Source organism: Phoxinus phoxinus (genome assembly GCF_949152265.1).
Source record: "Phoxinus phoxinus genome assembly, chromosome: 2".
Taxonomy (NCBI): Eukaryota; Metazoa; Chordata; class Actinopteri; order Cypriniformes; family Leuciscidae; genus Phoxinus; species Phoxinus phoxinus.
Window position 1 is genome coordinate 21,920,834 of NC_136877.1, and position 72,089 is coordinate 21,992,922.

Sequence of the window (72,089 nt, forward strand, 5' to 3'; positions counted from 1 at the left end):
ATCAAAAAAAAATTTGACTTTAACATCCTTCTTAACATCCAAGAGATGCTTTAAAAAAATCTTCCACATGAACATACGAAGAAGACAGATTTGCTTTTGTTTTCTGGTAGTTTTTCTTGTATTGCTTATCAAAACACAATGTGATTTTTCCTCAATATTTGTCTTATAGTGAGATTCAGATAATGCTGGATTTATATATAAAAAAGGAATTCTAAAAATGTATATATATTTTTTTTTACATAATGCTTGATATACAGTATAGTGGTCAAAAGTGATGTCCAGTTTTTTTACAATGACAGTACAAGCTCAATTAAACCAGCAAAATATGATGGAAATTTTTTAGTTAGTGATGTCAAATCGATTAATCACAATTAATTACATGTAGGCTAACATACAAGTTTGACTATGTATGATTATGTATATATGTATACCGTATGTGAGTGTGTGATGTATTCTCTCTCTCTCTCTCTCTCTCTATCTCTCTCTCTCTCTCTCTCTCTCTCTCTCTCTCTCTCTCTCTCTCTCTCTCTTTCTCACACACACACACACACACACACACACACACACACACACACACACACACACACACACACACACACACACACACACACACACACACACACACACACACACACACACACACACACACACACACACACACACACACACACACACACACACACACACACACACACACAAACTCATTTATCACATCTTTACATATTAAAAATATTTTGGTTGTCATTACTCTCCATTTTGTGTGTAAGCAGCACTAATTTTAATTAAATATTAGGGAAGAACAAACACTAAACTTGGTTAGGGTTTTACCTGACAAAATTATCTGAAAAAAAAAGGAAAACTAAAGCAACAGGTTTTATTTTACTATGCAAAAAGCATAGAAAAATTAAAAGCTCACAGGAAAAAGCATACACTGACTATACAACATAATCAGTTATTAATAATTGATAACTGATTTTTTATAAAAATTATTTACACACAATGTACGCATGTTTCATGCGTTATCACAAATAAAGTTCAAGCATAACTACACAATATGCTTACAAAATCTTCAACAAATGTTGAATAACATTTAAATAAAGGGCAAAGATGCCAATTTTCCTTGGCCAGACATCACGTTTGGCCACTTCTGTAAGTCTTATACAAACCATGTACTGTATTCTCTGCCTTTTCTTTGCTCTTGACATTGTGACAGGTTCAATATTACACATAATGCTATTGCAAACTTACATTAAAACAATTCAAGTGATTTAAAATGAAGCATTTTTCAGGATAAACACACTTCTGAATACTGAGTAAGGAGTGCACCTGCCAACAATAAAACTCACAGCTTAGATGTGCAGAGAACTGGCTGCATATTTTCCTCATGTGACACTTTAGAGATCTCCTTAAAGATTTCTTTATATATGTGAAATAGAATGTGGGTTTATATAGATCTTACATTAGACAGATTTATTGTTCACTATATACTTGAAATATGTCGGTTGTTCAGGAAACTCCCCAGTAAACCTCCAACTCCTGACCTACTGGACAATGATAAGAATAATATTGCAATATGCTGCAATTAAATTAAAATTTAATTTGCACAATTAAACAATGTGGTTGCAGTTTACAGAGAGAACTCTGCATCAGTACGAACCAGTCGTTTCTGTCTGTCATTTTACAGATTTCGACATTTTAAATCATAAGTTTAGAGCTAGGGCATTATACTGTTCTTTGAATGGTTTTGACTTGATAATGATGAGACTTTTCACTTTAATTTGACGTTAAAGCTTCAACATATAGCCTACTAATATAATAAAATGAGCTGAATGCAACGCCTACAAATCCTAAAATGTACTTTGTTTGAAATAATTATGTACACTATCTTCTGCTAACAACAATGTTCAGAAATGTTTTAGTTGTTATTAATTGGTGATGTTCCAAAAAATGTTATTTTAGTTTTTATTTAATTACATTTTATAGTATAGTTTAAATTATTTAGTTATGTGTTTTTTATGTCTATTTTTCTTCATTTTTTTTATTTCAGTTTTAGTTTTAGTTAACTAATAACCCTGGTTACACATGATACCATTCAAAATACCACCCTAAGTAGTTGCATTAAACAACCTTGCATATATATATATATATATATATATATATATATATATATATATATATATATATATATATATATATATATATATATATAGACACCTAAAAAAAAATAAAAAAAATAAACGATGGTTACAGATTATGGATAACATTTGTTATGTCTGTTTTCAATGTAAGGTTTCTTTAAAGATCTTAAAGATCTTGAACATTTGTTTGTTATTTCATTATCCGGATACACTTTATTTTAAGGTGTCATTGTTACAGTGTAATTATATATTTAAGTACTGAGTAATATTAATGAACAACTTAATTACTATAGGGTTAGAGTAGGATTAGGATTTGGTTGAGGGTTAGTTGCATGTAATTATGCATAATTTACTGTTATTACTAGGTACATGTGTAACAAGGACACGGTCAAATAAAATGTTTCACATTATCCTTATTTTTTTTACAATTAAAATCATTTAGAATGATGTAGACTTGTTGATATTATGCCATCACTCCCCCTCAAAAACAGCTGTAAAGCAAACAAAATCTATGAGTTTGGAGGGGATTTGACAGATTGAACACACACACACACACACACACACACACATGTGTGTAAATGTTTTATGGGGGGACTTTCCATGATGATTTTAAACTGTATATTCTCTCTCTAACCCCCTAAACCTATCCATCACAGAAAACTTTCCGCATTTTTTCATTTTTAATAAAACATTGTTTAGTACTGTTTTAAAGCCATTTTACAGCGACTTCTCATAAACCACGTTTATGTTGTAATACCAGTGTAATACCCATATCATTATACAGATTTGTGTCCTCGTAAATGATATAAACAAGCACACACACACACGCACACGCACACACACACACACGCGCGCACACACACACGCGCGCACACACACACACACACACACACACACACACACACACACACACACACACACACACACACTCACACACACACACACACACACACACACACACACACACACACACACACACACACACACACACTGATTGATCACATCTTTACATATTAAAACAATTTTGGTTGTCATTACTCTCCATTTTGTTTTTAATGCTGTGAATCTAATATTTTTACTTTTATATTTTACTTTATTGTACTTATGTTTAAATTAAGGTTTTTAAAAGTGATGAACCAATTTTAACAGACTTAATGTGGTAACAAACGTGTCCTTTCTTTCTGGCATGTAATATATGGAGTCAGGTTTGCCAATACAAACCAAAGATTTTTTATTAATAGCATTTATATGACCCAATTCTAACTGTGGCATAATACAAATTAAGGCTCAACCAGAACATTCAAAGCAGGCATTTATATAAAATGTTTAAGGTGTCCTACACAGTGTTAGCAACAAACATCAGACACATGAGAAACATTTAATCCCATTGTGTAAATGCTGATTACGGATCATCAAAATATTCAAACTTCACACTGATTTGGCCTGCGTTTCCCAAAATCATTGTAGAAACCATCTGCACAGTCTGTGTGTGTATTTTGTAGACACTAAGGACAAAATTGCTGAAAATCCCTGACGTTTGCTTAACCATACAAAGCATGTTGTGGATGCCCTAAAATAATTACAGTGCTTCAAAAATAAATAAATCAATGTTTTCTTTTATTTAAAAAAAATTGGGCTTGGGTTTATTTAGACTATAGTGTGTTCCGATTTAAATGTCTATTTTAAATGTGTATCCACTTTCAAGGATCTGAGATTATTTTTTTAATTATCTTTCTTTTTATGTATAAAGAGTCAAACTTTGATCCATGTCTTTTGTTATGACTCTGGTTGTCCAGCCCACTTACAATTTTCTTAATTAGCATTGACTTTTGTTGTTTGCACTTTATTTGATACATTTGAATGACGAGTAATAACTCTCAAAATCAAATCAGTAAAGTGAAAATCGAGATGCATTTTGAAAAGAAAAATGTACATACTGTTTATTTTAGACATTGTGGCCGAGGAAATAAAAATTAAGACAAGAACTAGGGAGAAACAGACAGCTCAAGCAATTGTATGAGTACAGGTATGTATAACCGATAAATATGTTACATTTATAAGCAAAATAAGCATTAAAATAAAAGAGAATAATAGAGCACTCAGGATATCTTGCTTAGAAGATGTTTATAATATTTGCACGAAATATGTCATGAGTAATTTGTGTTAAATTTCACCTGAAAAACATATCAGCTATTTTGATACCCCCACATTACAGTTGACTGTTTGACTGTTATGTTTTGCATAGTAAAATATGATAAAAGTATTTATTACAGTAAATAGTTAATTAAATACGAAACAGTTGATTAAATAAAAACATTTGTTAGGCCTGCGTTGTTATATTTGTCTGTTCAGTAAAAGGTTAGTTGAGTGAAATCATTAAATTTGCATAGTGGTGCTATTATGACATGTCTTCAAATAAAATATGGGCAATTAAATATGTAAATATTCATATGCATATATAAGTCAACTTACACCTTTAGAAAAGTCTGGTCTATTTTTTTAATGGTCAAAATTACATTTTAAATAGAGTAGTTGATATAAGATTTTACATCAATGACACTTAAAAAAAAAGATATTAATAAGAATTATATCAAAAGTCATTTATGCATTTTGTAAAAGTTTAAAATGTGTGGCTGCTTACCCCAGACAGTAATAGGATAATGGCCTCTCTCTTGGAATCATTTTACATTGTTTTGTTTCTATTTATTTCCTATAATAACACATCATCATCATCCTGCACATGCTAATTTATACCTAAATATTTCACAGATTAAAAGTAAATGCACATTGTTCTAAGGGGGCCATCTTCCCCAGTGTTACAGTGCTACATATTTAAACGTGCTACGTATTTAATTGTTTCCGCGATAACGTATGATTCTAATAAAACAATTTAAATTATTTGTCATCTCAGAGACGGACCATATTTTTTAAACAATGTTTTATTCATACCTTAAATCTATCTCGCCGGGCATGATGTAGTGTGTACGGTGACGCGCAGATCTTCTATCCAATCAGAAAGCAGTCTGCAGATTAACGCACAACGCGTAATCAACACGGAAGCGGATGTGCTGGTTATCCTGCACACTACCGAGCCGACAACGTGTAGCTTTTCTCGGCTATTTGTATTTTGTGCAGTATCTGTGAAAACAGTTGTGATCTTACGTGTGTGAGACACCGAGGCACGTTGATTCTGTTATCATGGAGCTGCTGACAGATGCACTGTTTTGGATCGGTGTTGTCACTGTGGCCTGGGTGTCGGTGTGCACTCTGTGCTGTCTGCTTAACGGGATTCGTGTGTGGATTGTGGGGAATGGAAATTTGATGAGGGCATCCAAACTCGGGAAATGGGCAGGTTGGTACACACACTGCACTGACATTATTCAGGCAAGCCGCTCCAACAATCAGCCATCAGTTACTGTGTGTCATGATGGTAACATGATAGGCATTTGATGATTCATTGTGAAGCAATTATTTTCTACAACATTTTTTTGTCTATCAAGATGAGGGCTGGAGCTTAATTTTTTTTTCCTTTTACTAACTTTACTAACTTTTTCTTCCACTGATCATATCCGCTATACGATCCCACCGTTGACGTTTCCGGGTAGGAGGCTCTCGTTGCCACAGTTATTAAAATATATATATATATTTTTTTTTAACAATAACGTATGCACATTTAAAGACAGACAAACACGATTTTGTTAATCGATTGGAAAATGTTTTTGTTGAAGCGTTGCGTTATTTTAACTCATATGAGTGACAGGTTGTCCCGCCCTCACGCCATTAATCACGTCATCAGAGAGCAGAGAAGATATGTCACTGCAAGAGGGAGGGGAAGTTATTTTTGATAAAAAACCAAGGGCACATGAAATTACAAACACAATGATGTGCACAGTTAAATCATGTATAACAAAATACTGCAATATTCCATCAAAAACTAAATTTGTATATTTGATTTTATGGTGATTTTAAAGCTGCAGTCCGGCACTTTTTTGGGTTTAAAAATATCAAAAAAGACATTTTTGAAAAAAAACGTAACCAGCCAGTGTTCAAAACGATCTGCTTGCCTTACCTCGATTCAAAACGGAAAGCTTGTAATAATGATTTTAATTCCAGTGGTACTGGTGGATTTCCGCGGGAATTTCGAGCATGTCTTTGCGTCATTACGTCACTTCTGTACACATAGAGAAGGAGTCCCGGCTAGCGTGTGTGGATGATGGAGGTGGAGGTTTAGCTTAGCACTTGGTATGGCGGTCTGGCGGATCCCGAAAGTTTAAAGAGACAATCACCAGTGACAACTGGAGATTCACCAGTTGTAAAACCCAAAGACTTCGGACTTCAGAGTGGCTACAGAAAAAATATATTTTTCACGTTTTGACGTGATATAAGCAATCGTTAGAATTAATCAGCATGATATAGCCTAACGTTACTGCAATGCTTCCCCCACCCCCCGAATTTGGTCAGAACAAAAGTGAATGTTACTTACTTGTTCAGATGACATTTTCCGATGAAAATTCTAATGTTGACACTTTCAAAAAGTATACTCCGAGATTGCTGATGACAGTGACGTTACAGTATCCACAGCGACGCGGCAGCCTCAATACATTGTGTTCATCCGCGCTGTTTCATGCCGATTTACTACCCACGCACAGTTAATAATTCCGCGAATAACTGCAATTGCAGATTTCTAACAGAGATGGCGACAAAGAGGAAAAACGACGGACTGCAGCTTTAAAGATGCAGAAGCTCATAGAAACATAAGGTAATAAATTAGTTCATGGCTTTGGTTCTTAAAGGGATAGTTCACTTTAAAATGAAAATTCTGTCATCATATACTCAACCTTAAGTTGTTTCAAACCTGTATAAATTTCTTTCTTCTGCTGAACACAAAGGAAGATATTTTGAAAAATGTCAGTAACTAAACAGTTACCAGGTCCCATTGACTTCCATAGTATTTTTTTTCCTACTATGGAAGTCAATGGGATCAGTTAACTGTTTAGTTACTGACATTTTTCAAAATATCTTCCTTTGTGTTCAGCAGAAGAAAGAAATTCATACAGGTTTGAAACAACTTGAGGGTGATTATATGATGACAGAATTTTCATTTTTAAGTGAACTATCCCTTTAACTGACATGCACTCTGTGACAAAGGGATGAAGGTGATGATGACGAGTGAGGACCACCAGTGTCGGTGGGATCTGGAGTTAACCAATGGATAATGCCTTGCTTTTTTAGCACAGGAGGTGGAGTGATCCTCACATTGACTGTAGTCTATTTGCCTTCTTGGTAGATTTGACTTTTGACCATGAGCTTATCGTACGTGGAGTTTCAAAAGTCCATCATCCTTAGACCAGTCACCACAATCATGCTTTGCTCATATCTAATCAAGTGGCTTCTCTTGTCTGTCATTAAACGGTAAAACAATGTTTGAACGGAAGATGTCGATCCTCCAATGACAAGCACTGAACGTGTCATTGATTAAAAGTAATCTGTTTTGTAAATTATATTTCTATTTACTTTTTGCTTTTAGACCAATATAAATAAGTGGATCTCAACGTTTTGGAATTATGACAGCTGCTTGTTTTCAAACTTTTTTTTTTTAACAGAAACTGATAGTATTGATAATATATTAATTTAATGAACCAATATTCATTATTGATTCCAGAAGTTTCGAAAGCTGTTTGTTCTTCAATAAAAAAAACAATACTTATTCATTTTTGGTTATTAAAGATTGTTAGGGATGCTCTGATATTAAAAATAAATGCAATGGAATAGCCTAGCCTCCGTACGGACAATAATGAAATGATGTTTAATTAAACCAATTGTTGATAAAAATTACACGAGATAAAATAAGAGCTAGTTATTATTAATAATGCATTCATATGTTTGAAAAAGAAATCTCTGAAATAAATAGAACTGTTTAAAACTGTAACAAATAAAACAAATAAAGGAATATTGCTGTTTGAGCTACGCCATAAACTAAAGCATCATTTGTTAGCGGGTAAATTAAATCAACAAAGCGCATCCTATATGAGGTTAATAATCAGATATTATACAACAAAAACATATAACTTATATATGCATAAAATGAACTTATAGTAATTCCGTTCTGGATGCGCTCTTCCCTGAATAACGCTGAAACACGGCGTACAAATATTTCACAACGTTCTTATACAGTAGTGTTTTCATTATCATTTTATATTAACTATATGACAGACTTGTGCTGCACATGTTGCACTTAAATGATTAGTTCACATCAGAATTAAAATTTCCAGATAATTTACTCAACCCCACGTCATCCAAGATGTTCAAGCCTCGAGGTCGAGGGCCGTGGAAGGACGGCACGAGGCAGGTGTCGCTCATCAGTAATCACGCCACCGGCCTCGTGCCATTCTCTCATGGCCCTCATCCTGCTCGCCACAACAACAAAACATTTATATACTTTTTAACCACAAATGCTCGTCTTGCACTAGCACTTCGATGCATCACACATTACGTAGTCACCTCGAAAGGTTACGCGTGACAGGCGGAAGTACCGCCCTAGTGTTTACACAACCAACGTGCAAAGACTAAGTCAAACGCCATTTACAAAAAATAAATAAAAGGCAAAACAACGATGTTGGACAATTTTGAAGTTAGAGGAGAAAATGAGATGGAGTTTTTCGCCCTACCCTACCTTTTTGAACCGGAACGCACGTAACATTTCAACGTGCTTACGTAATGCGTTGCGCATCGCAGTGGTAGTGCAAGATGAGCATTTGTGGTATATATATATATTTTTTGTTGTTGTTTAATATGACAGATTGTTTGGCTAGATAAGACTCTTATTCCTCGGCTGGGATCGTGTAGAGCCCTTTGAAGCTGCATTAAAACTGCAATTTTGGATCTTCAAATTGTTGTACCCATTGAGGTCAACTATATCCAGAAAAATCCTGGAATGTTTTCCTCAAAAACCTTATTTTCTTTTCGACTGATGAAAGAAAGATAGACTTGAACATCTTGGATGACGTGGGGGTGAGTAAATTATCAGGCAATTTTAATTCTGAAGTGAACTAGGCCTAATCCTTTAACTATTTTTCTTTTCAAAGTGATTTCAATCATATTTCAAGCAGTTCAAAAGCATCATGGTAAACAGTGGGCATCTAAAGTGTCTCAGCTTAAGGAAATAATCCATTTTTTATCTGCTTTAATATATCAGCCAAATTGTCTTATTGGGTCGATAACTATAACATTAAAATGAACATATAACGGTAGATACAGATATGGTGGCTGGTTGATATATTGTGCATCCCTATTTATTGATTTTTTTAGTATGATGCCACTCCCTTAGAAATGTGGCTCCCTGGTTGTGATTGTGAACCACTTATATAGTAAAAATCTTAAGTAAAATATAGATAGTTTTGTATGTCTTCACAAATATGCCCCTTTTAATCTTCAAAAGAGAATCAGCATATTTTAATATATTAATTTAATATATATTTTCAAATATTATTAAAGTATGAAAGCCAGTAGGTTAGTCCATGCCACTTGTGCGCTATATTTCAAATTTGAATGCATAAACTCGCTTTGTGTGACAAATAAATTGAATTTCAAGTTGATAATTGGGTGATAATCATTTCAAGGTGGTAATCTTACTCTGGTGAGCTGTTAAAGTGCCCCTATTATGGATTTTGGAAAATTACCTTTCACGCAGTGTGTAATGTAGCTGTATGTGAATGTAAACAGTCTGCAAAGTTGTAAGTGCATCATAAGTAGTTATTTTATCTCAAAAGAAAGAGTCGGCTCTGAACCGCTCAAACGAGTCGTTTGGAGTTCACACGTCACAACTTACTACATTTGCACAATGCCCGCCTACGTTCTGCGTGGACAGGACATCTTGCTGTAGCTCGTTTATGTGGATATCATGTCGTCAAGGCACTGTGCTCTCCGCTGTGAGTAAATTTGGTTTATTTTCACTTCCAAACGATTAGGCTGTGAAGATGGAATCAGTGGTTAAAATTAATCTTTACCACGATACCACAGCAGTATAATCCCAAACTTTTACTCTGTTACCTTCATTTTACTGAAGACTGCTTCTCAAATCTCGTTCAACGCGGGAGTTCAACACGGGATTCGCAAAACGCTTGCTCTAGAAAGATGGGTCAGCACCCAGTAAATTTTGACCAACTTGTTCCTCAGAATCACGACCTCTAAGGATGACTAATTATTGATGTATAGATTTTCTACCGCTGTTCAAAATACTTCGATTTGTATTTTATATTGTGTAGATCTCCTGCTAACTGGCTAAATCACGGTATCACTGTCTTACTGAAAAACTTCTGCTAATCAGCTGTGGGCCACTAGGGGCTTTCGCACCGGATAGTTCTAGGAACTAGACACCAGGGTGGTTCCCTGAGAACTAACGGTCCTCCAGTAGGAACTCTGAAGTGACGTAAGCCGCGCTCGTTGCTGTGACTTTTATTTTGACGGTGCTGAGTACGCCAGCCAGAGCCTGAGCAAACAAACAGTGCTGGCATTCTTCGTGTTCATTAGTTTACGATCTGTCTAACAGTCCTGTCTAATACTTTATTAGATAGAACTGTTATACATAGAAAGTAGACAGTATATGAAAAGTTATTAGCATATGGCGTGCGGTTAGGCCTGTCGCGATAGTCGATAAATCGATTAATCGCACGATAAAAAAAAATGACCTCGATAATTTTTCTAGCCGCGATAATTTCATTTGCATACTTGTTTGTTATCCGCGACTGAATGACAACTCTTGTTTCCTTAGCGTAGGAGAAGTGAATCCTCTTGTCAGTTGCATTGTCTTTTGTGTGGGGAGGCGGCGCTTGTCAGTCACATGGACTTTGTGTGGGAAGGCAGGAGTGCTTGAGGCGACTGCCGAGAAGAGAGAAAAGACGAGACGCAAGTTGTGACATGAAATTGGTTTCAAAGCCAAACGCGACAGCTGCAGTGTGGGAGCACTTCGGATTCAAACCGAATGACCGTGGTGAACCACTTAACCTGAGCGAGCCGGTATGTCGCATTTGTTGTAAAACAGTATCGACTAAAACTGGTGTTGTGCATGAACGCGTTCATATTTTCGCTGAACTGAACGAATCACTTTACATACAATGAACGTGAACGAGAGATTTTTCGAGAGAACTCATCTGATTTTTGAACTCATCATATTTGAACAAATGCCTTTCAACTTGTGTGTGCAAAATTCAGAATAAAATTAATGTGCAGAAATTTGTACAAATAGAGAGTAGGATATGTAGGCCTACTATACTATAGCCATTAAAAAAAGCGCGTTTCATATTTGTTAAAATATTATAATGTTATTTTTTTTCCATTATGTTGATTTATGAAAAGTGAACACCACGACCGAGTAAGATAGGATGCGCAATATGTGACATGGAGCGGGTCAGACATGATTTTGACCGTTGAAGTTGTTATAGAAAGCCTTTCTTTAAAGTGAATTTCGTTTTGTATAAATTGTATCTTAATTTTAATCAATTTTTCATCAACCAATTGCCTGTATTTAATGAATAGGCCGACGAAACAAATATAACGGAGGCGCCCGCGCGCTCACTTGCGCACGTGAACTAGAGCACATCCTAACTTAACGAAACTCAGTGTATGCCTCACACAGACATGACAAATACATCAAATACACAAAGCTTGAAATGTCTTTAAACTAAATAATTCAAAACGAAAAAAGAAAAAGGCTACTCTCTGATTAATCCATTATTAGGCTTATTTATGTGCATTTCTCTCTATAAGCGCGTTCACACGGAGATGGCGATCGTCAACTTCATCTTTGCAGCCGAGTCGACACTTTTAGAGAAAACAATAGGTTACTGTCGTAACCCCGGTTCTCTGAAACATCGAGTGGAGAGATCCACCTATGGGAAGGGCATCCGTACCTGACCTCTGCAGAAGCATCCAATTGCACCAAGTCTGGCTAGACAGACAGAAGCGCGCAGCCAATGCCAGGTAAGGCCCCGCCCCCTTACCTAGTGGCATATAACGCCTGCAAGCGCTGCTATTCTCCAGTAAGTATATTCGCTTCTCGTGCGGCAAGCGGGGCAAAGCTGGTGGATCTCTCCACTCGATGTTTCAGAGAACCGGGGTTACGACAGTAACCTATTGTTCTCTTTCATCATCTCGTGTTCGAGATCCACCTATGGGAGAGACATGGACAGCTCCCCGATTGCCCAATACACTCACAGTGAGGTTCTGAAAGCCAGAGAAGGACGGTCGCCCCAGGGGGGCGGTGCCAGACACGTCCCATAATCATGAACCTGCAATCCTGACGCACACACATAACTGCTGTGCACATGCAGGACATGAAACATGTATGTGGTAATAACCCCAGCAACACCAATGTGCATATATACACCCAGGAAGGATTGGAAATACGTGCTTGGTGAGAGGAATGTGCATGGCCAGCCGGCCCATTCACTCCTTATTCGTTACTTCCAACGGGGTTACAGGGAAGGGCTAAGAAGACCCCACCCCTAAAACCGAATGTGCTACCGAAATTCTGGTGACATCCAGCCGGTAGTAACGCACAAAGGTATGAGGAGAAGCCCAACTGGCAGCGGAGCAGATGTCCTGCAGTGACACTCCCCTAAACAAAGCCCAAGAGGCGGCTAAGCCCCTTGTGGAATGAGCTCTGATGCCCCCTGGGGGCTGCACTCCTTTTGATTCATAAGCCACAGCTATAGCATTCACAAGCCAATGTGAGAGGCGTTGCTTAGATATGGGACTCCCTTTGTGAGGGGGCGCCCATGAAATAAAGAGCTGGTCGCTCTTCCGGAACGCACTGGTCCTGGTCATATATGTCTGTAAAGCACGGACAGGACACAGAGCATTTAGCCTCTGATCCTCCGGGGAGGAAAACGGTGGAGGGTGAAAAGCGGACAGCTCCAACACCTCCGAAGTGAACGCAGGGAAGCACTTCGGCATGAAGGCCGGATTAGGCTTAAGGGAAACCTTATCTCCACTAAGAGAGAATTTAGTGCACGAGGGATGAACCGAGAGTGCATGTAGCTCACTGACACGTTTAGCTGATGCCAAGGCCAAGAGCAAAGCTGTCTTGAAGGACAGCAGCTTAAGGGAAATACTTCCCAGAGGCTCAAAAGGATGTTGAGACAGAGCCTCCAGCACCATGGAGAGGTCCCACTCAGGAACAGTTCTCCTGACGACTGGCAAAGAGCGACGGGCACCCTTCATAAATCTGCGGATTAGAGGATGCTGCCCGACTGTTGAGCCCTCAAAGCCCACATGACAGGCCGAAATCGCAGCCAGGTAGACCTTAATGGTGGAAAAAGACCTCCCTTTTTCCATGAGGTCTTGAAGGAAACACAAAATATCAGGAACTGAGCACTGATAAGATGTGAGACCACGCCCATTGCACCACCCTTCGAACACTTGCCACTTACAGCCATATAAGGACCGTGTAGAAACGGCTCTGGCATTCTGTATAGTGGCAATCACACGCGGTGAAAGCCCCAGTGCGCTTAGGTTCGTCCTCTCACGGGCCAGGCCCAGAGAGCCACCCTGTCCGGGGGTGGGTGGTAAATCTCCCCGTTCGCTTGGGACAATAGGTCCGTGCGTGGGGGGAGGCGCCACGGCTCGGCATATAACAGAGGGATTATCTCCGCCAGCCACGGTGCCTTGGGCCACCTGGGTGCTATCAGAATGAGAGACAGGCTCTGCTCTCTCACCCTGGCCAGTGTTGGAATTATCAAGCACAGGGGAGGAAAAGCATACAGCAGCACTCTGGGCCATGGGTGGGCCAGTGCATCTACCCCGAGGGGTGCGTCCACGTCCTTTAGCGAGAAGAACATAGGACAATGGTAGTTTTCGCGCGAGGCGAATAGATCTACGGTTGCCTGTCCGAATCTCATCCATAACATATCCACTATCTGGGGGTGAAGGCGCCAATCTCCGTAGATTGGATTTCCCCTTGATAGAAGATCCGCACCTCTGTTCAGAATGCCCGGAACATGAGTCGCGCGTAACGACAGGAAAACCCGTCTGCTCCACACCAAAAGCTTGTAAGCTAGAGCGTGAAGTTTCGACGAGCGCACGCCGCCCTGACGGTTGATATAAGCCACAGCCGTGGTATTGTCGCAGCGTACGAGAACATGATGTCCCTGCAGGCGAGGCAGAAAATGATTCAGAGCTTTCCAAATAGTCAACAGCTCTAAATAATTTATGTGCGCTGAACGTAGTCTGCTCGGCCACAGACCGTTCACCGTTCTGCCCTCCTGGGTGGCACCCCAGCCTGTTAAGGACGCATCTGTCGTCACAACTTTCCGCATCATAACCGTCCCCAGAGGGGTTCCCTGTGCGTAAAAGTCTGCGCTCTTCCAGTGTCGCACGGCTGCCGAGCAGGCGCGCGTCACTATTACAGAGCGGCAAAGATCGCGAATCGGGCTGAAATGTAGTGACAAAACCCATTTCATGAACGCTCTCATTCTCAGGAGTCCCAGTGGCACAACTTGGATGGATGAAGCCATAAGACCCTGCAGCCTGAGGCATGTGCGATATTGCACTCTCGCCCCCTCTCTGAACTGCGATAGACAGTTCATTAGAGAGAGAACGCGCTCTTGAGAGAGACGCGCTCGCATGGAGACTGAGTTTAACTCCAAGCCCAGGAAAATGACATTCTGACTGGGTGTAAAATTGCTCTTGCTCACATTCACTCTGAACCCGAGAGATGTGACGTGCGCGAGCACACGGCAGGTGTCCTGCAACACTTTCTCCTTCGATTCGGCTATTATGAGCCAATCGTCTATGTATGTCAGAATCCTCAGACCAGACATTCTCATGGGTGCTAAACCCGCCTCCGCACACAGACAAAAACTGCGAGGACTTAGGCTGAGCCCAAACGGCAGAACTGTGAATTCGTAACATGTGCCTTGATAGGCGAAACGAAGAAACTTCCTGTGTGGCGGATAAATGCTTATATGGAAGAAAGCATCTTTCAGGTCTACCGATGTGAACCAGTCGTTCTGTTTTATGGCGCGGGCGAGCGAGCCATGAGTTAGCATTCTGAAATTGTATTTCCTCAAATGTTTGTTCAACACACGAAGGTCCAAGATAGGGCGGAGAGAGCCGTCCTTCTTTGGGACCAGGAAATAACGAGAATAAAATCCCTGATTCATCAGACTGGGGGGCACCACCTGAATAGCTTCCTTGTTTAGGAGGGAGGATATTTCCTCTGTCAGAATGTGTGAAGCGTTCTCTTCCGTGTGTGAAGAGAGAACGCCGTTGAAATGCGGGGGTTTCATTGCAAACTGCAATCTGTAGCCCTGCATTATAGTGCGCATCACCCACTCGGGAGCCGAAACCGCTTGCCAAGCCCGTTCGTGACTCGCGAGTGTTCCCACCCGAGCCGCAGCGGAGCTGTGTAAAATCCAGCTGACTCATTTGTGATGCAATGGCGCCATCTAGTGGATGAACTAGGGGCGACATGCCGGGGTTTAGAAAGATGTTCTCTCTCTGCAGGGAGATGAATTCTCTCTGCGGAGAGAGATCCTCTCTCCGTAACGAATTCATTTGATTCGTTTGTTTTAATGTGTTTTTTGTTTTTTTTGTGTGTTTTGTGTTGGGGGAACACTGGGGCCGAAGCCTTTAATAATTTGGTGAGGGGAAGTGAGTGTGTGCGGTGTGGTGACACTGCTTTGTGACTTTTCCTCACAACAGACCCCTCGAACGTGAGGGGGGAACACACGTTCAACAAACACATGGGCTGGGCAGCCTCGCGAAAGACCCTGCGTCTTTTGGACAGGGGTTCTTGGACATGAAGAGAGTCCAAAGGGCTCGTAGCCCGTGAAAGTGGACTCGATGCCCCCACCGGCCGAACATCAGGCAGGCCGCTTGCGTTTCGAGTCGGTGGGGGTAGGGTTAGATGGTCTTCCAGCCGCGGCCGCGGCGGGAGTAGATTTTCCCCAGTGCTTAGCAGGCGGTGGGTTATTCTGCCGTGGGGCGGGGGGTCTGTTGCGGGGCCTTTCCTTGCCCTGGTGGAAATGTCGTCCCATGGCAGGTGGGTTAGGCAAACGCGCAGGGGGTGCCTGGCGTGGGGCCGCCTTCCTAGGAAGGCATAACTTGAAGGCCTCATCCTCCTTCTTTTTGTCGTCACACCGTTGTTGCATCAATGCGACGGCGGGGCCGAAGAGAGCCCGGCCGGGCTCCACCGATGCGCCCGCGATGCGCCGCTTCTCACTGTCAGGAAGGCCCGACAGGTTAAGCCAGAGCGCGCGCTCTCCCACCACAGAAAGCGCCATAGAGCGCCCGCAGGCTTGGACGGCCTGCCGAGCGTTACGGAGGACGAGGTCGTTCACCGTGAGGATCTCCTTCCACAAGGTTAGAGAAGGAGTTCCCTTTTCCAGCTGTTGCCCTAATTCGTCCAAAATCTCCGCCTGTTAAGCGGAGATGAGTGAAGAGACGTTCAGGGCCCTGACAGCCAAGGCCGAGGATTTGTATGCGGCCTGGTGAACTGAGGCAGAAAAACGGTCCATCTTGTTGGGCAAGACCGGCTTCGGGGGAGCGAGCAGCCCTCCCTGAGCGGGGTTAAGGTGCCTGGCGATGGAAGGCTCGATAGCGGGGGAGTCACCCATACCATGAGCTGCCATGTCCTTCACCTCAAGACCCGTGAGACCGTGTTTGAAGTCGAGGGGGTCGCTCCAATTGTGCCTCATGTGCTTCGCGCACGCTGGAAGGACGGGGAAGAGTTGTTTTCTCGGACCGGGAGGGGGTCCCAGCACTTTCCCGTCGTAAATATCCCTCTCCTGGTCGGTGGCGCTCTGTGGAGCCGGCCATTCCATGTTGAGGCGAGCGGCCGCTCGCTCACAAACTTCCAGGAGGATGGACTGAGGCAAGGCCGTGTGGGCGCTAGCCTGGGGAAAGCCAGAGGGCGGGATGGCCTCCTCGTCCTCTGAGACCCCAAGAAGGGCCGCGTCATCCTCATCGCCGGAACCGGCCGGTTCGTCGACGAGCGTGAGGTTGCCCGCGAAGATGTCCTCTTTGGGGAATGCGGGATTGGGCTGGTCAGCCCAAATGAGAGAGGCGGCGCCCCGGGAGTCCCCCGGTAGCGCGTCGTCGTCACCGTGTCCCCCATCCGAGTCAGAGAGGCCGAGCTCGGAGCACTGGGTCGCTGCAACTTTCAGACGACGTCGTAAAAGCTTCTTGGGCAGCATAAGGCAGTGACTGCAATTTTCCGGGTTCTCCAAGGCTTCTTGAGCGTGTTTAAGGCCCAAGCAGACCACGCAGAACGGGTGAAGGTCCTTAGCGGCGATGAGCGCACCACACGCGGCCGGGCAGGCCCGTGATAGGCTGTTCCCCGGAGAAGCGGAAGGTTTAGACAGCGACATTCCGGAGAAGAACTCGGAAAAATCCGTGGCGGGCAGCCGTGGAAGGAGGAGCAGGTGAAAAACGGCGAGAGCGCGGGCGGCTCCGAATGCAGAACACAGCAGAAAGGCTGAAAAAACGACTGTCACGTCTGACGGAGGCTGATCAGGCGATATGTCCTCCTGAAGACACGAAAGTGAGCAGCGTAATCCAACCGAACTGTGTCAGTGCAGAGATCGCGAGAAGCGAATGTCAACTGGAGAATAGCAGCGCTTGCAGGCGTTATATGCCACTAGGTAAGGGGGCGGGGCCTTACCTGGCATTGGCTGCGCGCTTCTGTCTGTCTAGCCAGACTTGGTGCAATTGGATGCTTCTGCAGAGGTCAGGTACGGATGCCCTTCCCATAGGTGGATCTCGAACACGAGATGATGAAAGAGAACACTTGTTTATTAATAAAAATCAATACACGCGTCACCGGATTTACAGATGCACGCACACATATTATTTCGAAATAACGAGATATTGTGTTGAAATAACATTATTATTATTAATAATAGCCTACATCTTTGTTAAAATAATTTAATAAATGAACGGGAACTAGTTCATTTTTAGATATGTGAACTTAGTTCATTTAAAAAAAGAAAAGAACTATGAGTTCATTATCATCTGTGTGAACTGAGAGACCTAGAGTCCATTGCTTTTATTGTTTTTGGTTGTTTTGTTCATTGTTATTGTGGATATTGAAAATGTTTTACATTTTCAGTGTTAAATAGGCTAGTCTTTGGAAATAAACGTTTATTGAATTTTGAAAGGTGTATGTGCATTATTATGCCATTATCATTATTCTAGATGAAAATGGTCTCAGATCGACAATATTATCGTTTATCGCGATAATTTCTTGGACAATTTATCGTCCAGCAAAATTTGTTATCGTAACAGGCCTACGTGCGGTTGATGTCCAGTGTCACTTGCTGAGCAAAAATACATACTCGCGTTTCTCTTGGTCCCCTCAAAGTTGCGTTGGATTTTCTCCTCAGCGTAAAGGTTAAGAGGCACATCTATTACTGTTTTCCATGTTCGTATAGTTAGTTTCTGGAGTAAACATATAGGCTATAATCTGTGTGTTTACATGGCTTTATAAAAAAATTGTAGGTGTTTCGCGTGCGTTCGGCCAATCCGTGAACACTAACATCACTGATAGTTCCTATTGTGCTGGTTTAGACCCTACTCTGAAGTAGGAGCTAATTATTTCCTCCAAAAAAAATAATAAAGAACTAAAATCTTTCCTAGTTCCTGCGGTGCGAACGCGCCGACATCCGGGTACTTTTGCCAATAGTTCTAGGAACTATGAAAAGGTTCCTCTGGTGCGAAAGCCCCTTATTACTTAAAACTGTAATGCAGATTGTCTGTTGTTCTTACTATACTTTGAGTAAAGTTAAAGGATGGAGCAAGATTTGATTTACATGTTACATCAGTCACAATAGAGCTCGGCTAATGTATGCACTGTTATTGATACAGTTCCCACATGTTCACCACAATAAATTAGAAAAATATACATCGGTTTGTTGATGGACATACCTTTGTTAATGCTGATTAGGGATGCAACGATACAATTTTTTCAGAATCGATCCGATCCGATCCGATACCAAACATTCTGAGTATCGACCGATACCGATACCAATCCGATACCAGGGCAGTTTTTTCTTTTTAATCAAGTAGAATTTCTATAACTCTGTGTGTTGAACTGATAATCACTCTTTTGTGTGTTAAACACAATCTACTTAATACAGACAACTTCATTATAAAGAAAAACAACAAATAAAAAAAAATATGATCATAATCTGTGACAAAAATGCTATTATAAACTAGATTAGTGGATAATTCAGGAGTAAAATTTTGCCTAAAAAAATCACAAGAGCACAATAATTGTATTAAATCTGAACATGAAAAAAACATTTAGTGGGGAACAAATATGAGACAATAAGTGTAACACTAAATTTGGTAAAACGTTACACATTGCTCTTTGTATTGTTGTAAAATACATTCATGAAAAACAAGATAACAAAAATCTATTTATATATAGCCTAGGCCTACTATAAAATTGAGACATGTTTTAAATGTATAGCACAGCGGTTTAATAAGGCAGCAACATATGATGGATAGTACAGAACTAGAAAGGCTATTAATAATCGTTCATTGCGTCGCTGTATTATGATATGAAAGGCTCCAATACTGTGCGGCACAAAATGCTTATGCGCATCCCGAGCGCAGAATGATGCGCTTGAAGCAACACGAGTCACAGCGCGCAGCGCTTCGAGTCCGCATTGAAAAGTTCAAAGCACAAAGGAAAGGCATATTGATGCGTAGTGTATTATACAGTATCTATCTATGCAATAGTTTATTGAGCATTTTCTTTAAACCGTTTTAAATGTCAGTTACTGTGCGCGTGAAGAACAGTTATAATAATGCTCTGACTCGACTGCAGTGTTGTGGGAGACACCCGGTAGAAAGTAACAAAGTCCAGCAAGATAAAGTTGTTTAATGCAAAACCATAGACCTTTATTTACAGATCAAGTATAATTATAGTAACATTGAATCATCTTGGAGAGAGTTTTTCATCGTGTTGACTGTCGTACCGAACGCGACGCGCTGCTTGATGCTGACTGGAGAATGACTGACAGCCGCAGCGGAGGGAAAAGTGTATGTGATCTTGAATTGAATGCCTTAAATATTAATTTCTATCTCACATTATACTATATAATGGCTTCCGAACACTTATAATATAGTGCACGACAACTTTATGGTGCTTTATAATGTTTTTGTGCCTTTTGTGGGGCTTAACAATAGCACAGAATAGTATACGCACAATATCGGATTTGGATCGGCCTCGTCTGACCGATACCCGATCCGGCAAAAATGGCAGTATCGGAGCCGATACCGATACTGGATATCGGATCGATGCATCCCTAATGCTGATGGTGAGGAATTGAGTTGCAACATCTCATAATGTACCTCAAACTAAGTAATGTATCACTGGGAAATGTTTTGCTCAAGTTGTTCTTGCGATGGAGGTCCAGGTTGAATAACTAGCTCTTCCATTGTTTCATCTTTGGACTCAAGTTGCGATTAATATGGTAAAATCGACTTCATCGTTCGTTTCTGTCTTTAGTTTACGGTGTACAATCGCTGAGCTGTAGGAAGCCGGAAGGAGCCGAAGTTCAGTTATGGTAAAGGGTGTTTTTGTTTCCGACAGGCACTGTACGCGGTAGACCAATCACAACAGACTGGGCCATATATGGCCAATCAGAGCAGAGTAGCTTGTGGAAACGAGGTATTTAGAGAGATTGATTCATCCATGGAGTTGTTTGAGAATCATTGAAAAAAACTTGTATGAGACCTCCAAAACAAAATTAGGAGACTTTAAAATAGCATAATAGGGGCACTTTAACATCAGGGACCTGTGATCATTGACTTGAACGTAAAAATTATTAGGTCCCGACTCCTGTTTGTAAATGTATATTCCAATGACTCAATGACTGGTTTTCTGAACCAAATAGTTAATCGAAAATATTTTATACCAAATTCATTTGTTCATGAATCCTGCATTAGTAGTTCTTTCACCAAGGAGAGCTAGGGAAGATGTGAACATTTTAAGCGAATAACAGCTTAAATTTGGCCTGTTCTTCACACCTCACTTTTGAAGCCATACGATATAGCTTTGTCATTTGTGTCATTGTTTTTCAAGTCAGATTTTTTCAAAGAACACCTTGATCCATTCAACACACTGATTTTGTGATCCAGTTGCAGCAGTTCATATTTCACTGAAGATGAAGATTATCAGTGAATAACAACTTTTTTTGGCTTGTACCTAATATAAAGCTGAATTCAGAAGACTTGGAATACAGTGCCGGAATCTTGTGAACTCTAATATCCTCTTTGAGGCTTGAAAGTTCCAGTCCCTATTAGTTATTAATTAGTAGTTGCATGGATTAATTTCGTCAAAAGAATCCCTTGAAGGCATTTAGACAATCTTATATAACATAACATAACATAACAGAAAATAAGAAATATAAAAATATGCATAAAAAATATGTTTTCTTCATACAAGTTTTGTCCTTTTAATAATTGCATTTTATTTTTTTCAGCAATTATTATATGCATGTCTGTGGGTAGTATACTTTTGTGAATGAATGTATTTAAATGACTGAATGAGAGCTGCAGTTGGACATTTGAGTTTTCGTGTGTATTTACATCTCTCACGAAGAGCACCCTCAGTTACACGTGCCTCGTCTCCTTGTTTTGCATATTATCTCCCTCCGTTTAGCTCTCTTTTATTGTCACTCCCTCCTCTTTCTCATGGAACAATGTGCACAGTGCTTCCTGCCTCCTTTTCTCTCTCTCAACTCCTCTGGTGCTTTTACACTATTATTAATCGATAAACACAGACCAATATATGTTTTTATTAACCAGTCAGTTGAAAATTATACTTAATATAGACGGACTTTGATCCCTGGAATATTCTTTAATGCCTGAACATGCACTGAGGAAGTGTGTCTTCACTTAGCTCATCCATGCCCTCTATAAATGTCCGTGATTTATCTTTATTCCAGGGAATTCTAAATGTCAAAATGTCATTAACTGAGAATTTGAATAGAAAATACTTGAACGTGCGACTACATGTACGCATTTCACCACAACGACGTGACATAATTATGAATATTTGTGCGATATTTCAGCAAGAAATGTGATATTGATTGCAATTCCTTTGCTCTCCCCTAATTGAAGGCTCTTCCCCTCTTTTGCACATTGTTCTGAATGCTGCTTTATTAACAGATATTTATGAATTGCTGTAATGCTACTGTACTGCACACCGGATCGCGGAAGACATTCACATAGTTTTCCCCCTTTCTGAAAATATCTTGCCTCAGGGAAAAATAAATGCATCTCGGTCTATTTTTAGAGCAGCCGATTTTAAAACCGTCCTTTTGAACAGCGCCGCTGATGTGAAGCAAATAAAGCCGTCGAGAGAGGCACGTGGCACCCCATGCTATTTAAAGAAGCATGTTACTGGGAGTGGGGGCCCAGGAGACACTTTGAATCCTCTACTGCGGCATCCAATGAGGAAGGAGGATCCCGGTCTGCGGACGGAGATGGGTGTGCTATTACATAACACAGCAAACATGGGAACATCCAAGGGCAGTGAGGGATGGCACTTTTGTTTTTCTCAAAGTTTTCCAGGTTTGAGAGAGAAACTTGCGGGCTTGTTGAAGAACAATGCCCAATTGTTACAGAAAATTGACTTGTAAGTAAACTAGCTTGAGCTATACTGTTAACAAACACATTCATCTGATGATAAGACGTTTAATCTAAACCTGCGATGATTGCGGCAGTATTTGTGGCATGAAACAAAAACAAATTCATTATTAATGGACGGCAGCTAGCAGTCAGGGTTCTTGTACCCTTTTTTTCCAGCTTCATCCTTGTCAGTTAATTCACTAAACAGCTCTCCATTTTGTGTGACATGCAGCTGCAGTAAATGCACGGGTCTCTGACGGCATGTATACGGCCTGGTCGGCGAGTGCGGTGCATGTGATGCCGGGGGAAGCTGAGGCTCGTTTGTATTCAAGTGCTGCAGCTGTTCCAGACGAGGCTGCAGTGCCTGCCTGGTATTTTTAATCTCCTGTTCTTTTTTTAGCCTTCAGAATATTTAGTAGCAGCAGCAGCAGCAGCATCAGTGTGTGCTGTGAGGGGGCGTCGTCTTCACTCTTATAACATCATTTCTCAGTTGACCAGACTCCAGCATTTAATCTTTTGATATGTAGCTCGAGAAGGTCGACGACAAACACTTTTTTTTTTTTTTTTTTCATGCTAGTGATAACCTGCCAGTTACGGATGTGACATTTACAAGGGGTGTTTCCCCTGTCGCCCCTTTGCATGTTTGCAAAACTGAAATGCTTCCCCAGGTTATTAAACTTTGCAGTTTTAGTGAAGGTTTATTTAGCAGTTTTCTCTGTTGTTTTTCATATGGCCGACGGGTGTCTGACTAATGTACAGTTTGTGTGATCATTTTATTCACTGGGCTGTTGAACGTCATTGTTTAGCTATATACTTTAAAAATAACTTGAATTACACTGACCCAAATTCCTCATCGTCAGGTTTGGCATCACTTTCCGAAGATTTGTTTTTCCTGACATTTTCCAACAGATGATGCTCAAATTCACCATCAATCTGTGAATGTTTTCACTCAGATGCAGGCTTATAGTATTTAATATTGTGCCAGATTTTTAGAAAGTAAACCGGATAGTGCTGCTAACCTTTTATTGGAGGAACTTTTTTTTAACAAAATGTAAATGAAGTGAAAATGTTAATTTCTCAGTAAACAAAAAGTCTAACTATTAAATACACTACCTTTTTTTCAGCAAGGATGCATTAAAATGATCAAAAGTGACGGTAAACACATTTATAATGTTACAAAAGATTTTCGTTTCTAATAAATGCTATGCTTTGGAATTTTCTAAAGAACCCTGAAAAAAAAAAAAAACCCATCACGGTTTCCACACAATGTTCCACATTTCAAAATTGATAATAACAAGAAATATTTCTTGGAGTAATGTATGCTGAAAATCCATATTTACCATCAGAGGGATCATTTACATGATATAATAGAAAACAGTTATTTTAAATTATAATAATATTTTACAGTATGCTGTTTTTACTGGTTTTTTTTTTATCTAAAAATTGTAATAAAAGTAATAAAGTAACAAACATTTAGTATGTGTTTTGTTTATTTATCATGTACCATTTGTTTGTCATTCTCAGTAAAAATAATTCAATAGAATGAGAATCGTTTTGGCCATGCAGTTGTATACTATAGTCATGATGATCCATTGCATATTGTGGTATTTTAATGTTTTTATCAATATATTGTGATTTTTAAATGAAATTGTATATAATTCGAATTTAAATCGATAAATAGGTGAACTATCCCTTTAACTGTAGTAAGCAAGACCTTGACTGGTACGTTCCATATCTTATATTAAGCTATTTGTGTTAATGTTTATGAACTGTAATGCATTAACTTAATTTTTCTTAACGTTTCATTTAGATGAAGGACAAGCTTTTTTTAATGAAATTCTAAATATGTCAAAGCCTTAAAATGCAAGATAATCCAACAACGAATGTAGTGAACAGATGCGTATTCTTTACATTGATGTCTAGTTAAACTAATGTACAGATGTGATACAACAGCGCTAAACACGTGAGAGTAGAGTTTTTCTGAATAAGACTCCCATTCATTCACATTTCCAGAATGTGTTGTAGGACATTGCTCAGGGTGTGTTATGAGATGGTGGCAGTTCGCCATACAGCAGCATTCATACAAAATTTCACTCTCTCTGCATGTCCTCACCTAGCAGTACACCCTTGGAGCGTTTCGTCCCAACCAGTGTTTTTTTTTTTCCTCCGCTCATGTGGAGTAATGTATTGTAAATGTGCTTAAAAATAACTGGGAAAATGGTTCCCTTGCCTCTAACTGTGTGCCGCCCCCTCCCAACTGTACTCTCCGTTAGCTGCTTGCTTTCACTCTTCCCTTTCTATTTTTAACTGCCCCCAGGATCAGTCCTCATTCGCTCCTCCCTTGCGCTGTCTTATTGTTCGTCATCCACCCCTCCCTTTCCACACTCTCTTGTGTTACTCCAGCCGGTGTATGCGGGCTGCCCATGTAAATCTTTAATCAGGACTGTCATCTCTGACACCAAAGATGCCTGGCTAAAGGGTGGGGATGCTTGTCCCATGTCCTTGATGCCCAGTGAAGAGGGACCCATGCATGAATTCATGCTTTTCTGCTCTTTCTATAAATGTGAAGACGTTTCCCTCTTTGCTTGCCTTCAAGCTTTTTTTTACAGAGGTGAACCGCATATGTGTGGTGACAGGGCCTGTTGTCTAGGTGAAGCCTGGGCAACTAAATCTTAAAAATAAAGGCTCTTTTATTGGCATTTAGATTTTTGATAATAAAGTTTCCAAAAGTAGTTTTCACAGTGAAGCCATAGAAGAACCATTTTTGGTTCCCCCAAAGAATCTTCCAGTAAACCGTTCCTAAAATAACCCTTTTTTTTTTCTTATGTTGAAGAACATTTTAATATTCTAAAGATTAATTTTCCACTATAAATAACCTTTTGTCCAAAGGTTATGGATGTTAAAGGTTATTCGTGGAACCATTGATGCCAGTTCTACCTTTACTACTTTCTTTTATTTTTTACCAGTGTGAATGTTTCCATGAAGAACCTTTAACAATTAATTTCCCAAAAGGTTCTTTAGACTGGAAAAAAGTTCTTTACACTCTTAAAAATAAAGGTTTTGTGGCGGGGTTTCAAAGTGAAGCCACAAAGAACCATTTTGGGTTGCTTAAAAAAACCTTCCAGTGAACAGGTTTTAAAAGATCCTTTTTTTTTCTTAGTTGAAAAACATTTAATAACCTGAAGAACCTTTTCTTAGCAGTTGGAACCATAGATGCCTATAAAAAAAAAAAAAAAAAGTTGTGTATGAAGAACGTTTTATAATCTACACTCATAAACCTAAAGTTGTTACTGAAACGTTAGGGAACCCATAATGATTTGTCTATGGCATAATTGCAAAAACCTTTTGGATAATTTATTTTTAAGAGTGTAATAGAGAATGGTAGAGGAACATGTCGTCTCTTTTGCTGTCGTTTCCATGGTCTCACCATCAGCTCATACAGCAGACATCCATGTTTAATATGCACGAGAGTCCCTGGATACTTTTATTTTTAATTCCAAATAAAATACGGTTATTTTTTTTTTAATGAAATTAATGACATCATCTTTCTTTTCTCGCAAAATTAATACTTTGTGTTTTAAGCACTGTTTATCAATATGTATAATTACACTTGCTGTCAAAGTGTCTTTAGACATAGGTTGAGATTATGTGTGATGATTTACATTCTCTCTTCCTCTGACTCTGTCTTTTTCCCTGTAGTTGTGACTGGGGCCACAGATGGAATCGGAAAAGCCTATGCGGAGGAGGTAAGATTCCTCAGGTTTTATTTATCGTCCCCCCACCCCTTTCACGGAAATCACAATGAGTCATCAAACTAGAGGTCTCAGTCAGAGTTCAGGGAGAACTCCGCTCTCAAAGGTTTGCCTCGTACAGTCGACAATCCGGCAAGCATTTACTACCCTACCGCTTCTCATTTCTACTGTTTGATGGCCTTTATGAAATTGTGATTTTAACAATACATCAGATTCTGATAACGAGATCTGATTCTGTAATACGCACGATACACTCACAGCAAATAATACGATACACTCACAGCAAAGTTCTTTTTCTTTCATTTAGGTGTACTACACAGTTTGAAATACATGTACCTTCGCATCGATATACCATTTGCGAACATCCCAACGCTGCCCACACTGCTGAGAGCCGTGTTTAGATAAATATGTAAATATTAGGGCTGGGTATCGATTCTGATGTTCCGATTTGATTTAGATTCACAAGGTCTAAATTCGATTCGTTCCCGATTCGACTCAATGAATATAGATTTAATACAAATCCTATATTTATAAAAAAATAATGTGGTAAAGTGGTTAATTAATAAAGAGCCACAAACCTGTATATTAAACTATTTTTATTTTAGGTACACTTGGGTACATTTAAAACCCAACTTCAAATGCATACAATGAATGGGCAGGATTTTGATGCAAGATGAAAAATTGATGCTGAAAATTGATGCTAGAAAAGTTGCATGCCTTGATCAATCAGGATCAGGTTATTTTATGTTTAAGAGAAAACTAACATTAGCTGAGCATTAGCTGTAACATGGAGGCTGCAAGGCTATAAACCGTGTAGGAAAAATAATACTGGCTTTTGGGTGATAGATAAATAAATATGGAAAATAAATCGATTTGTGGCCTTTGAGAATCGGTTTTGAATCGACCACATTAAAAAAAACTATTAATCGAAAAATCACATTTTTTGCCCAGCCCTAGTAAATATGTGCTACATGATTTCCTATCAATAATAAAATAAACGCACAACAAAAGTGACAGCGGTGAGAAAACAGCAGTTAAGAAAGCTTCTGATCATAGTGATGTGGTTATGTTTATATAACACTTCATACAATAGATTGCCTTAAAGGACAATTCCGGCGAAAAATTTACCTATGGGTAATTAACTCATGGTTACCGAGTCGATCGTTCTCTGGGATGTGTTTTCATGATAATCGAATGTAAAGAGTTTTATCTCTAAAAACTGATTAGCTTATAACGCTAGTATATGGGGCATCGAATATAAGTAAAAAGAAATAGTCTCACACTAACACGGTAGCATAATGAGGGTCCCTACATGCAAACCAAAGCATTGAGAACTTTGTAAGTGTACAGAGAGCTTAATTAGAAGATACTTTATAAAGACAGTACACGTCGCGTTTACAGGCAGGAGCCATCTTTGGAAAACAGTCTCGACCAGTCGAGCCACGAACGCAGTGCTATGTGAGCTGAACTGTGATTTAAACCTGCTCACTTAGCACGGCGTTCGTGGCTCGACTGGTGGAGACTGTTTTCCATGAGACGGTTTGCATGTAGGGACCCTCATTATGCTACCGTGTTAGTGTGAGGCTATTTTGAGCCTTGTTAGTGGTATTAACTAGCGATTTCTATTCGCTGCCCCATATACTAGCGTTATAAGCTAATCAGTAAAACTCTTTACATTCGATTATCATATAAACGCATCCCAGAGAACGATCGACTCAGTAACCATGTGTTAATTACCCCTAGGTTCATTTTTTGCTGCAATTGTCCTTTAAAATCAAGCAGCTTTACACTATTAAACATGAAAAAAACAGTGTCAGGGTCTCTTTCAAGTAGAATTACGACTTAAATTTCTACTATAAAGCAACTCGTCAGTGTGTTTGTTTTTACTCAATTCTGACCTTGACGGACAAAAGTTCTTTCTTTAATTTCACTCTAATTGAGACCTTTAGAGTAGGATCCTTTGTATAGTAATGCAGATAGAAATATGATGATTGTGAATACTAGCGTAATTATGATCTGATCATGTGTGATTTCAGTTGTTATCATTTTGTATAGTTATAATGTGAAATGTTTCTGATTCTGTGCAGCTTGCGCGACAAGGTTTTGCTATAGTTCTCATCAGTCGTACTCAAGAGAAGCTGGATGAAGTGTCCAAAGCTATTGGTAGGTGCCTTCTTCGACCTGTGGGAAAACACTCTATAGACCTCATTTATAAAACACAAGCAGAATGATTTTTTTTGCGTAAACCATTCATACATTTTCAGGAGTGTTTGTTTTTGAAAATTGTTAGTTGGTCCGGAAAAAAAATACAGCTGCTTCCAAACACCAATTAATGTGGTGTAAAACATCAGAACGTTTTGTGTTCTTTTAGATAAACTGATGACACTATTTACTATGATAACATATAATAATAATAATAACAAAATCATTTAGTTAAATGTGAAAATTAATTTCACTGATAAACAAAAATGATTGAAAACATCCGCCTAGACTATTTTAAATTTATTTTAATTGATTGTTACTACTCTGTGTGTAGAATTTGTCAGCAAGATTAACAATTGAATTAATAAAGTTTTATTAGGCATATGGCCAATAGGTCTGCGAAACCTGATAAGGGAGTCCAGAAGATCCCACAGCATTCCTGTACACATAATTCATGGGTGGGGTTTATTCTAATTATGAATGAGCGTGCATATTATGTGCCCTATTTATGAATGATTGGAATTCATTGACCTTTACAAAGGGCCAAAAATGAACACTCACCAAGTACCAAATGCAAGACAAAATAAAAGTATATGAAACGGTGAAACAGTTGGCCGGTAATATTTTTATGAATTCTAACGATGCAAGATTGTGAGAACATGAACGTGAACTTATGTGAACGACGCTCCGGGCAGTTGACTGTTCATTTACTTAAAGGACAAGTTTGGTATTTTACACTTAAAGCCCTGTTTTCAGATAGTTTCTGATGAAATAGAACGGTTAAGATAAAAATTTGGACACATGCTGCTGTCCCGAGAATTTCCGGTTTCTTTCGCTTTCCCCCTCACCTCCACAATGGCTGCATAGGTGCACTGGAATAATCCTTCCTAAAACAAATTAAACTTTCGTTTACAAAGACGTGAAACTCACGGAGTGGTCAGGGGTGTTCACTGATATGCTCACACAAAAATCGCTGCAAAAGATGCTTTCCAACAGGTTTTATCGTAGTTTTTGTCCAACTCCATTGACTTGTATTGGATGTGCTGTACAAGCAAGCGGCAACCTCCCTGTCTCTCTCTTGAAACCAACACGGAAGTGAATTAAACAGCAATTCATCGACTGGCCGCTTGAGGCTGGCTGCAGAAGTGAGTCAAATCTGTATCTCCCCCATGTTAAAATGCCCAACTTTACAGCAGAAAAAAACATGTTTATAGCCTGGTTCTCTATGTGGCTTTGGTCTATACAGCTAATTTTGCCCTTCATAACAACTGTGAGGGGGGTGAATTTTTTTCTCACCCGTTTAGTTGATTAATATTTAAAGTTCTGCAAAATTAAGGGTGTGTCCACTTTTGAGTGACGGGTGGATTCCGGATGATGTCAATGCTAGCCGGTTTAGCCGTCACTTCACCTCGGCAAATTCCAGCTGCTGAACTTGCCATCTCTGCCGTGTTTGTGCTCTTTTCTGGATTATTTCATATAATTTAATACACCCATTACTTCGCAAACGTCTTTGGATTCCGCCGTTGTCGTCGAGTGTCGTTCGTGAGAACAGCCAGCGCTGTATTCCAGTCGTTCTCCTCTGTGAACATGCACTAATGGATGTCTGACAATTTCGTTGCTTTTTGGAGTTTTCAGATTTAAAAACGTCTACAGATATAAAGGCTACACTCGTTCTGGGGTACCGTTGCTCTGGAACAGATTATAACATGCTTATGTACCGTCAGATGAAATCCTGCAGGTGTCTGTGTTTCTCCGTCCATGCAATAAATGCACATCCTTGAATGAGCGTGGATTTCTAGCGCATTTACTTGAGCTTCATAGGTAACGTTAATATATCTATGGTTTGACCCATTTGAAATGCGGCCAAAATCAGAATTTAAAATGAACTGAATAATAAAGCTCTCTACGAACTTGACGCTGACGGACCATAGACTGTAAAAAAGAGTGACTGACATGTATGCACAATCACGGTCACACACACTCTCAGAGTAATATTGTAAGTTACTGTATAATACATTTTCAACTAGCAGAATAGCTGTACAGAATCACGATACACGGTCTCACTTACTTTTCACTTTACATGTCTTTTAACTATTATAATATTTCAAAGGGCAAAAACAGGACCTTTTAATTGGCATTCTGATTTTAATCATCAACTGTCACTTTAGCGCGAGGCCCTGTGCAGTCGCAGACTTGGTACTGTGAGTAGCATATAGCATTAGCTCCCAAACCTGAGCTAACTACATAATGTCGAGCTAGGTGGGCGTGGTTTCAGATAGCCAGGCTGATCTTCTCCGCCTCTTTGCCCATATTCTGTTATCCGGGAGTGAAGAGCGGTGACGCGAGGCCAAGATGGCGATGGCCGGCTCCGCCCACTTTAGGCTTCAAAAATGCTCTTCAGAAACCTACGGGTGACGTCACGTACACTACGTCCATATTTTTTTTACAGTCTATGGGTACAAGTCTATCGAGTGTATGCACACGTTTAACTTCCAAATCTAAGGTTTATGAAGCATTTGTGAATTTGCAGAGGTTTTTTTTTGCGTAATGTTTTTTAACGTGCAGATTTAGTGATGTATGAAAGGAAATTTCATGGAGGCCCAATGTGTCTGTTTTTCTTTTTTGTAGCTCATATCATATCTAGAGAGCAATTTGACCAATGGTTGATATGAATGCATAGGTGCACATGCTGCAATTTAATTTTAGCAAATGAGTAGCATGATAATGGGTTGAAATAAACACCAAAACTTATAAAAAAGTTTACGCAGTATTGATACAAATCAAAATTCACCAAAAGATTTAAAACCAACAATTTTGTTATTCTTAAAATGGCCAAATGTGGTTTGATTAATCGGCCTTCCACCACTCGGTTTACCTATTACTTAAAAATACTCTTATAAAATTTGTATTGCTGATTTTCTTGTTTTATGTACATTGTGTTGCTTTAAAAAGAGATTTAATTTGGTCCCACTTTTTATTAAAGCTACAATATGTAATTTTTTTTTCACCGCTAGGGGTCGCTAACCTCTTACAATAACAAAGTTGTACGTTGATGACGCAAAATTCAGGCGGAATTATGGAACTTGTCGTCAAGCTGATGAATCTAATAATGTTTATGGATGAGTGAATACATTGATGTTTTTAACATGACTGTGGGATAAAGTAGTAGGCGATTGCTTATGAGAGACAGATATCAGGGCCACATGCGAGTCCCGCGGATATAAAGGAATTAGGACCTGCTAGTGCTGTATTAATACTCACACAGGTCAGTTTATTTGACGAATTAAACTTGTGAGGTAACGCAGTAGGGGTGGGAATCTTTTACCATCTCACGATTCAATTCGATTCCGATTCTTGAGGCCACGATTCGATTCAAAATCGATTTTCGATTCAAAAAGATTTTCCATTCAAAACGATTCGATTTTATCCATAATTATTTCTAATCGGGTTTCTCATCATGATCTACTCTCATCTGCTTTGCTATACAGAATGACAAACGGAGACTTTAAAGTGTCTTTTTCACATTTATTAAGTTCAATTCTCAGGGAAGTGCCTTTTATCAAAAACATTGTCTGGTTCTCAATTGCTACTCATTAGTATCTAGCTATAAAATAAGTTGGAACAAAACAAAAGTGCTTCTTCATAATACAAAATGGTTGAAAATAGATGCAGTTTACCACAAATATCATGTAGAACACAACCCCAAAAAACATCTATATTTCTCAGTCAGACTCAGTAACTTAAAGAATAACAAGTTATGAAAATAAAGTGCTTCTTTCAAAATGAATAATAGTCCTACCCCTAAGCTACCTGGCGATGAAGCAGCGATAGGCCGTTTTTTTTTTTTTTTTGCCTTCTCGGAGTTGGCAGGGAGTTTCGTGAAGCACTGCAATGTGCGTTGGTCTGCAGCTGGCGGCTGACTGTACGTTCACACCGCCGCCGACTTGAGCTGCAAAAAAGCTACGGCCGCCCTGTCAAGGACGCTTGTCAAAAAGTATGGGGAATCTTGTTGACGCTTTGGCCGCTCTGACTTTGGTAGCAGCATTCACAATGAAATGTAAACGGTAAAAACAAGCAATGTATTCGGCAGTTTAGGATATCGCACAAGATTTGTCAACACAGAAAACATTTCATCACTGGAGAGTTTTTTTCCCGACACCATCGTACTAATTGATTTTGATTAATATGCGCGAGGGAGAGAGAGAGAGCAGACAGCGCTCGGGTGAGTGCGCGCGCGCGGCCGACTCTCTCTCTCTGCTCGTTCTTATGCCCTGTCAAGCGTGTTTTAAGTTAAACAGACAGGACTTAAAACACATGCAAATGGTAGGAACGAAAGATCTCCCTCTCATCCATTTGCTTCCTTTTTGTTTTAGTTATTTGCCGCTCACGTCCCGTATAGGCTAGTTACAAAAATGGAGGCGAACAGCCAGCTGATTTTATTTATTTATTAAATAGATTCTTGGACATTTCAGATCGATTCTGAATCGTTGCAAATGAGAATCTAGGTTCTTCTGTGAATCGATTTTTTTGGCACACCCCTATAACGCAGTGCTGTTTCACTTGGTCTCTACACTATCACACTAAACTGCACTTGAGTGTGGTGAAAGTTATAATGTGTTCGTTTGTTGGCTGAATGAGACTAGCAGTAAGCTAGATCAACATTAGAATAACATACAGATCATATTCTAACATTTCATCATGTTGAACTATATAACATTGATTAGTTTTATGTACAATTGCTCACCTGTCTAATAAAGTACATACAAGAGTGGCGTCTCTGTCAAGTCTGTGGAGCTCTCGGCGTCTCGAAAACGCCACGCCGATATTGCTCCCATATTGTCTTCCTGCCATGGTCCATAATGTTTGAACGAAACAACAACAGCGTGAGCAGGCCGCTAGACGTTACGCAGTTGTCAAAGTCTGTCGCCATGGTTACTATGGCAGTACGAGCGGCTGGAAACCAGGAATAAAGGGAATATTACGTCATTGACAGGCGACAAGTGAAATTCCGGGATGGACCATTATTTAAAATTGGAATTTCTCTGAAATTACATTTTTTGGGAACTTTTGGGATATTGTAAGTACACAACTGCAGGAAATATATCACACTGTGCAAGTGATTTGTAGATATTTTATTACAAAATTCTTACATATTGTACCTTTAAGGGACTTTAACTACTATGTACTGTACTAACATTTAAATTTGTAATTTGTTTGACCCAATGAACTTATTGTATACTTGAATGTTTTTACATTGTATTTATATTTTAAAAATACTTGCATGTTACAGCTGTAATTTCTGTAATTACATTGTTGACCCTCACTTTACACTCTAACCCACCCTTAAGCCTAACCATACCAAACCTGTCCCTAACTTTACCAATATCCCACCTCAATAGCAGCAAAAGTGTTTTGCAATACAACATGAGAACAATAAGTACATTGTACATGATATTTATTTTTCTAATCCAAGTACATAGTAGTGGAAGACACCTATATATATTTTTTTTTTCATTTTTTTATTTTTTTTCATCATTTACAATTTTATATGTAAGTCTACTGTTGATTGCAGTCTTTATATCACTGGCACCGCAAGAACAAAGCAAAGGCAGGGTCTCAACGTTGCATGAATAGAGCGGCAGTGGCTGAATCGCAGATGCACCCCCATTCATTTCTTCTTGTCCTTTGGTTGGCTGACTCCTGATCTAAGGAGGATGGCATGATTTAGAGCATGCACGCACGTGTGTGCATCCATGTGCTGGCAAATGTGCGTTTGTTTGCTTGTGTGCAGAGGACCTGTGGGGTACCTATTCGTGTGTGTATGGAGTTCTGCTCCTGCTTGTGAGGCAGCGAGTGTCTCCCTCTGCTAAATGAATGTGGATGTTAATGAGCAGAGTTATTTTTAGCTCTGTGTTGAAAGGCAGGCACTCTGCCAATTGAGCTGCCTGGCTTCTGCAGCAGAGCGCGACTTCACAGATGGAGGTGGATCCTGGAGATGTCATGGCGGGGATGAGAGATAGAGAGAGAGAGAGAGCATCGAATGGAGGAAATCAGCCCAGTGACCTCCACTGAAACCTGGCAAATATAGTCAGGCGCACCTTTCATCAGATAAAAGTGACAATTGACAAAAGTGTTGGACATGTGATGACTCTTGCCTTACATGTGTGGTGTAGTCCTCCAAATGGACAGGACTTCTGTATGGTGTATACTGGTGATTGACCAATGTTTATATTAACTTTTATTTTATTCAAACATTTGTTTTATGCAGTATTTATTAGGCCTGCACGATTAATCAAAATAAAACCAAAATCAAATTATCAAGTTGCAATTGCTGCGATTTGATTAAATAAATTTATAAAATTGAGGCACTGTACTCGTTTACACACGAGCAGCTCAAAAATCCTTGTTTTCAGTGTGTTATAAGCTTGGGTCTCTTATAACGTTCATTTGGGAACTTGACAAGTGCCAACTATCTTCCCAATCTTGTAATGAGAAGTACTTAAAAACCAGCTGTTGCCAACTAAACAAAAGCTTTATGGTCTTCCTGTGGTTTTCCCGCCAAAATAAAAGCGTATAAACCTGAATAAAAAAAAAAAAAATTATATTGTAATTTTACAGTTGCTCTGTAAAATAACAGTATTTTTGTTATATTTTTCTTAAATAATTTTCTAATTTATAGTGACATATTTCAATAGATGTATTATATAAATACAAATTATGCAGCCCTAGAAACAAGCACAGCAAACCTGAAGCTTTAAAAAAAAAGCATTTTTGATTCGCAATTTTTAACAGAAGTAGTTAAATTAGATTTTTACAAATCGTGTTAATCAACCAAGTGGCCATCAACTAATTGTAATGTCACAATGATGACAATAGTGGTCAAAATATCAGTGTACTTGTAGTTTATACTACAAGGTGTAACGACACCCTCGTGTCACGATTTGAAACGTATCACAATACTGAACTCATGATACAATATTATTGCGATACTCCAAGACATATGGTAAAGGTTAACAAAAAATTAACTGTTGATTAAAATGCTAAATTTGGTCATTACATTGTGGGTGTAAATGAATAGACTTGGACTTGGTGCTGGTAACCCAATGCACGGGACAATGGTGAGACCAGAATAAAAATATTCATGATTCTGAAGCCTGAAAACAAATTATTTTAGACGAAAATATGCTTGCACTCTTTAGATATTATATAGATATATTTAAAATAATGTAGGCCACTTTTTACTGGTAACATGACATTTGTCATTATCAGGACCCACACATATTCCCCCATTGCATTATTATACATTATATTCAACATTATACACCATAGTTTAATGCAGCACTGACACTAAAACTCTGTAAACTTTATTTTTTTCACACTTTTTGTTGGCACATTTTGGGTAAACTATACACAATACATATTGTCACTATCCTCAATACACATTGTTGCATTTTTGTATTACGATATATTGTGACACGATTTATTGTTACAACCCTAGCTTTAAGTACTCTTTACAAAATGACAAAGTGAACTGAAAATGGTCAGTAGGCTTGTAAGATTCCTCTAGTGGTTTTTCTCAAATGTACCCTATTGATTTTACTTTCAGAGCTGTTCATTGAATCTGTGGTCTGTTGCAATACAAATCTGATACTAACACCAAATACATCATTACAGCTTATGACCTGAGTATCTATTACTTTAATAGGTACCAGTAATCCACCAGTACAAGAAGTTCTCCTATTCTCCCGTTGAGTGTAGTTTTATTAAGATTTTGTGTATTTTCTTCTTTTTTTGGCTGCATTTTCCTGGTGGGACATTTCTGAGTGCTGCCATCTATACACGTCACATTTCTTTCAATGACACAGTGCAGTGTCTACTAGAGCGAACATGTGAATGGAGTCCTTTTTGTGCTTTCTTTCCATTCTTCTCTCTCTCTTTTTTTCTCTCCTCTCCACCATCCATTCTCGGACATATTTAGTAAATAAAGTACTTTTACAACAGAACATCTTAGTGCATTTCAAAGAATTGAATGATGCACTCGCTTATGTGAAGAGAAACGGCAATTTTAGTTTTTTGGGTGATATGCTTTTTTGCAATTAAGTTACCAAAAGTTTTAGTTGATTTATTGGCACTTTTACACTTTCATCGAATCAAACCAGTGCAAGGCAAATTAGCATCATGTTGTTAACATTCTGTGACATTCCTAATGTTCGGCTTTTCCTTTTCTTCCAGAGAGCAAATATAATGTGGAGACCAAAACCATTTCTGCTGACTTTGGATCTCTGGACATCTACACTAAGATTGAGTCTGGACTGGCTGGACTGGAAATAGGAGCTTTAGGTATGTTACATCTCTGTTTTTTAGGTCTTAGTGGGATACTGTTTGGTTAGGTTGTCTTGTTTTTCTTTCTGGAACAATATGTTCTGGGCTCAAACAGCAGAACTTTTTTCTCTCTTTTTTTAATGATCAATTGTCTGTTTAGTGACACTTGAGTATTTGCTGCCAGCTATGGGAAAGTGGAGGGAACTACCTATCTTTCCACATCTTTCTTAACCTGTTTTTTTTTTTTTATCGCTCAAGCGCATTGAAAGTGCTTTTATTATGTTGTTTTTTAATAATAATCTCCCCTGAAATTATTTTATGTCTCTTCCACCTACAGTTAACAATGTTGGAGTGTCTTATTCCTACCCAGAGTTCTTCCTCAACATTCCTAATGTCGACAGCGTGAGTTTATGTAGCCAGTTGTAAAACACATTGTGCAAAACTTCCATTTTATTAAAAAGAAGTGTAATTGTCTGTTGTTTTAAATTTTGTTTTGGTTGGTAACGTATTGACAGTTGTAATTGCAGTTCATCAACAATATGATCAACATCAACATTACATCAGTTTGTCAGGTAAGACGCATTTGCTCTTCACTTAAGTCTTAGAAACGGCCTTTACATGCCCACTGTGACTGGTAACAAAGTGTATGTGTAAATGACAGAAACAGTCATAACGTAGTTTTTATAATTTATAAGGTAAATTATAATTACGTTTTTGGTCGTTTTTTTGTTGTTGTTGCTCTGCTTTTAAGATTCCTTTCCTACATTTTACTATCGGTAACTGTCCCACTTCCTCTGTATTGTGTCTGGGTGGGCCAAGTTTCTCAACACAAACTGCTCTTGGTGTGTTATATGGGCTGTCATGTGTAAAAGTGTTCATTGTTTTGATATTGGATATTTACAGAACTCCTTTTAGGGCTGGAGAGAACATTTTGCATCCTGAATGTTGTAGTTTTCATTCTACAATAAACTATTTTATCTCAATGTATCCAGGAAAATTGACTTCCTCATGATGTGACTGATTTGACTAATTTCTACAATATAATTACAGCACTATATATAAACTAATAATATTTATAGCCCAATATATATTAACAGTTTCGTTTGTGCACAATAAGTTGTGTGTAGCCAGCCAGCTGCCACTGCAGTTCTGTATTATAAAGCCTGAATTTTGAGTCTATGCTGCCTCCCTCAGGATCCAAGATGTATTACTCTGTATGGTGAAAAAAAATACATAGGACAGAATTTTTCAAGGATTGTCATGTGCATCGTTTTGCATATATGAAATATTACTGAAAAGATCATCGGGAGTTATCAGAGTTTATAGTCCTGTTCTTTAATTCATCGTGCAATAGACTTTTAAAACATTGTAGATCTGATTCACATGTTTTGTCCCTGTACTACTATAGATGACGCGATTGGTACTGCCCAGGATGGTTGACAGGTACGTTCAGAAATCACTAAAATGTGTTTTTGATTTTAATTAGTGTTTGTTTGGTCATTCAAAGCAGATGGAATGAATTTCATGCGTGTAGCGATATGACTAGTATTTCCCACAGAAGTGTGTCATGCAAATATTTACTTGGTTATTTTTATACTGTTTGGTCATCTCATGCTTATGTGTTGGTTTGGCCTTTATAGTTCTTGCACACTTCAGTCTAATAATCATGATACATTTTTTACTTTTAAATTTTCTCATTGGCTATTATAGATGCTTCTTGATAGAAACTGTTAATTATTTCTTCTGGCAGAGGCTGACTGTGTCGAACCAAAATGAAACAAATAATGGAAGTTTGTTCCAACCAATGTACTAAGTTAAAGTCTTAAGAAGAATTTTCTTGGATTTTCTTGGATTTTTTTTTTATTCTCCGTTTTGAGAATAAAAACCATACCGAAAGTATCTGTATAGCTCCTCCCATCTGGAGCCCTAGAGTCTGGTGCGCACTAGTACATAATGCAACAGTATGTACACTGGCACGGGGACCGGTTGCCATAGCAACAGGGATGCAGGAATCCGTTAGAAGGGATAATTCTGTGCTGTCAAAATAGTTGAGTGAAAATGGAACAAATGTAAGGGACATTACAAGCACTGTTGACTGTATTAAACATGCTTATGTGCTGTTCTACAACCGTTTGAACATTAATGTGTGAAAAACCCCTGACTCTTTCTAGGTCTAAAGGAGTGATCTTGAATGTTGCCTCAGCGAGTGGCATGTACCCAGTTCCTCTCCTCACCCTCTATTCTTCTTCGAAGGCAAGTCATTTTTTTTCTTTCTCTCTCTATCATGGATCAGGCCTTGGAAATCTTTCTGAGAAAAGTCTGCTTTTCTTTTGTTGCTAATGTTCTCAGAGGAAGTTTCCTGAAGTCTCATTGTGTTTAGCAGCACTATATTTTGAGCATATTTGTTGATTTTAGAATACTAGAGCATCTTGATGCTTTGGTTAATGAGTTTGTTACATTCACGATGTTGAAGGACATGCATTAGATGATTATTCTCACTCCTCCAGGCCTTTGTGGACTTCTTCTCCCGTGGACTTGATGCTGAATACAAAAGCAAAGGCATTATTGTACAGGTGAGTGAACATCTATGACAGAGTAGTTCTAAACCACTTAACTGTCACATGAAAATACACTATCCAAAATTAAATGGTTGTTATTCAAGAATGCTTTTGAATGTAGACCTAAGGTTGATCTTGTTTTAAAGAAGTCACTTGACAGATTATTGTAGATGTAAAATAAATTTAAAAAAAGTTATAGAAGTTTAAGTTTATGAAAAAGTAAAAATATTATGTTTACAAGACACGTTTTACTCCAAAACTGCAAGATAATCTAAGATAAATCAGAATAAGCTGTGTTAATTTGAGCTTGATACCTCAAAACATGAGCTTTCAGTAAGAAGATTTTAGTTTTGCACAGTACAAAACTTTTTCACTAGATGACAACTAAGCTCCATTACTGACCATATAAAGGCACCTCCATTTCCATATAGTTTGAGTGATCTGAACCGTATATATTTCCATTATTTTCATACAATTTATGAAATAGACATCCTATTCAGAAGTAGTAGTGTTTGATTTGAATTCTACCTCGAATAAACGCATAAAAAGATCATGAATGTGGGTTATAGTTCGCCGCATCACAAATGGTGAATCTATTATTTTTTCTTTATATTTAAAATGTTTTCAGACCTTTTTATTTATTTAATGGATGTTATCTTTTTAACTCATGAAAACAATCTGAGGTTTCTACCAATCTTTCACGATTTTTCATGTTCATTGCTATTTCAAAATAAAGGTCGGAACACGCCTTATATAAGTATGTAAATATTTTTGTTTAAAATTAATAAATTACTACTCTTGTGTAATTTACTTTGAAAATCAGTTACCAAATATGAAAACTAGAATTCTTTAAGCTTTGTAAGCTTTCAAATGATATATAGTTTGTCAATTTTACTTTAGGTTTTTACTATTGTTTTATTATTGTTTTAAATAATGTTTTAAGAGCTATTTTCAGAGTTCAGACCTCACTATATTATATTGGTGTTAGCTGAAAAGGACATTTAAAGGTAACTATGTAGTTTTTTTTTTTTTTTTTTTTTTTTTTTTTACATGTAAAAAAAAATAGACACTGCATCATCAATCCTTCCTCCAAAACCTGTTTTTTGTCTTACCTTGATTCACTATGGTAAGCTTATTGTAAGTGTTTGTATTTTAGACCTAGCGGGATGGTTTTCGCGGGAAATTGTGTACATGTGTCACTCGCCCGTCCGTGTCTCGTCATATCCGTAAATATAGAAAAGTTGCTCTGCCTACTTTGATGCGTGTATGGTGTGGAAGTGGCAAAGTTCAACATTGACGAGAATTTGAAATGTTGTAAAAGCTACGTGGAGATGGCATTTTATTACTCAACGGGTAAATAAGGTAGTTTATGAAACGGATAAATTACCATATGTAGCTCTCATTGTTCATTGTAAAGCATTATCTATTGTAAAGGGTCATAATCATCTGCAGTCATGCAGAGCTGAAGCACAACCAAAACAATGTTCTTCCGCAAAATAAACGTTTTAATGCAAGTGGGCCAAAAGTTACATAGTGTACCTTTAAAAATGCAACTGATTATTTTAAGTGAAATTCCATTTGAGATATATTGTATAGTGTTTGTGTTTTTCTACTGGTGATGTGGTGTGTTCTGGTCACCCAGACTTAGACTAGTTCAACTACTTACAGTGATGAAGTGTCTTGTGTATCTTCTTGAAGAGCGTGCTGCCGTTTTTTGTGACAACCAAGCTGAGCAAAATCAAGAGGGCGTCTCTCGACATCCCCACTCCAGAACGCTACGTAAAAGCCCAGCTGAGTACCGTAGGATTGCAGACTCAGTCTAACGGTTACCTCCCTCATGCCGTCATGGTGAGACCCTCTTAAAATGCCTTCATCTTTAATTCAGTGTTCAGGTCTACAGTGAATTCAAGGGGTCACTGAAGTATCTTATGCTCAATTTGGGGCAATTTGGTCAAAAATAATATATTGTGAAATATTATTACAATTCAAAGTAACATATCTTTTTAAATGCATTTTAAATTGTATTCCTGTGATGCAAAGCTGAATTTTCTCCAGTCTTCAGTGTCTCATGATCCTTCAGAAATCATTCTAATATGCTGATTTCTTATTATTATCAATGTTGAAAACAGTTGAGCTGCTTAATATTTCTGTTTTAACAGTAGTTGTTTGAAATATAAATCTTTTGTGACATTGTAAATGTCTTTACTGTCACTTTTGATCAATTTAATGCATCCTTGCTGATTATGTAATTTCTTTTAAAAAATCCTACTGACCCCAAACTTTTGAACAGTAGTGTAAATCCTACAAACTATGCTTAAAAGGACAACTTAGAATGATGGAAGCTTGTATATGGTATAGACTATAGTACTAAAGCCGAATGTTTTCGTCTTCTGGATTCTGACAGTCTAATAAGTCTGTTATTATGTCATTGCTGCAGGGTTGGGTGACCACTGTTCTGCTTCCTGCAAAGCTGCTCAACAAATATGTTATGAGCATGGGGTTGTCCCAGCGTGCACGCTATCTGAAGAAACAGAAGCAAGGTTAGAGACAGAAAAAAGGACAGACAAAGGGATGAAGGAATGGTGTGATGAAATGAGGGACCAGCAACAAAAAAATTCTTCTCTCTTCCCTTTTGCTGTCAGGGGCCAAGAGCAGTCACACCAAACTGCTCCTGATAAGTCTGTTTGAGATGGTACGAATCAAGCAATGTATTTTCCAGACATTAGAGTGCTGTGTTGAGTCGTTGCTAACCAAAAATGATTAGCTTGAACAGCCTTTGCTGATTAGCTCGATTGGACAACCGCAGAATAGTTGAAGTCTCTGTCTCTGTTCTTTGTGTCCTAACAGTCACTAACAGCATCGATCAGTACAGTTTGTTTGGTTTTCTTTAATGTTTAGAGAGAGTTAATTAGTAGTTCTCTGGTAATACTCATCTGATGAACATAAATAATGAAAAAAATGTTCTTAACCTGAATGAAAAGTCTATTGGCGCAGCACAACCCCCATTACCATAATCAAAAGATATATGACTTAAATTAGGCAGGTTGCCTACAAACAATTTGAAAATTGCATCTGGAACGTCTACAAAATGGTGCATTTATTCGTGGTCCATATTTGTTTTTTTTCTTCTTCTTCTTCTGACTCAGCAGGTGTTTACAAACGAAATGCACTACATGAACTATTTGTGCCCATCACAGATGGCACTATGCATTCTATCGTCAGAGCATCTATTTTTGAAAGGAGTTTGTTGTGGAAAGTGTGTGTATTGTTCACTTTGTAATGCTTGTGCTGCTGGGGTTTTGAGGAATTTGAGGAAGCAAATTTCAAATCTGGCAACAGTTTATTTGAAAGCTGAGGCTGTGGTTCCGTTATTATGTGGTCAATGATAATACAGTATTTTATCCAAAACAACACTTAGAATTCCTAAACGATTGGCACTTTCAGGTTTCATTTTGAATTACTTTTACAAAAAAAGTCTAAAGCCTGCAGCAGCAAACTAAGCGCAATCCAAATGCCTGCTTGTGAATTAGTCTTGCATTTCAAATATTAATAAAATAAATCTTTCTAATACCATTTCTCACTCAAATTTTTGATGGATTTTTCATACACGTTAGTTGACCTTAATATTAAATATCAGATAAGTGTGTTAGTGGTAAGATGGACGGTCTATAGCATTAAAGTTCCAAGAGGTCCCGTCTCTACAGTATATTTCCTTCCCAATACTTTTTTGGAACAGTTATATATTTCAATCGAGGTAGTACCAACACTCAAAATAGTCATCAAAGATTATAATCTTGGGCCTGTAGAGCCAAAGCATGATGTCTAAGAATTTTTACCAAAACTTCCAATAAAGTAAATATTTTGCCCAAATGGATATGAATATAAAAAGGTTAGATCAGATGTTTTAACAGGCTATTTTTGTTCTTAATATTATATATCAGATAAGTGTGTTTGTGGTAAATTGATAAAGATGGAAGGTCTATAGTAAGACCAATATTGTCATGATTTTTGGCATGCATGGCTTAATTCCCTTAGTACATCATGCTTTCTCATGATTTCAGATTTTTTTTAAAGTATCTTACGCTCAGCTAGGCTGCATTTATTTGAAAAATTACTGTTTTCTGTTTTGAGTATATTTAAAAGGACTATTTATTCCTATGAATTTTCAGCATCATTTCTCCACTCTTCAGTCACATGATCCTTCAGAAATCATTCTAAAATGCTGATTTGCTGCTCAAGAAACATTGATTATCAATGCTATAAAAAAACTTGCACTGCTTAATATTTTTCAGAGACCTTGATGCAATTTATTTTCAGGGTTTTTTGATGAATAGAAAATAAAAATGTTTGAATTTATATAACTGTAAACGTATTTGCAAATGTAAACAATTTAATCCATCCTTACTGGCTAAAAGTATTAATTTATTTTAAATAAATTTTTTACTGACCACAAACTTTTGAATGGCTTTGATTACTGACTTGGAAATAGTGCATTATATTTTTTTATTCAGTCTTTCAACATTTTTCAAAGTCTTTACAATTGAGATTTAAAATCCAAGATTTCCAATCGGATAAACAAAGTAGCAATGAGAAGTGTGTATTTTCATCCCCTCTGGGATCATCTAATTAGACTATCTTAGTTCCAATCAGTCAGGACGGCACTCCTGAGTCCTGTCCTCACACACAGTTTTCCCCGTGCCCTTTCTCGCCTCTTGTCTATTTCTCCCCTGCAGGCAGGAACCATCTGTGTCCAACACATGTCCATGCCCTTTACATTCAAATGCTACTAAAATTGTAATCTTTGAGCCTTGCTACAAGTGAATTCCTCCCTATGTTGTATATCTTTGTAGCGGTGTTATAAGACAATCTGCCCGGTGTCACGTCCACCTCCTCTGATACATGTGCACGATCTCTCATGTTGTGTCTGAGTGCCAAAATCCTCGAGTGCCAACCCTCAGCCCCCTCCCGGTTGCACGTCGCATGCGTGTGGGGGGTGATTCCGGAGGATAGGAATGGAAGTCGGAAGCGTGACAGTCCTGTGATGAAGGAGGAGCCGTGAGGAGTGAGTGGGAAGAGAAGGCCTATATAAACCCTCACGGCAGCTCTGGATCACGAACACTCAAGACGGATACAGAGCAAGAGCAGCAAACTGACTTGAAGAGCTTCTCTCCTGTTTCTTCATCTACTTCTACCAGCAGAAAGTGTGGATTTGGAGGACTGACCCACCTGGTGAAGAACTTCAAAGAGGAATTTGAATCCTAAACCTCACAGGATGTCCGCACATGCAGTGATGATGAGCCACTTGAATGCTATGGCTGTTTACCGGATGTCTTTGGCTATGGAGGAATTCCCCCAGCTCCTGGGGTTGTCCAGGACCCACGACTGCGCAAGGGCCCGGGCCGTGCTGCGGATGAAGAGCAAGTTCAGCTGCGGCAGGATTGCAGAAGAGGTGGATGAGGAAGGACGGTTCGCAGTGGAGGAAGACAAAGCACGGCGCTCCTTCTTGCAGTCGCTTGAGAGTCTGCGCAGATGCACGCAAGGACGCCAGTAACTCGAGGAGCCTGAAGGCCAGCTTGAACCTGTATGGACTGAGAGACTGAGATTCAGTGTAGAATGGAGACTATTTTAAGGGAACAGTCAGGGTAGATGCTTCACAGTGAAGCCAGACTGACTGACCCAAGCTGTTTATACCTACCAAAGATGGGTAATTTGCTGGTTTATACCTTTCTGTTCGGATTGTTTTCCCTGCACTAGAAAATATGTGGAGCATGCTACTTACTGTTAATACTGGAAATGCGTTGCATGTCTGTCCATCTCCTGAGAAAAGCTGTGGAGTTAAAGGGCCACACATTAGCACTATTATGGTTTTACCAAAGGCAAAATCTATTTTAAGACTGTTTACTCACAGATGCATTTGAAACTAACTGCTTTATATTTTTGTCTAAATTTGTCTTTGAAATCACCTGTGCAATAAAGTTTTGAAAATATATTGATTGTTTTAAGAGTCTTTCATTTATAATCAAGATTTACACAAATGAGGTGGGTCTTATGCTTTTATGCTCAAACGTTTTTTGGTGTATTACAATGTATTAAAGGGTTAGTTTACTCAAAATTAAATTCTGTCATAATTTGCTCACCACATTTCATCCATAGGCTACTTTGTAAGTCAGTGGTAACCAAAACTGTTTGGTTACCGTCATTCTTCAACAAATCATCTTTTGTGTTTAGCGGAACAAAGTAAGTCATTGGTTTGGATCAGCATGAGTAAACTGACTATTTGGGGTGAACCCTTTCAGTGTTTCATTCTCTATGATATTCATAGAAACAAATAGAAAAATAAAAATAATCATTGCAATGTGAAATAAGCTTTCGAGGTATACGTAACATCGTCACGCTCTTTTCAAGTGTGATTCTTGTTGTTGTAAGTTAGTTAGATTATTTTTTTGCACTGTAATTTTCAAAGTCGCCCACAGATTTTTAGCTGGTTGGAAATCCAGACTTTTTGGTATAGGCTGGGTGGGTTATTGTTGGCATTCGCTTTGTTGCTTAATTTAACCTTTTTTGGGGGATCAGGACATTGAGCTTCTCTTCATCTGAGACTTCTCTCAAGCTTCGGTTTTTAGAAGTCAGTGTGTTCTGCCCCCGTTTACAGACTTTAATGCTTGCCTCCAAACGTTGTTTAATTTCTTCGATGGAAGACAAAAGATTTATTTAGAAGAATGTCCAATTTGCCCCTTTCCATACAAAGTCCTGTTACATACAAATACTGTCAGTCTTGACAATTGTAAAACCTTCACTAACAACTATCTGATAGTTAGATGGCTATTTGTTTTTGCTAAAACATGACAATAATCCTTTCTCCAAATGTAATAACTTACTGCCCCTGTGAAACTGACTTTGCTTTTCAGTTGAAGTCATGAATCTTTGCTTTTCAGCTCCATTAATGCTCACTAAACATAATTCTACATTTTTCTCTCATTCAACATCCTGTTTTACTTAGACGTTTGTCACTTTACTGAGGAAAAGAGGTTGTGAACAGTTTCATGTTAAGGTTTCTATATTCTCATTCACCCTGTTCAGTCCTGGCAATGTTGAGACACACACAAAACACTAAAGTTTGTGCAGATTTTCTTATTGATTTGTCGATTATTCCAAACTTGTATCATGATTTAAACAGACAGAGGGCAAATCTTTTGGTGAATATTGATTTTAATGTTCCTTTTAAGCTGAGTAACCTAATATACATACTTGATGTTCATGTTTATTGAAAGGCTAACAAAGTTGTATTGAGAGAATAATTAGAAATCTTTGTATTTTCTTTCTTTAGTTTGACTCTGATTCATTCTGGAATTGGCATGAAGTTGAGATCTAATATCCATTAGAGTTAATCGATAAAAACGGGGGTTATGAGGCTCGCTTCATGACACTTTTAATGAATAGTTTGGCTTACAGTCTCCTTGGAGGGAGGACAGTACATTGGTTTGGTAAGATGCTCATTCCCTGCTTATAAAAATGGCTCAGCATAAATTGTGGTTTAAGACCTGGATGTTAATTTCACGAGTCTCTCTATCTTTTGGTAACCCAAAGGTTGTAGGTACAGGGAGAACTAATACGGTTGTGCTCTTGAGAAAAACAACCCCATGTTGCTCTAGTGGTATATAAAGTGTCTTTTAAATAGAAGAGACAAACAGACATTTTTAGTGGCCAGTGTTAAATATAAAATATTGTCTAAGCAGGAAGTGCTGTGTTTGGCATTACTAGGGATGTTTTCGCAAAAGGTCAATGTGAATAAACTGTTTTTTCATTTCTTTCTAGGCAATAATGGTGGAAATGTTACATAGCTTTTTTTCATTAGAACTAATAATGCATCATTTCTGAAGGAAAAGTTTTTTTTAATTTCTTTCTGTTTTACACAAACTTTTTGTGATTATTAGGTCTCATCCGTTTACTTTCTAATTTGTTCTTCCTCGGTTCAAAACACTATTTAGCTGAGCTCCACGAGTAAAGTTAAGAAGCCTTCGAAACTATTATAAAAATCTATTACAATCCTTGAGCTGAAATGTTTTTGTGGTTTAACGTTTGTGCTTGAGAACAAAACACATTTACAATAACCTTGAGAAAATATTCTCTAGAAATATCACTGTTCTTTCTTTTAGTGTTTTTATTTTAAAACGACTTAAAGAACCATAAAAACAAAACAAAAAAACAGAGTATGTGTATCCTCACAAACCTTACACTATAAACAGATTTCAGAACATTTAAAAATGCCTAATAATAATCATAAAAGGTTAATGTGGTAAACAGAAAGAAAGACATTTTTGAAGGTGTTTATTCAGAAATGATGCATTATTAGTTTTAATGAAGTAGTTGTCAGTCTAGGTTCATCAACACCCAGATTTTAGTAAGAAAATATTTAGTTTATTTGTTAGTTTATTTGTCAGGAAGACCAGCAAAATATGTTTTCTAAGATGTCATATATCTGATCTTTGTTTTCCAGAGCAAGTAAATCATTACAGTAACTGATCATGGCAGTAAATCATTATTTACTTTGCTGCAGAGGGATGGAGGATTTCTTTCCTCCATTAGGGGTCTCTGTTGTCACATCGAAATTCCTGTCGCACACCTTCTCAAGTCCTCGAACAGACTAAGATATTTTTGCAGACATTCAGCATCAGCAGAGCTTGACTCTCTGCCTGAAATATATGACAGCGGTTTGCAGAGCTTGCCATCACTGCACCTCTCTGGCTGCCCCGAGCCTTTAGAAATGCTAATACATTCACTGTAAAATGGTAAACCCCAAAACATTAACCGCTGAAAGCAGCAACCCCTGTCTGTCTGTCTGTAAAAGGGCACTATGATAGACTTTAATGACGGTGAAACCAGTGCCAGCTCTTTGACTTAAGAGTAAAGTCCCATATGGCCTCCTGGCGCCTAATTTGCATGTAATTTTGACGGATGGCTTAGATTCAAGGTCTGCTTCTTTTGGGGGTGGGTGGAGAGGTTAATTTGTTCATTATAATAGTTCAGTTTTTTTTCTCCTCCTCCTCCTCGAATGCCAGTCTCATCGTTCATTTGGCCACCCACCGGAATTAATGATAAAACATTTGCACGTTGATCGCATTAATAAACATACAATTAATGTTTTCCAATCACATGGACACATATTTTTCGAATACACTTGATTTATGAATATTTGGAATGAAGCGGTGAAGCAATTTAACAGTATCAGCAGCTTTCAAGGCATATGACTGGTGAGAAAAGATAAACTTGCTAGAAATTGGACAGTTTTGTACTTTTTAAAGTTATTCATGAATTTCACCCTTCACTTCGTAGGATGCAGGCATAGAAATAGCCTTTAACAAAATACCCAAAGCGGAACTAAAAGACCTAATTATTTGAGCTCTTTGCTATTTATTGGTTCATTCCATTGGCTTCCATCCCTCCATTGACCGCTTATATCCTCAGGGAAGAAGGAACATATTTCATAATACAAGACTCCCCACACGCAGCTATGGTGTATGATTAAGTTTTTTCTTTCTTCTTTCTTTACCGTATAATTCACCGCCTCTAATTTAGAGGACCAGGCATATCGGCAGGGACATTTGAGAATAAATTGAGTGTGAAGATTGAAAGGAATTAATGTGTACTTGACTGTGAGCAGAAGCCTTCTGCCAAATGAAAAAGAAGCAAAATATGGCGAGGATGGAATTTCTACGGTGATTTGTACATTAAAGGTTCACTTAGCAAAGTCAATTAATGTTCCTTACTCTAGAGACTCTTCTTTCTCCAAGCCACAATTCCCTTTGAGCAGTAAAAAAGACCAGTGGACAATTCCCACTATAAAAAGTTTTTTCTTTACCACTTTTTATCACATTTCATACTCTATAGAACAAGCAAATGTAATATACTTACCCCTTACTGAGGTATTGAGGTCTCTCTTCACATCAGCCATATTACAAGAGCAATAAAAAAAAGCATATATGCTGGTTTAATGACTTCAAGGTATTACACCACAGATTAGTTTAGTGCCAACCTTCAATGTAACCATGCACAAAGAGTCATTGGATTTCAGAAAACAGAATAAGAGTCTGTACATCTTTAGTCATGTTGCTACTAGAATAACAATGAATCTCATATATAGTATAATACTATAAAAAATACTATATATATATATATATATATATATATATATATATATATATTTTAGATAATAAGGAAAATACATTTTGAGCCAGAATATTTCGTGTTCTTTTCATTTTGCAGCTGCAGACAAACGGATCTATGATAATGCCGGTATGGTGAAATACTGATAAGAGACATTTTGATAAGAGGCATCAGAGGAACCAGGAAATTGGGAACAGGGCTATTCAGATATTTGTTTCTATCACTTCAAATTATAGCACACCACAATGGATTCATATTAACAACAACCTCAAAAGTTTAATGAAATTGTTTCAAAGAAATGTTCCCCCTTCACAAGCATTAGTATTAATATTTTCAGCTCATGGGCTCGGATGATACGGTACTGGAGAGAATGAGGTAAAGCCCATACCGGCTTTTTAAAAATGCATTTAAGTGAGAACTAAATGCTAAAAATAAAACTAGGCTATCTAGGCTACATGGTATGTTATAGTATAACTCATGTATACACATTTATTTTATATAAGCTATAAATAAAGTTATTTTAATATTTCACAATTTTATGGTTTGTACTTGTATGTAATGTTTTTTTGTAAGTATATTTGATTAAATAAATGTAGCCTTGGTAATCATAAGAGACTTTGTAAAAAAAAAAACATCTTATTGACCGCAAACTTTTAAACAGAAGTGTATAACCATCTATGAAGTTTTATAGAAACACGCTCCCAGTAAAACTAGACTGGTGTCTTCCTCTTACCCGTCTCTGTTCTTTACCCCTGAGCTTCAGCCCTTGAAACAAATTCTCTCATCCTCTGTCAGTGAGTTGATTATACAATCCTGCCACCTAGACCCTTCCCTCCCCTCAACCTCTCTTAAAAAACTGCGCCCATTTAACATTTGATCAAATGCTGTCTCTTTTCTGCTTGTGTACCAATACACCTGGAAACTGATGCGGTCTCTCCTATCATTAGGAAATGTGTCTGGGATCCGTCTGAACTGACCAATTTCAGGTCCATCGCAAATCTTTCTTATCTAAACTCCTTGTTGCTTCACAACTACGATCGCATCTGCTTACTCACGGCCTCTATGACCCTTTTCAGTCTGTTTTTCACACTTCCCACAACACAGCCAATGGTCTCTTGAGGATTATCAATGACCTTCCTTTAGCTGCTGATTATGTGTCTCGATCTTAGCGCTGTGTTCAATACCGTCTGCATCAACAGCGTACTCATCTCTCGACTTCCTTCAAATGGAAATGCAGAATCTGCTCTCTCGTGGTTACTCCCATCGCACTGACAGACTTTGCTTTTCAATTTTTAAATGCTTTCCCTGGGTCATATTGTCTGCTGTCATAGTCTCAGCTTCCACTGCTCTGCTGATATTTTTCCAGATCTGTCCTCCCACTCTGCATCAGTGATTTGAAAGCCTGGCTGCTTTAATTTTCTCAAATGAAACCCAGACTGATGCTATGCTGTTTGAACCACTAGCCCTTCTCACTTGATTGGCCTACAGTACCTGCAATATGTTCAGACCTCTTCAGCAAAAGTCACCCACACCAAACAATGTGCCCACATCCCTCCCATCCTTTGTAAATTACATTGTCTGGCGGTCTCGTCCTTGTATCCATTACGAAATACTTCTAACCTTTAAATGTCTCAACGGCATTTTCTCTCACTACCTCTGTGAGTTACTTCATCCCAAGATTTTGAGTTTCTTTTGTGGGTGGAAGTTAATTTTGTATCATGGCACCAAAAATATCACTCCCATTGAGTATTTTGCTGCATTCTTTCACTGTATTGTTTATACCTCTGACTCTGAGTATCTCACTGTCTTGTGATGTGAAGTTACTCATGTCTGTCTGTTGCATCTGTCTCTTTAAAGTTCATTCTTTGTCGTGAAGCGACCTTGAGCTGTGGGAAAGGTGCTTAATAATAAGGCATATTATTGTTTATTATTATTATATGAGGCTGTGACTGTCTGAGTGAGGCTGATCCGTTGTTTCTTTCTATTCTGGTTTTGTAATCTTTGGGCCTAAACAATTGGAGAAAAGCATAACACCTACTTCACTAATGTGAAATGTAAATGTGACATTCTCTATTACGACAAACACCGTGCAGACCCATTTTCCCTTTTCTGTCTTTGTTTTCCCTGAAGACCCTCCTTTCCACGACAATAGCTCAACTTCTTTTTCATCAGGTTTTCATTGATTATCTTGAGGGTTCCCGGGCAGCAAATCATACTGTGCATAATGAAATCACAACATCTCTGTGTGATTAGTTTTTTTTTCACACACCTGAGGAAGGAGCTACACAGGAAAAACATTCATCTACATAAATACACATTGATGACGTGCCTATACAAGTATCAAGTTAAGTTATATGGACTTATCATGGTTGGATGGTTGCACTCATGCATTTTCTAATTGGGTCATCAGATATTTGAATAAGGTTATTTTATTTATAACCATTTTCTAATGCTTCAGGAACACTATTGATGAAACCAAGATAATGATGCCCCCAATTTAAATTTTTTGCATATGGGATACATACTATATCATACATAAACCTATAAATAAATAATGAAAAGTTTTGGAAATTCAGTTTCCATAGTTTGACACCTTCTTCTTCTTCTTCTTCTTCTTCTTCTTCTTCTTCTTCTTCTTCTTCTTCTTCTTCTTCTTCTTCTTCTTCTTCTTCTTCTTCTTCTTCTTCTTCTTCTTCTTCTTCTTCTTCTTCTTCTTCTTCTTCTTCTTCTTCTTCTTCTTCTTCTTCTTCTTCTTCTTCAATAATAATAAATAAATAAATAAAAATCATATTTGTGCCCTGAACAATCTATTCTGGCTATGTTTGCTAATTTATCAATGCACAAATTATAGGCTATATTACTTATTATAATTATTATGTATGTTACATGACGAAATTATGAAGTGGAAATGATTGACAGGGAGAGGGTCTCGGCACAGGGTAATCCATCTTCAAATTACTGGCATTAAGTTCACATTGTGAGAGATAATGTCATTTTACAGCTAATCAGCTAATGGAGCCCAAATCCATTTTCACCTAAATAGGAGATACACACACGCACGCACACACATTTTAACTTAATGGCAGTGCAGAGACAAGGGATGAAACTAATGAATGCAAATGCAATTTACAGCCACCTCTCACTCAAGCCATCTGAAACACAAGACTAAATTGAAAAATGGTATGAAGTGCGTTCCCAGCTCAGACATAACCTAAATATAGTCATGGAAAAAAAATCCATTTTCCTAGAAGAAAATAAGTCTGAATTCCAGCTACTCCAATTTTCTTAGCTGTTTGAGTTCTCTAATTATGAGGTAGCTGACTTCTGCCCTTGAGGACCTCAGAAAAAAGCATTTTTTTGTCCCAGGTGAATGCACCTCTAATGCACCTTATATTCAGTTCATTAGTGTAGCTCTTGTGTCGGGTAGTATACTTTTTGGACCAGAATAAGTACACAAGTTTTGGGCTGTTGCCTTCTACAGGAATGGAAGAAATGTGAATCGTTTTAGGCCTTTTACGTTTAATATGGAGAGAAATCCTGAAACATGCTGTAGGCCTAGTGCTTGTCATTGAAAGCATTTGTATACTGTCATGTTTTGCATTTAGATTTTAAATGTGCAAAATTATTCAAAACTAAATTTTCAGTTAATCCATGGTTGTTATTACTCTGCTCTCTGGAATAATTGATTCTGATTGGTCAGTCTAATTTAATTTAATCTAAACCAGTTGTAATGACTGAAACCAATTCTTGATGACCCTCACGTCACACCGCAAACTCACTATTGTTGGGGTCACATAATATTATTGATTTGACTTTACTGACACTATTGGATGATGTCATCACTTTTTTCTACAGAGCTGCTTTGTAGCTGAATTGAACTCATTTCATATTTGATGATTTTTGATGAAAATCACAGTTATTGAACGGAACTGAATCAGCTGAACAATGAGCAGAACTTATGGATTAGGTTTAGGGGTAGAGATATGGTTAGGATCAAATTTACGGGCAGGAATTTAGTTCCAGGATCAACAAAATATGTTGACCCAACGTGTCTTGCAAGATCAGGATGTGCAAACAATCAACAACTTTGGATACAAAAACAAACAAACAATATATATATATATATAAACAGTAGTGATATTGATGTGATATTGAAAGGACTGGTTTTTACACATAATTTGGAATGATTACAAATAGATGCTAAGTGTCTGCAGTGATATCATCCTGTTTTATCTGATAAGACCCTCTGGGCTGTGTTTTCTCCTCAGTAACTCCAGTAGCGAGTGATCAAATAAAAATTGTGTGACTGTGGAGCTAATTAAGCCAAGACAGGGCAACATTTGCATGTCTGACAAGAGGAAAAATATGACAGTGTGGTAATAAACAACGTAAAAGTCATTTTTGGTGTCAAATTATTCATGATTAGTCTGCTCTATGCAGATAGCTCTAATCTTGCCCTTTAGGTGCAGGATAACTCTTGCCAAACATTCACGCAATTTGGTTGATTTGAATTGTAAATTGACAGTCCCAGTTTATTTGCCATAAATCAAGCTAAGTGTGCGGTTATCTTGAGTTTGAACTGCTTTGTGATCTAGTCCGGTCACTGCGTCCTAAATCACATACTGAGTAGGTACTACATTTAAATTTTACTTCACGGCCGCAAAAAAGAAAGAAAGAACAAGAACATTCGATATGATTATGGGTAGTAGGAATGAAATTTGGGCGTACTATATTGTTACAGTCAGGTGACCTACCAGTGTCAGTTGTATCGCTTCACTGCCATTCATAAATCCTCTCCCGTGGCCTCATGGTGTCTATCGAATGCACACTTCTCAGCGAAAGTATAGGTCATCCGGGGACTTTTCACCTACTGGCGTACTGTTTTTCATATACTATATTCGATTTTAGACGTGAGTGTTTCCAGTACCCCCCAATACAGCACATTTTGAATGTGTTCTTTGTCTGATGACCTGATTCAGGTGTGTTTGATAAGTAGATCTTTTTCCGCAGGTTATAAAGATGTTTTTGGCAAAGATTGTGCGTTTTGGCTAGTGTTGTTTTCTATCTGTCGCTGCCATCTCTTTCATTAGTCCTCAAAAGAGAAAATTCTTTGCAGTGGCAAAAATGTTTTGTTATATAAACGTGCATTAATGTCCATTGGAGTTTGGCCATGCATATTTCATTATCATCTCATTACAAAGGCTGGGTGCAGGGGGAAAAAATCCCTCTGAGACAAGCTGATTATTAGTGCAAATTATCTGAGCAGAATTTGATTTTTTTCTTTTATTTTTTATTGAAGTTCACGGAGCGTTTTTATGAGTAATGGAGGATTTCAAAATGAAGATTATAGAATGTGATCTCTCTCTCTCTGTGTGTGTGTGTATATATATTTAGACAGTGGGGAGAAGAAGTATTTGATTCAATGCTGATTTTGCAGGTTTTTCCCACTTACAAAGCATGTAGAAGTCTGTAATTTTTATATAGGCTACTCTTCAACTGTGAGTGACGGAATCTAAAACAAAAATCCAGAAAACCACATTGTATGATTTTTTAAGTAATTAATTTGCATTTTATTGCATGACATAAGTATTTGATACATCAAAAAAGCAGAACTTAATATTTGGTACAGAAACCTTTGTTTGCAATTACAGAGATCATACGTTTCCTGTAGTTTTTGTCCCCTTTGCTGAAAAGCATCCCCAAAGAATGATGTTTCCACCTCCATGCTTCATGGTTGGGATGGTGTTCTTGGGGTTGCACTCATCCTTCTTCTTCCTCCAAACACGGAGAGTGGAGTTTAGACCAAAAAGCTCTATTTTTGTCTCATCAGACCACATGACCTTCTCCCATTCCTCCTCTGGATCATCCAGATGGTCATTGGCAAACTTCAGACGGGCCTGGACATGCGCTGGCTTGAGCAGGGGGACCTTGCGTGCGCTGCAGGATTTTAATCCATGACGGCGTAGTGTGTTACTAATGGTTTTCTTTGAGACTGTGGTCCCAGCTCTCTGCAGGTCATTGACCAGGTCCTGCCGTGTAGTTCTGGGCTGAACATCATCATTGATGCCCCACGAGGTGAGATCTTGCATGGTGCCCCAGACCGAGGGAGATTGACCGTCATCTTGAACTTCTTCCATTTTCTAATAATTGCACCAACATTTGTTGCCTTCTCACCAAGGTGCTTGCCTATTGTCGTGTAGCCCATCCCAGCCTTGTGCAGGTCTACAATTGTATCCCTGATGTCCTTACACAGCTCTCTGGTCTTGGCCATTGTGGAGAGGTTGGAGTCTGTTTGATTGAGTGAAGTGGACAGGTCTCTTTTATACAGGTAACGAGTTGAAACAGGTCCAGTTAATACAGGTAATGAGTGGAGAACAGGAGGGCTTCTTAAAGAAAAACTAACAGGTCTGTGAGAGCCGGAATTCTTACTGGTTTATAGGTGATCAAATACTTATGTCATGCAATAAAATGCAAATTAATTATTTAAAAATCATACAATGTGATTTTCTGGAGTTTGTTTTAGATTCAGTCTGTCACAGTTGAAGTGTACCTATTATAAAAATTACAGACTTCTACATGCTTTGTAAGTAGGACAACCTGCAAAAACGGCAGTGTATCAAATACTTGTTCTCACCACTGTATGTATATATATATATATATATATAGGTGTGTGTGTATCACATAGCAGGAAGTAACCTATGACACGCCCTATACTGAACAAACCTGACTGAACCAACTTTTCATTTTTCAAGGTCTCAATAAGATTCTATAAGCAAGATATTATTTGAAGTTAAAGTGTGAATTAAAAGTATCTTTTCTAAGGATTGTTGTCAGTACTTCTAAAAGCCAAGGTTACTCCAGTTCTACATGCACTATGATGGCTTGGTAATCACATGCATAGCAGATCATTTAGCAGCAAAATGACCTTTCTCATGCCTTGATAATTAGGAAGGCAGATAAGGAAATCAAGCCCAGAGCCCAGAGCTCAGAACCATTACTATGCATGAGAAGGGGACCCACATCACACAAAGGCCTGTCAGAGGTTTACTTTTGTCTGGAAACAACTATCAGGGTTTCAAATTTCCCCTCACTGCATTTTCATTTATAGGGGGCAACAAAACCATAAAACATGTAATATCTTCTAAATGGCGTTCCCAAACAAGCTTCTGCAAGGAATTTGATATTCATGAAGTGCTTTCATCTATAATGGTGCTGTCCATTGGTCTTACATGCAAAGAGACACTCTTGCATATTTATGTATGAAACTTCGATTTCTGGCTTATTGCCACTGAAAATTCTTATGGATCTTTAAACCCGTATGCTAACACACTTTGATTTTTGGTTCATCTTCCAAACACACACACACACACACACACACACACACACACACACACACACACACACACACACACACACACACACACACACACACACACACACACACACTGTCCTTCAAAAGTTTAGAAACCGCTTAGGCCAAGTAGAGTTTTGGAAACCATTTGCATAAATTATTATTTTGTTATGACTTTGCATTGACGAGGGACAACACAAACTATGGAAACATTTTTAAAGAAATCATAACATAATGAAAATTATGAGTCACGGGCGGTTGCAGTCAAAGCTCATGACGAACGAATAGAAAATTAAAACAGTCTTTATTTAAATCCACAAACTAAAAACATAACACAACCACTTAACTAAGACAAGAACGGACAAAGAACTGAACAAAACACGGAGTATAAATACACATACTAAATTAGATAATTAATTGAATGACTGGTAAACTGAATCATGAATCAAACACACTGGGAAACTACTGTAGGTCACAGGAAAACAGGGCTAAACAACAATGAAACTAAGCCAAAACAGAACATTTATGAGACCACTACTGTAGGTTATACTTTAGACATTCTACTAACTATTAGTAATTCTCATTACGTAGACTGTTAGTAGACTCCTAGGGTTCGGGTAAGTATAATAAGTTGACGTAGTCAGAGGTGGACAAAGTACACAACTTCCTTACTTGAGTAAAAGTACAGATACGACTGGTCAAAAATATTACTCCGTTACAAGTAAAAGTTGTAAAGACCGAAAGTACAGAAGTACTAGTTTTTATAAGTACTTAAGTATAAAAGTAAATGTCAATGCATTATTTTATTATTGTTGCATTGTTGCATGATATACTTACAGTACCTTATGCCTCTGAATCTATGCCTGCCTACCCTCATATCAATATCACATTTATTTTTAGAACACAGTTCCAGTAGTGAGATTGAATAAGTGCACTCAATAACGTCCACAATGGTTTCGGAAACCCATATGGCTGTTCCCAGTTTTTTTGGCTTTTAGTATAAGCTAGTGTGCTCCAAAACAATGACAAAATTCGCATTTAGAAGACCAAACCCAACTTTGAAAATTAAAATCAGGTTGGTGTCAGAATCCATTGTCAGATTGACGTTAATCTCCAACGTTGGACAGACGTTGTATTGTGGTTGAAAATTGGGTTGACGTCAGAAACCAACATCACTCGAATTCTAACATCAACCAGACTTTCCTTTCCAACCAAAATGCAACCCCTGCAACCCAAATCATCCCTGACGTTACTACTTTCTACTGAAGGACCTTGACAGAAATGTAGTGGAGTAAAACGTACGATTTGTCTTGTAATCGTGAAGTTAAAGTAAAAAGTTTCCAGAAAAAATAATACTCAAGTACAGATACTCAAAAAGTTTACTTAAATACAGTACTCAAGTAAATGTACTTTGTTACTGTCCACCTCTGCATGTAGTTGCAAAGGTGCTTAGGTAGCCTGGTTCACACCAGACCCTTCTCAGTTTTAACCGAGAGAGGGTCTGAGGAAGGTTCATTCACAGTTACACATACCCGCCTCCCTTCACTCACTCGTTTCTTTTGCTCTGGATTAATATTGTTGCTGTTACAGGGCTAGAATTTCGCCGTGGGATTGCACGTATTGTGCATAATTGTACTAATTTTTTACTCAAATTTTGTGCTCACACCCAAAGTGAGCGCACATAAACCCGCCCCTCAGTACTAAAATGAGTTAGTTTTTTGCTGCTTAAACAGTCAAATTCACACAACATAATGTCAAAATGCCGGTCTTGGCAAGTATTCATGTAAACACAGTGAGTTATCTTTTAAGTGAACCTAAACAGTTCACTGTTAAACGCATGTGTAATGATAGGTCTGTGTGTCAGGTCTTAAAGTGACAGCAGCCTAATAAACATGCTGCACATTATGAGATAATATTGAACAAATATATATGGCAGTTTTTCCCCATCTTATTGATTTCAAATCTGTGGCCAGTTAAATGCTGAGTGGCTAGTACCTTTGGAAAACTAGCCACAGTGGCTTTTGAGCAAAAATATTAATGTCAGGCCCCGGATAAAGTAGGCCTATATGGGCAAAGATCAATACAAAGATTTTTACAATATATTCAATATGTTTATACTTACAGTTCTTAATGAAACTTGCATTTTTAAAGCAAAAAAGAAGAAGTTATTTTTAAAGCAATATTTTTTTTTAAGTTTGAAAGTAATTGAACAGCACATCAAATTAATCTTTCACTGAGTCTTTGTGGGTTTTAACAGTAGGCGGGGTTATAACACAGATGTTTAGCGCTTTGTGAATGAATTGATTGTGTGCTAATCAAATTTACTTGTTCAAAATAATGGTTTTGCCATTCCTCATCACCAACCATTGAAGCAGTTTAATTAAAAAAAGGTAACTATATAATCACTCTTACAATTGTGGCAAATGTGGCTTATATACTGTCCAGAACCCAGTGGAAGTACAAAAGAAAGTATTACAACCATTATATTTCTAGAGATTTTTTGATGAAAGTTCTGTCATTCAACATATGTTCACATGTTCTACATTTTGAACATATAAGGGACATTGTTAGGCTGCCCCTTATACAGCACAGACTTAAGTTGCTTTTATAAAATGAAATTATAACTATTAAATATGAAATAGTAAAAATACTAACACAATTGTCTATTTTTTTTTTGTAAAAAAAAAGATATGATGATTTTCTAATGAAGTCTATATTATACTGCATGCAGCTTGTTGTGTAACTAACTGCAGATTTGATTTTGAGTGTTTTAATGCCAAATTCTGAGCCCTATGCAAACCCCCCCCCCCCAACACACACACACACGCACACACACACACACACACTTTATCTGGCAGTTCCTCGGTCACCCATCCATCTGCCTTTTAGCCTACATCTCCGACTGTTCTGTTCTACCCTGTTCACACACTGCATGCAACACTTCATTTCGATCTCAACACAATCTCGCTCTCTCTCTCCCTCCAAGCCGAGTAATGGTCAAAAATACAATAATTTTAACGAAACTGTTGTAACGTTTTACATCTACCACTGTTATATGTGAGTGCCATTATGTAAGAATGAGCCTCAGTCCGTATACTGTCATTGTAAGAGTGAATGTGGGTGCAGTTTGTGAAGTTATATTGCATGGCCTGTGAGTGAGATGAAAATTATGTTTCTATGGCAACAAGTGCAGTATTGTTAGGAGGTCAGAGACAAACACAAGGAGGATACAGATTAGGGCATTAAAAAGAGAATAACAAAAAGGCAAACATCGCTTAGGAAGTATTTATGCCTAATAATGAAATGTTTTATTACTTATTCACATTCATCTGGCAATTAAAACAAATGTAAATGTTTGTCTGTTTGTCTATGACATTCCCTTTACAGCCTTTAAAGTCAGTCCAGATTTTTTGCTCTCATCTGATTGTTTTGCTTGGTCATCCAGCCTACACGCTGACACATTTAAAAAGATTTATGTAATAATCAAGTCAAGTCACCTTTTTTTCTATTGTCCTTTATACAATAAATAGCTACTGATTCAAATTGGCTTTACACAAAATAAACAAGGAAATAACGATCAGTGCAAACGTCAGACATAAGACAAGTTCAAATTTAGCTGTAAAGCAGCTCTACAGAAGACAATATTGGGTCACACTTCTGGGTCCAATTCTCACTATTAACTAACTATTGACTATGATATTTACCTCAATAAACTCCCAATTACTGCTTATTAGTTATTAAGGTAGTTGTTAATTTTAGGTATTGGGTAGGATTAAGGGATGTAGAATATGGTCATGCAGAATAAGGCATTAAAATGTGCTTTATAATAATAAACAGCCATCATCCGATTAATATGCATGCTAATAATCACAGGAATATTGTGAAAAGGTTTAAGCCATAATCATCAAAATTATATCAAATAAAGGCTTGAAATATCCCACTTTGCATGTAATGCATCTATATAATATTAGTTTCACCTTTTAAGTTGAATTACTGAAATAAGTGAACTTTTGCACGATATTCTAATTTTTTGAGTTTCACCTGCTGTTAGTGAGAATTGGGCCCTAAACTAAAGTGTTACCCAATATTGTCATTATTCAGTTCAAACTATTTTAATCATCAGTCTAGTACAATAACAGTGTCAATGTAGCAAATTTGTCAATTATGAAACCGTCGAATCGGCTATAAAGCAGCTCTGCAGAACACAGATGTCATAATCGCTGGCTCAAATAAAGGTCTGATTTTTCTTTCTTTATTTTGTTGTAAAAACTGCTCAGAAACTAAATCTGGTCACGTGTAGGCAGGAAAAAACCCCTCCTATTCTCCTATTCCGGTATGTAGTTTTATTGTAGCCAATGAGCCTGTAAGTGGTAGTTGCACTAAACTGTCACCACGTGTCGTGGTTGATTGATACGGGGCCACAGAAATCACCTCATACTGTATCTTGCTATCTCACATATGTCTGTTTCTGCACTACTGTCCATGCAGAGCTGCAATCCTTATAGTGCCCACCGGCACCCTTTTTCTAGAACCCGATGGAGGCTGTGCAGGGTACATCAATATCAATACTGAGCAATGGCAATAACAAAAGCTCTTTTGACACCAGCATTAGTCTTCCAAATCACCCTTCTGCCTCTCAGCATAAGGCTGTAATGTTTGTGATTTCTCTCGACAGCACAATTTAACACCCACAGTTCAGGCAAGGCCATTGCCTCGGGCCCTAAATCTGGTTGACCGATCTCACTGAGCTATTAAAACCCAGTGAAAAGGAGTGAATATGAACTTCATTTAAAATAAATGTCTTTGCGACATAAGAAATATGGGGAAATTTGCATGACCACTAATGAGCTGATGTGATGGGAAATGCATCAAGAAAGAGGGGCGTAATTAATCATAGAGGAAAAACGTTGCTATGATGTTCTTGTTGTTGATGCGTATAGTAGAGTTTTGTTAATTTACCCCAATATGATTTCAAATCCAGGACTGATCCCAAATGTCAGTCTCTGTTTGCTGATGTAATTAAAAACCAAACGGTCAAAGTTTTAATTGGACTGAAACCTGTACCTCAGCCAAGTTTCAAAGGAGACTAATATGCTGAGTTAGATATCCGACTGTAATTCCAGTTTTTTGTTAGTTACTCAACACAACCAATCCCTGACAACAACAAAACATTTTTGTCACCAACTTTTTTCTTCTTCCAGGGACATGATTACTGCACGGCTGCTAATCGGCCCAAGTATCTTTTTTGCTTTCTAAACTAGCCCGTTTCAATATCCTGCTTTGTATTTATTATGGTTCTCCCATTTGGCAAAAAGATTGGACCTAATTGATCTCATTGGAGCACAAGGTCCTGCCTCCCTGTTTGTTGTAAAAAGCAGAGAAAGAAGAATTAAGGCTTACAAGCTTTTACAGGATTAGGCATCATAAGCTTTTACCTCTGTTGCTCATATTAAATAGCATTGAACAGTTAAAAGACAGACGTTTCAGGGGATTACATAAAGGAAACAGTAAATGTCCATGTTATTCTTTATAAGGCTGCTTGGCTAGCTGTAGATAAACAGCTTTTTTAGAACAGTTCAGATCCTCTAATCCATAGGTTTTTAAACTTTCTCTGTCCAGGACCCAATACATTTTGTCTTTACCTGCGAGCCACAAATAAATAATGTGCTACACTTGCTATATACTGTAAGTTAAAGGACAAGTTCGGTATTTTACACTTAAAGCCCTGTTTACAGACCGTATCTGATGAAATAGAACGGTTAAGAATAAAATTTGGACACATGCTCCTGTCCCGAGAATTTTAGGTTTATTTAGCTTTTGTGGACCTATTTTGTCAAACGCGTCACACCCAGATTCTTCCGTTGAGAGCTTGAATAATAGACACCAGTTGGTGGCGATAATGCACCTTTGCCAATTGCAAGCAAACCGCTGGCATTTCATTGAATACACAGAAGAAGCAGAAGAAGAAGCGGCGGAGGAATATCGTACCTCACACAGCACATTCAATACAAGTCAATGGAGGTGGACAAACACTACGATAAAACCTGTTGGAATGCATCTTTTTCAGCGATTTTTTTTTTGGGATCATATCAGTGAACACCCCTGACCACTCGGTGAGTTTCACGTCTTTGTAAACGAAAGTTTAATGTGTTTTAGGAATGAATCTGCCAGTGCACCTAGACAACCATTGTGGGGGTGGGGGGGGGGGGGGGGGGGGGGAGCTAAATAAACCTAAAATTCTCGGGACAGGAGCATGTGTCCAAAGTTTAATCTTAACCGTTCTATTTCATCAGATACGATCTGTAAACAGGGCTTTAAGTGTAAAATACCGAACTTGTCCTTTAACATCTTTTCTCTTTGGGATCTTTAGGATTAAATTAATTGCAATATATACACATTTTTATAGAAATCATAATTCTTCCATGGGCCTAAACAAACATTAAATTAAGTTTATTTAACAAAGTTCGGGAGGAGCACATTCAGGTAATCCAACCAATCGGCGCAAGAGGAAGCTGGTATATAGTCGTCCCTCACATCTGTCCAGTGACAGTCCTGCAGCATCCCTCCACCACCCCATCGCCTAACTCTTGGTTGGTTCCCATCCCATTCCCAACCAAGGAGAGGAGTACTCTGGTTTTCGGCCAAACTCTGAGCTTGGAGCCCTTCTCCGGACAGCACGCCAAATAAGTATAATTTACTATGATTTTATGTACATGTGAACTTGTGAAACTGAAACCAGACTGACTTGCAATTAATCCTCATGTTACTTTGTAAACCCTAAACAGAATTTTACCATGGCACCCATCATTTCTGGCCGTTATATACCATTGTTTATTACCTAGTTCTGGCAAAACTCTAGATGACGCTCATTTGACTCATTTGGCAGTGATCACATTATCTACATGGCACAGCTGATTGGTTGCCGTTGCATCAACGTCCAATGAGCTGCGGCTCAACATTTATACAAATACCGGGGTGTTGCTTGTAGCAGTCTGTAGCGCGCTTTCAGAAACCCTCCAACTTCCCCAGCTCCACCTGTATAGATCTGCCACGTGGTTAAATCATGTATGTTACATGTACAGCAGCAGCATGTCTTACATGCTCACAGCAATATCTGTGAAATATTCGCGGTAGCAAGTCTCGGTACTTGCTCTGCAGCAGCGTAGCAGATCTATTCCGCCAAGACCAAATACATTAACATTGCCATATCCATTACCATGCTAATCTCTGTTATCATACCAATCTCCCGAGAGTTGTCATGACAGAGCTAAAGTTATTGTGAAGATAAGAATTGAATAGTTTTATAGTAACAATAACTGCAGTAACTAGGTGAAGTTAGTACGGTTTGCATGCCAATATTACATGGCAAAAATATGATTCAAACCTCTGCAAAACTTCATGAAATGTCAGTCAGCTTAATTTGCCGATCAGCTCTGAGCACTTTGCATGATCAAAATCTGTGTATGTCCTCAGCTCCAGGTTTCATCAGGCCGGTAACAGGCAGAAGAATGACAGCTACAGTAATACCCTTGGGTTTTCTCTGCTCATTTCAGGGCACTATTGCTGTCTCTCCCAGCGCTAACCATGCACAATTCCATTAAACTGTCACATCTTTCTGAATGACTTTCCTCTGTCCGAGGGAAAAGACCCACATCTTCACTGGCACAGTACTGAGAGAGAGCAAATAAACAGTAGGTCTAGTTGCTCAGTTTTACCATCAGCATGATCATGATACAACAAAATAAAGGTTGCTTGTTTTGAAAGCAGGTTTAAGTGCACAGAATATGCTAGGCATACTTCATTTGCCATTTTTGCATCAGTTGCGATCTTACAAACGTCAGTCTGTCAGCTTTATTAATGCTTGTTATTAGAAACTCAGGGACATTATTCTGCAGCTGCTGGAAACACAGTATAAGCTCAATAAATAGGGCTTTTACAAGACGAGGAGGGAGCATCTACGGGGTGTGTAGCGAACCATGGTGATCTCATTCATATTCAAAGGTTCTCATGTGTGAAGTGTATACATGCAACAACATACTGAACCCTTTTATATACATGTACAACCTTAGAAATGTACAAATCGTTTCTGATCTCCTGAAGATTTGAAATGGCCAGAACCGGAGCCACTGTGGATGGTGGTGTGTTTCACTCCTTTATTGATTTGTGTGTTTGCTGTCACAATAGTTCAACTAGTCTGTATAAATCCTAGAATGAAACTGTCACGATGTCAAATTAACTGTGTTAAATTAATGTGATGCTGTTAAACATATTTAAAATCATGTTGAGCAGACAGATGCTAAGGTGACAAGAAGCATCTGGAATCTATTATTTTGTCCCTCAAAATATGACCTAGCAGTTGGAAATTTCCCTCACATGTTGTGTGTTACAGAGGAACAGTCTCTTATGGTTATTTCTGCCAAACAAGAGCTTTTGCAAATCCTTGTAGTAGTAGTGACAGTTGGTTGTTAAAGCAAGAGCTGTTATTTACCATCCCTGTGTCTTGGAAACGTAATGTCATGTGGAGCATGAATTAAGAGTCAATATCGAGTGAAATAGTTTTTCTTGTAACGAAATGAGTTGTCTTTAGTCAATGGCAAACAGATTGAGTTGATGAAATGCTTATTTGGGCATCCGAGCCTGACAATATGTTTGCCTGAGGATTGCTGCTGTTCAAATTTTTTGACATTTGCTGTAGAGGCATTGAAATACTGATTGAATCTGGATTTGCTGGGTTTTCAAACCATGAAGTCTTCCAAGATTTAAAAGTACCAAACAGTGCCTGCTTTAGCTTTTGTGTGACAATAAATTTGATAAAGTGTGCAATCATGTGCAACAAAATCATTACATAATACAGCAATGTCTCAGAAGATTACAATTGCCAATTCACTTTTTCATATCAGTTTTACATTTAGGGGACAAATCAATTTGTTTATATGTAACTTTGAAGTCAAACGAGTTTCATTTGTAAAGTACAATTGACTAATCCCGTGAAACACGTGCACGTTCAAAAAAAGCCAAATAATTATCATTGTATGACTCACTACAGCCCTATTTTTATTAACACTGAAGGCAAGGCTAGAATTGTATGAATTTTAAAGTGCAACCATTTTTCTAATCGCATCTCCTCCTCACAGACATTCAGTTATTGGATAAGCACAACATATCTCGTTTTACTCAGCCTTTCAAAATAGCTCTGGGGTGTGACATCTAAAGATATTGGTCTGTGCATTGGAGTGGCCCTCAAATATTTCAGTTAGTTCTAGAGTAAAATGAAATTGAATGGGTATACAGTGCGTGTTGTTTATTCTAATGCAGATTAACATGAAAAGCATGACAATGAATTTAATTACAGGCAGGGAAACAGTCCAGTGGTTGTATTCAGTTCCAAACAATTCAGAGATAATTGCTTTATCATACTGATTCCCCTCATAATTTCCAGCCCTTTCATTTCATCTAGTAGAGGATTTCATCTTTAAACATTGGTCTCTATTTTTATACTGTATGGCACATGCCATTTCAGTCACCTTTCTTTGTCACCTTACTATGTTTTCACATATTCTGTAGTCTTTCAAAACACAAATAACCTAATTTGTATATGAGAGCAATTCTATCAGCTGACAGGTCATAAAACTGAACTGTTCCTTCCTTCCCAAACTGCATAGTCTTATTGATGACGGAAGACTTGGGTGCTGTTTATCATTTGTGACCTGGATTTTCTGCTGAGTAAGAGACTCATTCCACCCAGCACTCCACTGAACACAGATAATACGTTACAGTACCCTTTCCCTTCTTCTATAGGCTTATAGGGAAAAAGTGAGTTCTGTACACATAAACATTGCACATTGAATGCAACATCTGCCCTATTGGATTCACGTCCTATTGAATTAATTTTTGTTTATTTCACCCAAAAGCAAAAGAAAATAAGCTCAAAATAATGTAGGGTCCTATCAGGCTTGTAAGTGATACATGTCCATTCTCTGTTTTTCATAACTGGATTATGAATCATAATGTCACCTACAACGGAGCATCGTCTTTGCTTGTTCATTTGTTTTGCTCTGGTACATATTTCATATAAATGGAGAGTGATGAGAGGGCAGAATTTCACAATTGAGATATCCATTTCAAATGACAACACTGCATGCTCTGAAGGGCCCTTTAATTTTCCTCTAGCCTCTGCAAACCAATGAAGGGAGAAAATAATAAAGAATTCAGCAGTGGCCACTGGTCGGTGTGTTGCAGCAGCACACTTTGCGGGCACATTTTTGACCCACCTTCAAAAGGAGCTGTCAGGCTATTGCTGCCCGACACCGCGAGCAAATAGCTGTTACACTCCTCAGTAATAATATTTCATGAGCCAAGGATCATAAACAACTGCAAGCTTCTGTCAAGCAACCAAGGTAAACATAACTTTTCTCCATTCCGAATGGTTTAGAGTTGCCATGAAAAGATTGGCAGTTTAACATTAGAAGCATTTGGACTCTAAAATTATTCTGAAGCATTATTTAATCTCTGTTTCATCTTTCAAAAGGTCTTTGAAAGACGAAATCCCTTTAGATTAATCCTAGGAACGAGTGACACGATTGATAGATTGAAGTTAATTTGCTAATCATTTAATTTTCAAACTCTTTTAGACATATTGAAGCTTTGAGACTCTTTGAGGCGTCTCCAAGAGTGTTTATTCCTGAAAGATAATTGATGAAAGATAAAGTAATTAATTTGATACAGACAAATGCTCCTCCTCTTGGGCCTCTGCATTTATGAAAACTATGAATAGATGTCACTTTAATATTCTTCTTTCATGAAGCCTTTTTTCTCTCTCTCAACCACATCTCTATCAAAATAAATAAAAGCACCAGTGACAACTCTTGACATGTCCCAGATATCATTGGCTGACAGGCAGTGTGTGGCGCTGCAGGCGACTCACTCCCCAGCGTTGACAATACTGTCTAAAACTGCCGCTTCCATATGTCCATTGAGCCCACTGCGGAACGAGGCCTGAGTGTCTTGGCTCGCAATGTGGATGTTCACACATTAATGCCAAAAACTCTTGAGAGGTTGTCGAGGGAATGTGTGATGGGGGCAAAAGGTTCAAAAGGAGAAAATGGCCATATGTATTTAAAGGATCCATTTCTTTTGACATGACCAGCTTGAGTGGCTGTCATGCTGAAACTGTTTTTGTGTTGTTGTTTGTGTGTGTGTGTGTAGACTGGCAGATCTAGGTCTCTTCTATTGTGCAAGAAATTGCTGTGCTTTTTACAGAAACTTGGACAACCTTTGAGTCACCTTTGATGTTATACATGTGTTCTATATATAGTATTACATTTTTCAGGACCAATGGGCAGCTGTACATCCTGCAAATCACCAATTACATATTTTCCTCCAATTGGTAGTATCCTGATGCTATTATTTTCAGTTCTTTGAAGATTTTGTAATATTTAAAAGTTTGCAAAATTCATACCATGCAGTAGCTGTATACTCTTTTCTAACTAACTAAAGCAGTAATGCGACACATCTCTGCTGTTGCATCTAGCATCATCTGAAATTTTTTTTAGTGTTCTAGCATCACTCACTCATTACTGTTTGATCATCAAATGTTCACTAAGTGGATAGGAGCTTTGTCAATTGACTGCCGCCACTGACTTTGTGACTGACTTTGACCACTGCAAATTGTACAAATAATTTAAAGACTCACTTTTCACCTGTCAGATTTACAATGACGTGCAGAGTTGGTCTAAAAGATTTCTGCTCAATAAATGGTAGCCATTTAACAAAGATAAATATGATAAGTGATACTGGCCCTCACTCAAAAAAAGATTTTTGCTGCTCATTTAATTTACCTAAATAAAAAGAGCTAATGCAGCATAATTCTTGAACATTAATTACTCTTAACAGAACTCTCAGGAGATTTGCTTTAGAACAACCACTTAAATACAAACAATATCGGACAAATGATCGATAGGGAAACTCTGGGCTTATATACTCAGAGGATGTAATCAAATGAGAAACAGAACAGATGCGTGAAATCAGGAACTAAGGAAGCTAATTATCAAACAGGGAAACTAACTAGGAGCTAAGGAGAAGACAGAGCTGAAGGGGTGGAGACATGTAGCGCAGCGAATAAGGCGGAGCGGAAGGGACCAGGGAGTCCGGTGGAGCTGCAAGGATGATGGTATCTGGTGGAGCCGAGGGAGGGAGGAATCAAGGCTGAGACGACAGGTCAATGGACCGAGGTGAAGTGTTGGGATCAGCGGCTGGAGGCGGAGCCATAGGGATCCTCTTGCCTGGACAATGATGGAAAACTGAGGATTTGAGGTGAATCCACACAGTGGAGTGATGTCAGTGAAGTCGAAGGGCTGAAGAGAACCAGAGGAGGCGAGGCTGACGTACTGGCTGAGTTTGGAAGAGGAAGCGGGAGGCTGGAGGGGAACTCAAGAGAAACAGGAGACTTCGTGCTGGATGGGACCAGAACGGGTACAGGAGACTTCATGCTGGATGGGACCAGCAGAGACGGGAGAAACAGGAATTTGTCCTCTTCCAAATCAAAATATCAAAAACCCCTCAAACTCCACAAGCATCCCCACAGGGACAGGCGATGTAGCCCGCTCACGCACTTGGTCAACCGTTTCGCGAGGCTCGGGATCCGGGGCGATGGTTGGCACAGTCCTCCTTTCAGTATCTGGCTAGTGCATCATTGCTCGCTCAAGCTCTATGGAGGTAAAATTATGCAAAAAAAGATAATAAATAATCTTCAATAATAAATAATCTTTAATAATAAATAATCTCTAAATAACCTGATCTGTACTGTTGTGTCTTTTTTTTAGCTGCGCTTACAGTTCTGGCATGATTCTCTCACTCATTAGAGTTTTGCAAGTGTTTTGAAACTTCTTCATGTAGCCTATCAAATGAGGTTCTCACTGACTCTAGATTTACTCTTATCTGATTGGTTCAATTAACATGCCAGACGCCAGAACATATATTTATTTGGCTCAGCATCGTTTTCTTTGCAGAAAATGGTACTTTTAAGGCAAATAATATTTATTTTTATTAAATTATATTTCAAATAAACATAAAACTCAACTTTGACCAAAATGTTTTCTTTAATAATGTCTTAATATTCATATACATATCCAAATGCAAAACCAAACACAAAGTAACTATTTATGTCTGAATCAAATGTTCCCAGCAACCAGGGACATAGCATACACGTTACAGTTTAGACTACATGAATAATTGTTCTTGGCATTAACTGAAACTGGGCATGGCAGTCCTGTTCCCAGCATGCTTTGCATGGTAATTGATGAGGTAAATGTTTAAAATAATGTTCTTTGTTTGTGTGCAAGATTAAATCTTTTTAGTGTTTAAAGTCTGAAACTGTAATTGAGATGGTCTTTTCTTCTCTATTGTGACATATACAATTGAAACAGCTTCTCAAACGGTGGGAACAGGACTTGATTTTGTCCATCGGGAATTAATTGGATTGACAGGTTGCAGGGGGGGATGGATTATTGTCCTGCCCTTGCATCGTTGAACAAGTCATCAGAGAAGAGATGTTGTTGCATTTATGTTAATGATAATGAAGTAAATGTTTTTGATTAAAGATTATGAGTGCACATGAATTATGTGCTTGGATTGGATTAATCATTTATAATAACACAATTATTCCATAAAAAACAAGAATGGTTGATCTCATTGTGACTTTGATGTCCTAGTTATGTTGGGATTGAGAACTTTTCTGTTATGTTGGCATTTTGAGGGTTACCATTAAGCTGAGTAAGGTGGAGATTGTGTTTATGGTTGAGAGTGGCTACATAAGGACTGAAGCGTATGATGATTTGCTCAGTGAGCAATTACTGTGGAAATGCAAGTACAATGATTCTCAATTTTTTTTTAACTGAAAGATTATTATTTGAGTTACTTTATAATTTCTTATTTTATTGGACACAATCCAGTTACAGCAAGTTTCTTTACAAGGTAATTGAATTTACATGGGACTTTAATTTAACGAAAAATTATTTTCCAAAATTTTCTACAACCACTGTCTACAACTGAATTCAGTTAATCCAAAGACTAATTCTGCAAAATGAAGCCCATGTGCAGGTGTAAAAGTACGCTATACTTGCTTGGTAAAGCAGAAGAATCACCCACTCAATGAGCCAAATTACTGCCAAATAATGCCAAATAACTGGAAGGAAATCAAAGATATATTCCAAAAAACAAATAACGTATCTCTGCACGGCACAGTGCAACTATATATTTTTTGTCTGCAGTTATAAAGAAAAAATATATTGGTTGAGCTTTTTATGCAGATTAAAGAAAATAGACTTTCTCCTTCTAAGTGAGCATATCAACAATATAAGACAGCTGTGGTTTATCCTTCTCCAGTAGCTTTTGATAAAGGATATGCACTCTTAATTATTTCACATAGGGTGCAAGTAACCTTGATTTATATTTCATTTAACAAAAGGGTGCTGGTCAAGTCTGTCGATCTGAATATTAAAATGATAGCCATGCATTCATGGGTATGTGAGAGTAAGCACATTTCTATGAAAGGCTGAAGCCAAAAATCGACTGCCTGAGGCCGGAGAAAAACTTCACTCTGTAAAATGGTCTTTTTTCTCAGATCTCAGAGATCATTTGTAATCGTATGTTCTCTTTTTGTAGCTACAGGCGAGTTGAACTGTGAACCCAAGATATGAATGATCTTTCAACATGGAATCCCAAAAAGAAAATGAAAAAATCAGCAAGCAACAATAAAAACATGACTCGACAAAAGACGAGGAAATGCAAAGGGTAATGCAGCTTAGATGCAAACGATAACAAACATTATTGGTTCTCTCAAGTCATGGGACAGGTGAATGAGATATGACAGCTACTGTTGAGGGGTGGATTTTTTTCATTTCCATTTATGTTGTGATTCATTATGACTCCCAACATAAATGTAAATGGCAGTAGCAGGTGCCAG

The 72,089-nt window shown here is 38.2% G+C and overlaps 1 protein-coding gene across 1 annotated transcript; it reads left to right on the top strand.

Moving 5' to 3' along the window:
* The first annotated feature begins 5,118 nt into the window (after positions 1-5,118).
* hsd17b12b (hydroxysteroid (17-beta) dehydrogenase 12b) lies at positions 5,119-44,064 on the top strand. The gene is made up of 11 exons (XM_079637790.1): positions 5,119-5,490; positions 26,478-26,524; positions 28,618-28,693; positions 36,965-37,072; positions 37,392-37,456; positions 37,582-37,626; positions 38,463-38,497; positions 39,226-39,307; positions 39,562-39,627; positions 41,311-41,460; positions 42,050-44,064. Exons 1-11 carry the CDS (start codon positions 5,337-5,339, stop codon positions 42,155-42,157), a joined length of 936 nt encoding a protein of 311 aa, XP_079493916.1. The 5' UTR covers positions 5,119-5,336; the 3' UTR covers positions 42,158-44,064.
* The last annotated feature ends 28,025 nt before the right edge of the window (positions 44,065-72,089 follow it).

Coding starts and splice junctions, on each gene's coding strand:
- hsd17b12b (XM_079637790.1), top strand. CDS start 5,337: ATGGAGCTGCTGACAGATGCACTGTTTTGGATCGGTGTTGTCACTGTG. Junction 26,525..28,617: donor GAAAAGCCTATGCGGAGGAG/GTAAGATTCCTC, acceptor GATTCTGTGCAG/CTTGCGCGACAAGGTTTTGC. Junction 28,694..36,964: donor TGAAGTGTCCAAAGCTATTG/GTAGGTGCCTTC, acceptor CTTTTCTTCCAG/AGAGCAAATATAATGTGGAG.